The 60,948-nt window shown below is 33.6% G+C and overlaps 3 protein-coding genes across 3 annotated transcripts; all 3 read right to left on the minus strand.

Moving 5' to 3' along the window:
- Positions 1 to 35,545: 35,545 nt before the first annotated feature.
- LOC128191226 (uncharacterized) lies at positions 35,546 to 37,327 on the minus strand. The gene has a single exon (XM_052863320.1). The coding sequence runs from the start codon at positions 37,325 to 37,327 to the stop codon at positions 35,546 to 35,548; it is 1,782 nt and encodes a 593-aa protein (XP_052719280.1).
- Positions 37,328 to 37,488: 161 nt separating this feature from the next.
- On the minus strand, positions 37,489 to 38,949 carry LOC128191227 (uncharacterized). Its single transcript, XM_052863321.1, has one exon. The coding sequence runs from the start codon at positions 38,947 to 38,949 to the stop codon at positions 37,489 to 37,491; it is 1,461 nt and encodes a 486-aa protein (XP_052719281.1).
- A 5,396-nt stretch (positions 38,950 to 44,345) lies between these two features.
- Positions 44,346 to 59,750, minus strand: LOC128193192 (disintegrin and metalloproteinase domain-containing protein 26A-like). Its single transcript, XM_052866517.1, has 17 exons — positions 59,450 to 59,750; positions 58,861 to 59,066; positions 58,164 to 58,238; positions 57,875 to 58,013; positions 56,804 to 56,921; positions 56,589 to 56,682; positions 56,432 to 56,506; positions 56,079 to 56,230; positions 55,445 to 55,588; positions 52,912 to 53,067; positions 52,629 to 52,770; positions 52,118 to 52,237; positions 51,830 to 51,881; positions 48,082 to 48,240; positions 47,153 to 47,469; positions 46,938 to 46,974; positions 44,346 to 44,441 (listed from the first exon to the last, which is right to left on the minus strand). Exons 1-16 carry the CDS (start codon positions 59,550 to 59,552, stop codon positions 46,969 to 46,971), a joined length of 2,058 nt encoding a protein of 685 aa, XP_052722477.1. The 5' UTR covers positions 59,553 to 59,750; the 3' UTR covers positions 44,346 to 44,441; positions 46,938 to 46,968.
- Positions 59,751 to 60,948: the final 1,198 nt, after the last annotated feature.

The following is a 60,948-nucleotide window of genomic DNA, read 5'->3' on the forward strand; positions in this document are numbered from 1 at the left end:
CTTGATCTATCACAGTTTCTGAGATCTTATTTATACTTTGCTTTTAAAAAAGAAGGCTATATGAGATTCATGAGATGTCTCACCGGAAGTAGAACTTTTTTTTACCATGTGTAGATGACCATTTTGTATTTCTATAGCTAAAATGTTACTTCAATGCTAAATAACCAAAATATTTTTAAAAAAATCAAAATTGGGTGTACTTCCTGTGACGACCGGAAGTTACGCCGGATAAAATAAAATAGTGTTTATACATGTAGATACATAGGTCTATCATCCCACAAAGTTTGGTTGTTCAAGTCGTTCCCGTTTTTGAGATCTCGTCGAAATAAGAGTTTTGGTCTCTGGACAGGAAACGGGCAAACGGAAGTGTTTAATGTAAATTGTATTAAATATTTCTTGTATACTTGCCTTTTGTACATTATTTTTCATTTATCTAACTAAAAATATCAAAGCAAAACATAACTAGACTCTTGTTGCAAAAGCAACAAAAAGGTCCTCCGTTTTGATATACATGAATCAATTTAACCGTAGACATTGCTTCTCTTACATAGAGAAAATAGTTAATATGATAAGTATTGATATATCCAGATGTTACTTCCATGTAAAACAACGAGATTGAAAAAGAAATCAATTTTTGAAGTACTCTCTGTGACGACCGGAAGTAATGCCGAACTAAACAAAACAGGTTATAAAGTTTGGTTGTTAAAAATATGATTTATTTGAATCCTTCCGGTGAAAACCGGAAGTGGCAGTTGACAAAAATAAAACCCGCTAAACATATCATCAATCAAATGTCTATCATTCATTAAAGCTTTGTGTTTCATTCACTTACAGTGACAAAAATCTTGCGGGCATCAAATTTGTAAAAGGGAAAGCTACACAGAGATATTTGAGATATATCACCGGAAGAAACAGTTGTTTGAAAATTTAACATTATAAAGATGACACATCTAAGATTGTATACTGATATATTTATTCCATGTAAAAGAAATAAATAAAGAACAAACATATTATTTGTAGTGCTTCCGGTGACAACCGGAAGTTACGCCGAACAAAATAAAATAGTTTAAAAAAATGTACATATATAGGTCTATCATCCCACAAAGTTTGATTGTTTAGGTCGACATCATTTATGAGATCTCGTTGAAATAAGGTTTTTTGTCTCGGAACAGGAAACGGACAAACGGAAGCGTTCAATGTAAATTGTATTAAATATTTCTTGTATACTTGTCTTTTGTACATTATTGTTCATCGAAGTCACTACAAATATCAATGAAAAACAGTTAAACTGATAAAAAGTTCGATTTGTTTGAACTCTTTTTGTGTGGACCGGAAGTGACGGAAGACAAAATGAAACCGGTTAAACATATCTTCAATATAATGTCTATCATTCATGAACGTTTTGCGCTTTGATCACTTATAGATTCTGAGAACTTGTTTGTACAAAATGAGTTTCAAAAAAGCTACCTGAGATATTTGAGATATCTCACCGGAAGTAGAATTTTTTTGTTGATATAACATTGCATTGATAACGTATGTATAGATTTATACTTATATATCTATTCTATGGCAAAAGAATTTAATGCATAAAAATAGTTATTTTTGAAGAGCTTCCGGTGACGACCGGAAGTTACGCCGAACAAAACAGAAAACTGTAAACACATGTACATACTTAGGTCTATCATCCCACGAAGTTTTATTGTTCAAGTTGTAACCGTTTTTGAGATCTCATTGAAATAAGGTTTTTTGTCTCGGGACAGGAAACGGACAAACGGAAGTGCTTAATGTAAATTTTATTAGTTATTTTTTGTATAGTTGCCCTTTGCATTTTATTGTTCATTGAGCACACTACAGATATCAAAGACAAAAAGTTTAACTGATAAACAGCTCGATTTGTTTGAACTCTTCCTGTGAGGACCGGAAGTGACGGAAGACAAAATGAAACCGGTTAAACACATCCTCAATCAAATGTCTATCATCTAAGAAAGTTTCGGGCCTTGATCACTTATAGTTTCTGAGATCTCGCGGGTACAAAATGTGTTTTAAAACAGCTACCTGAGATGATTGAGATATCTCACCGGAAGTAGAATTTTTTTGTTGATTTAAAATTGCATAGATAACTTATGTGTAGATTTATACTTATATATTTAATTTGTGGAAAATGAATTTATTACGTGAAATGACTAAATTTGAAGTGCTTCCGGTGACGACCGGAAGTAACGACGAACAAAACAAAATAGTTTAAACACATCTACATACACAGGTCTATTATCGTACAAAGTTTCGTTGTTCAAGTTTTTACATTCTTGAGATCTCGAGGTGACAAGCTTTTTTGTTGTGGGACAGGAAACGGACGACCGGAAATGATTTTTGAAAAAATGAAAAAAACGTCCCTAGCGTTTATCATTTCCTATTATTCCTGAAAATTTCAAGGAAATATATCCAGTCATCTCTGAGAAAATCGGGGAAAAAATAAGAATAATAATAATAATAATAATAATAATAAAAAGAAACATTACAATCACTATAAGGTCTTCCGTTGGAAACGGAAGACCTTAACTAGACTCTTGTTGCTATAGCAACAAAAAGGTCTTCGGTTCCTCATGTATTAATCTGCACAAAAAAATCCAGTTATCTTGTAAACAGAAAATGGATATAATATATACATTTTGTTTTTCCACAAAGGTTGGATGTTCAAGTTTTTGTTATCTATAGTATCTCGTTAAGAAAAGAGTTTTATCTCGGGACCGGAAACGGACAAACGGAAGTGATTGATGAAATTAAAAGTAGATATTTTTAGTACATTTACCTACGGAACGTTACTGTTTTCCACATTGAGTAAAATGTTAAAAAAATCTAAAGTAAAAAAAAGTCTTCTGCTTTAATGCTTCAAGTGAGAACCGGAAGTGACGTACGACAAAATGAAACCCGTTAAACACATGTACAAACAAATGTTCATCATCCATATAAGTTTGTTGTCTTGATCTTTTACAGTTTCTGAGATCTTGCGAGTACTATATGTTTTTATAAAATAAGGCTATTTGAGATATTTGAGATATCTCACCGGAAGTAGATTTTTTTTTACCATTTGAACATGATTTTTTATATTTCTTTTGCTTAAATGTTACTACCAGGCTAAGTAAACAAAATAATTTTTAAAAAATCAAAATTTGGTGTACTTCCTTTGACGACCGGAAATTACGCCGGATTAAACAAAATAGTGGTAACACATGTACGTACATTGGTCTATCATTCCACAAAGTTTGGTTGTTCAAGTTGTTACCGTTTTTTAGATCTCTTCAAAATAAGAATTTTTGTCTCGGGACAGGAAACGGACAAACGGAAGTGCTCAATAAAAATTAAATTTATGATTTCTTGTTTACTTGCCTATCTTACATTATTATTTATCGAAATAAATAAAACTATCAAGGAAAAAAGTTAAACTGACAAACAGCTCGATTTGTTTGAACTCTTCCGGTGTGGACCGGAAGTGACGGAAGACAAAATAAAAGCGTTTAAACACATTTTCAATCAAATGTCTATCATACGTGAATGTTTCGTGCCTTGATCACTTTTATTTTCTGAGATATCGCGGGTACAAAATGTGTTTTATAAAAGCTACCTGAGATAATTGAGATATCTCACCGGAAGTAGAATATTTTCGTTTATATTACATCGCAGAGATATTCTATTTATAGATTTATACTTATATAGCTATTCTACGGACAAAAAAATTAATGCCTTAAAATAATTATTTTTTAAGTGCTTCCGGTGACGACTGGAAGTTACGACGAACAAAACAAAAGTGTTTAAACACATCTACAGCTTTAGGTCTATCACCCCACAAAGTTTGGATGTTCAAGTCTTTACTGTATTTGAGATCTCGAGGTGACAAGCTTTTTGTCGCGGGACAGGAAACGGACGAACGGAAGTGAATTTAGAAAATCTTTTACTAAAAACCGCTAGATGTTTATATTTTCAGTCATTCCTGAAAATTTTATAAAAATTCATCAAGACATCTCTGAGAAATTCACAAGACAAAAAGGGGAAAAAAATAATAATAATAAAAAGAAACATTACAATCACTATAAGGTCTTCCGTTGGAAACGGAAGACCTTAATAAAAAACCTTACAATCACTATAAGGTCTTCCGTTGGAAACGGAATACCTTAATAATAATAATAATAATAACTAGACTCTTGTTGCAAAAGCAACAAAAAGGTCTTCCGTTTTGATATACATGTATCAATTTAACTGTAAGACATTGCTTCTCTCAGTATTTCATAACCATTAGACAACAGGACTTAATTGACTATCAATTTGTCTCACTTTGTCAAACAGAAGCAGTAAATCTCTTTAACAACATGAATTGTTTGAACTCTTCCGGTGTGGACCGGAAGTGACGGTTGACAAAATAAAAACGGTTAAACACATTTTCTATCAAATGTCTATCATCCGTGTAAGTTTTGTGTCTTGGTCACTTACAGTTTATGAGACTTTGCTGTCATAATATTTGTTTTAAAAAGACTACCTGAGATATTTGAGATATCTCACCGGAAGTAGAATATTTTCGTTTATATTACATCGGATAGATGACATATGAAAGCGTTTATACCTTTATATCATTTCAGTGTTAAACAAACAAAATGCGTAAAAACATAATTTTTGAAGTGCTTCCGGTGACGACCGGAAGTTACGACGAACAAAACAAAATAGTTTAAACACATCTACAGCTATAGGTCTATCATCCCTTAAAGTTTGGATGTTCAAGTCTTTATCGTTTCTGAGATCTCATTGTCCATAGCTTTTTATCGCGGGACAGGAAACGGACGACAGAAAGGGAATTTTGAAAAAATGAAAAAAAATGCCTAGAGATATTTTCTTTCTCTATCAGTCCTATAAATTTCAAGAAAATCCATCCATGCATCTCTGAAAAATCGAGTTAAACTTTTAAAAAACTTGATTTGTTTGAACTCTTCCTGTGTCGACCGGAAGTGACGGTCGACCAAATAAAAACGGTTAAACACATCTTCTATCAAATGTCTATCATCCCTGTAAGTTTCGTGTTTTGATCACTTACAGTTTTTGAGATCTCGGGGTTCAAACATTTACTTTAAAAAAGGCTTCATGAGATATTTGAGATATCTCACCGGAAGTAGAATTTTTATGTTTATTAATCATCGGATAGATGACATATGTAAGCATTTATACTTATATTTCAATTCTCCGAGAAATATATTAAATGCGTAAAAGCATAATTTTTGAAGAGCTTCCGGTGACGACCGGAAGTTACGACGAACAAAACAAAATAGTTTAAACACATCTACAACTATAGTTCTATCATCCCTCAAAGTTTGGATGTTCAAGTCTTTATCGTTTCTGCGATCTCATTGTCCATAGCTTTTTGTCGCGGGACAGGAAACGGACGACAGGAAGTGAATTTTGAAAAAAATGAAAAAAATGCCTAAAGATATTTTCGTTCTCTATCAGTCCTATAAATTTCAAGAAAATCCATCCATGCATCTCTGAAAAATGGAGTTAAACTTTTAAAAAAATTGATTTGTTTAAACTCTTCCTGTGTGGACCGGAAGTGACGGTCGACAAAATAAAAACGGTTAAACACATCTTCTATGAAATGTCTATCATCCCTGTAAGTTTCGTGTTTTGATCACTTACAGTTTCTGAGATCTCGGGGTTCAAACATTTACTTTAAAAAAGGCTTCATGAGATATTTGAGATATCTCACCGGAAGTAGAATTTTTATGTTTATTAATCATCGGATAAATGACATATGTAAGCATTTATACTTATATTTCAATTCTCCGAGAAATATATTAAATGCGTAAAAGCATAATTTTTGAAGAGCTTCCGGAGACGACCGGAAGTTACGACGAACAAAACAAAATAGTTTAAACACATCTACAACTATAGGTCTATCATCCCTCAAAGTTTGGACGTTCAAGTCTTTATCGTTTCTGCGATCTCATTGTCCATAGCTTTTTGTCGCGGGACAGGAAACGGACGACAGGAAGTGAATTTTGAAAAAATGAAAAAAACGCCTGGAGATATTATAATTATCTGTCAGTCCTGAAAATTTCAAGAAAATCCATCCAGCCATCTCTGAGAAATCTTGTGGACAAAAAACGGACAAAAAAAAAAATGATAATAATAATAACTAGACACTTGTTGCAAAAGCAACAAAAAGGTCTTCCGTTTTGATATACATGTATCAATTTAACTGTAAGACATTGCTTCGCTTACATGCAAAAAAAGTTGATATGATAATTATTGTGAATGATATATCCAGACGTTACTTACATGTAAAACAACGAGAATGAAAAAGAAATCAATTTTTTAAGTACTTTCTGTGACGACCAGAAGTAACGCCGATCTAAACAAAAATGTTAACCATTTGTACAATCATAAGTCAATCTTGCCTCAAAGTTTGGTTGTTCACGACTCTGCCAAATCTAAGATCTCTTTGAAACAATATTTTTTGTCTCGGGACCGAAACGGACGAACGAAAGTGATTAATAAAAACAAAAGCTGGTATTTCTCGTACATTTGCTTAATGTACATCACTGTTTATCAGGCTAGATGAAATTCCCAAAAAGTCAGCTAAACTTGTTAAAAACAGGATTTGTTTGAACCCTTCCGGTAAGAACCGGAAGTGACAGTTGACAAAATTAAACCCGTTAAACACATCCCCAATCAAAATTCTATCAAACAATCTATGGAAGATTCGTGTCTCAATCACTTACAATGACGAAAATATTGCGGACATCAAATTTGTAAAAAGAAAAGCTACATAGAGATATTTGAGATATCTCACCGGAAGTAAAATTTATTTGCCAATTTAAAATTATATAGATGACATATGTAAGATTGTATACTGATATTTTCATTTTATGTAAAATGAATAAAACAAATTTTTGAAGTGCTTCCGGTGACGACCGGAAGCTACGCCGAACAAAACAAAATAGTGTAAACACATGTACATACATAGGTCTATCATCCCACAAAGTTTGATCGTTCAAGTCGTTACCGTTTTTGAGATCTCCAGGAATCAAGGTTTTTGTCTCGGGACAGGAAATGGACAAACGGAAGTGCTCAATGTAAATTGTAATTAATATTTTTTTTGTACTTGCCCTTTCTACTTAATTGTTCATCGACTTCACTACAAATATCAAAGGAAAACAGTTAAACTGATAAACAGCTCGATTTGTTTGAACTCTTCCTGTGTGGACCGGAAGTGACGGAAGACAAAACGAAACCGGTTAAACACATCTTCAATCAAATGTCTATCATCCATGAAAGTTTTGTGCTTTGATCGCTTATAGTTTCTGAGATCTCGTTTGTACAAAATGTGTTTCAAAAAAGCTACCTGAGATATTTGAGATATCTCACCGGAAGTAGAATTTTTTTGTTGAGTTAACATCGCATAGACAATCTATGCATAGATTTATACTTATATATTTATTTTATGGAAAAAGAATTTTATGCGAAAAAGTAGTTATTTTTGAAGTGCTTCCGGTGACGACCGGAAGTAACGACGAACAAAACAACATAGTGTGAACACATCTACAGCTATGGGTCTATCATCCCACAAAGTTTGGATGTTCAAGTCTTTACCGTTTTTGAGATCTCGTTGATACAAGCTTTTCCAACGCGGGACAGGAAACGGACAAACGGAAGTGCTCAATCTAAATTGTATTTAATATATCTTGTAAATTTGCCCTTTGTACTTCATTTCTCATCCAGCACACTACAAATATCAATGGAAATAAGTTAAACTGATAAACAGCTCGATTTGTTTGAACTCTTCCTGTGTGGACCGGAAGTGACGGAAGACAAAACGAAACCGGTTAAACACATTTTCAATCAAATGTCTATCATCCATGAAAGTTTTGTGCTTTGATCACTTATAGTTTCTGAGATCTCGTTTGTACAAAATGTGTTTCAAAAAAGCTACCTGAGATATTTGAGATATCTCACCGGAAGTCGAAATTTTTTGTTGAGTTAACATCGCATAGATAACCTATGCATAGAATTATACTTATATATTTATTTTATCGAAAATGAATTTTTTGCGAAAAAATAGTTATTTTTGAAGTGCTTCCGGTGACGACCGGAAGTTACGACGAACAAAACAAAATAGTTTAAACACAGCTACAACTATAGGTCTATCATCCCTCAAAGTTTAGAGGTTCAAGTCTTTATCGTTTCTGAGATCTCATTGTCCATAGCTTTTTGTCGCGGGACAGGAAACGGACGACAGGAAGTGAATTTTGAAAACATGAAAAAAACGCCTAGAGATATTATCATTTTCTATCAGTCCTTAAAATTTCAAGAAAATCCATCCCGCCATCTCTGAGAAATGTTGTGGACAAAAAAAGGAAAAAAAAAATAATAATAATAATTATGAGACTTCGCTGTCATAATATTTGTTTTAAAAAGACTACCTGAGATATTTGAGATATCTCACCGGAAGTAATTTTTTTTGTTTATTAATCATCGGATAGATGACATATGAAAGCGCTTATACTTATATTTGAATTTTGTGTTAAACAAATAAAATGCGTAAAAACATAATTTTTGAAGTGCTTCCGGTGACGACCGGAAGTTACGAAGAACAAAACAAAATAGTTTAAACACATCTACAGCTATAGGTCTATAATCCCTCAAAGTTTGGATGTTCAAGTCTTTATCGTTTCTGAGATCTCATTGTCCATAGCTTTTTATCGCGGGACAGGAAACGGACGACAGGAAAGGAATTTTGAAAAAATAAAAAAAATGCCTAGAGATATTTTCGTTCTCTATCAGTCCTATAAATTTCAAGAAAATCCATCCATGCATCTCTGAAAAATCGAGTTAAACTTTTAAAAAACTTGATTTGTTTGAACTCTTCCGGTGTGGACCGGAAGTGACGGTCAACCAAATAAAAACGGTTAAACACATCTTCTATCAAATGTCTATCATCCCTGTAAGTTTCGTGTTTTGATCACTTACAGTTTCTGAGATCTCGGGGTTCAAACATTTACTTTAAAAAAGGCTTCATGAGATATTTGAGATATCTCACCGGAAGTAGAATTTTTATGTTTATTAATCATCGGATAGATGACATATGTAAGCATTTATACTTATATTTCAATTCTCCGAGAAATATATTAAATGCGTAAAAGCATAATTTTTGAAGAGCTTCCGGTGACGACCGGAAGTTACGACGAACAAAACAAAATAGTTTAAACACATCTACAACTATAGGTCTATCATCCCTCAAAGTTTGGATGTTCAAGTCTTTATCGTTTCTGAGATCTCATTGTCCATAGCTTTTTGTCGCGGGACAGGAAACGGACGACAGGAAGTGAATTTTGAAAAAATGAAAAAAACGCCTGGAGATATTATAATTTTCTGTCAGTCCTGAAAATTTCAAGAAAATCCATCCAGCCATCTCTGAGAAATCTTGCGGACAAAAAACGGACAAAAAAAAATAATAATAATAATAATAATAATAATAAGAAACATTACAATCACTATAAGGTCTTCCGTTGGAAACGGAAGACCTTAACTAGACTCTTGTTGCAAAAGCAACAAAAAGGTCTTCCGTTTTGATATACATGAATCAATTTAACCGTAGACATTGCTTCTCTTACATAGAAAAAATAGTTAATATGATAAGTATTGTAAATGATATATCCAGACGTTAGTTCCATGTAAAACAACGAGATTGAAAAAGAAATCAATTTTTGAAGTACTCTCTGTGACGACCGGAAGTAATGCCGAACTAAACAAAACAGGTTATAAAGTTTGGTTGTTAAAATTATGATTTATTTGAATCCTTCCGGTGAAAATCGGAAATGGCAGTTGACAAAATAAAACCCGCTAAACATATCATCAATCAAACGTTTATCATTCATGAAAGCTTTGTGTTTCATTCACTTACAGTGACAAAAATCTTGCGGGCATCAAATTTGTAAAAGGAAAAGCTACACAGAGATATTTGAGATATCTCACCGGAAGGAACAGTTATTTGAAAATTTAACATTATAAAGATGACACATCTAAGATTGTATACTGATATATTCATTCCATGTAAAAGAAATAAAGAAAGAAAAAAACATATTATTTGTAGTGCTTCCGGTGACAACCGGAAGTTACGCCGAACAAAATAAAATAGTTTAAAAAAATGTACATATATAGGTCTATCATCCCACAAAGTTTGATTGTTCAGGTCGACATCATTTATGAGATCTCGTCGAAATAAGGTTTTTTGTCTCGGGACAGGAAACGGACAAACGGAAGCGTTCAATGTAAATTGTATTAAATATTTCTTGTATTCTTGTCTTTTGTACATTATTGTTCATCGAAGTCACTACAAATATCAATGAAAAACAGTTAAACTGATAAAAAGTTCGATTTGTTTGAACTCCTCTTGTGTGGACCGGAAGTGACGGAAGGCAAAATGAAACCGGTTAAACATATCTTCAATATAATGTCTATCATTTATGAACGTTTTGCGCTTTGATCACTTATAGATTCTGAGAACTTGTTTGTACAAAATGAGTTTCAAAAAAGGTACCTGAGATATTTGAGATATCTCACCGGAAGTAGAATTTTTTTGTTGATATAACATTGCATTGATAACCTATGTATAGATTTATACTTATATATCTATTCTATGATAAAAGAATTTAATGCGTAAAAATAGTTATTTTTGAAGAGCTTCCGGTGACGATCGGAAGTTACGCCGAACTAAACAGAATAGTGTAAACACATGTACATACATAGGTCTATCATCCCACAAAGTTTTATTGTTCAAGTTGTTACCGTTTTTGAGATCTCATCGAAATAAGGTTTTTTGTCTCGGGACAGGAAACGGACAAACGGAAGTGCTTAATGTAAATTTTATTAGTTATTTTTTGTATACTTGCCCTTTGCATTTTATTGTTCATCGAGCACACTACAGATATCAAAGACAAAAAGTTAAACTGATAAACACCTCGATTTGTTTGAACTCTTCCTGTGTGGACCGGAAGTGACGGAAGACAAAATGAAACCGGTTAAACACATCCTCAATCAAATGTCTATCATCCATGAAAGTTTTGGGCCTTGATCACTTATAGTTTCTGAGATCTCGCGGGTACAAAATGTGTTTTAAAACAGCTACCTGAGATGATTGAGATATCTCACCGGAAGTAGAATTTTTTTGTTGATTTAAAATTGCATAGATAACTTATGTGTAGATTTATACTTATATATTTAATTTGTGGAAAATGAATTTATTACGTGAAATGACTATTTTTGAAGTGCTTCCGGTGACGACCGGAAGTAACGACGAACAAAACAAAATAGTTTAAACACATCTACATACACAGGTCTATTATCATACAAAGTTTCGTTGTTCAAGTCTTTACCATTCTTGAGATCTCGAGGTGACAAGCTTTTTTGTTGTGGGACAGGAAACGGACGACCGGAAATGATTTTTGAAAAAATGAAAAAAACGTCCCTAGCGTTTATCATTTCCTATTATTCCTGAAAATTTCAAGAAAATATATCCAGTCATCTCTGAGAAAATCGGGGAAAAAAATAAGAATAATAATAATAAAAAGAAACATTACAATCACTATAAGGTCTTCCGTTGGAAACGGAAGACCTTAACTAGACTCTTGTTGCTATAGCAACAAAAAGGTCTTCCGTTCCTCACATATAAATCTGTACAAAAGATCCATTTCTCTTGTAAACAGAAAACGGATATATATTACTGTAAAGGAATTCCCAAGAAATAAACAAAACAAAAAGACAGAACGTCATTTTTTGAGTACTTTCTGTCACGACCGGAAGTTACGCCGGATCATACAAAACATAGTAAACATATCTTCATACATTGCCTTGTCTTTCCTCAAAGTTTGGATGTTCAAGTTTTTGTAAGTTATAATATCTCGTTGAGAAAAGGTTCTTGTTCTGGGACCGGAAACGAACGAACGAAAGTGATTATGAAATTGAAAATACGTATTTTAATACATTTACCTATGATACGTTATTGTTCATCACATTGAGTAAAATGTTAAAAAAATTCTAATGTTAAAACAAAACAAAAAATCTTTTATTGCTTGAACACTTCGAGTGAAAACCGGAAGTGACGTACGACCAAATGGAACCCGTTCAACACATGATCATTCAATTGTCCATTATCCATACAAGTTTTGTGTCTTGATCTCTCACTGTTTCTGAGATCTTGGGGGTAGTTTGTTTTTTTAAAAGAAGGCTACCTGAGATATTTGAGATGTCTCACCGGAAGTAGAACTTTTTTTGGTTTTTTTACCATGTGTGGATGACCTCCTGTATTTTTGTAACTAAAATGTTACTTCCATGCTAAATAACCAACATATTTTTTTAAAAATCAGAATTTGGTGTACTTCCTGTGACGACCGGAAGTTATGCCGGTTAAAACAAAATAGTGTTAACACGTGTCCATACACAGGTCTATAATCCTACAAAGTTTGGTTGTTGAAGTCGTTACCGTTTTTGAGATCTCTTCGATATAAGGTTTTTTGTCTCGGGACAGGAAAAGGACAAACGGAAGTGCTTCATGAAATTAAAATTTTTTATATCTTGTTAAAGTTCCTATTTTTCATTATTATTCATCAAAGTAGCTAAAACTATCAAAATAAAAACAGTTTAACAGATAAACAGTTTGATTTGTTTGAACTCTTACGCTGTGGACCGGAAGTGACGGACGACAAAATGAAACTGTTTAAACACATCTTCAATCAAATGTCTATGATTTGTGAAAGTTTTGTGTCTTGATCACGTACAGTACCTGAGAACTTGCGGGTACAAAATATGTTTTAAAAAAGCTTCCTGAGATAATCGAGATATCTCACCGGAAGTAGAAGTTTTTTGTTTATTTAACATTGCATAGATGATATATGTAAGGATCTATACTAATATTTTTATTCTATGGAAAATAAATTAAATACGTAAAAACAAAAAATTTTGAAGAGCTTCCGGTGACGACCGGAAGTTACGACGAACAAAACAAAAGTGTTTAAACACATCTACAACTATAGGTCTATCATCCCTCAAAGTTTGGATGTTCAAATCTTTATCGTTTCTGAGATCTCGATGTGACAAGCTTTTTGTCGCGGGACAGGAAACAGACGACAGGGAGTCGATTTTGAAAAAATAAAAAAATCGCCTCGAGATACGATCATTTTCTATCACTCCTGAAAACTTGAAGTAAATCGATCCAGCCATCTCTGAGATATCTTGTGGACAAAAAATGGGGAAAAAATAATAATAAAAAACACTAGACTCTTGTTGCAAAAGCAACAAAAAGGTCTTCCGTTTTGATATACATGTATCAATTCAACTGTAAGACATTGCTTCTCTCACATAGAAAGAAAAGTGGATATGATAATTATTGTGAATGATATATCCAGACGTTATTTCTAATAAAAACAACGGGAATGAAAAAGAAATCAATTTTTGAAGTAATTTCTGTGATGACCGGAAGTAACGCCGAACTGAACAAAAATTTTAACCATTTGTACAATCATAAGTCAATCTTTCCTCAAAGTTTAGTTGTTCACATCTCTGATCTCTTTAAAACAATATTTTTTGTCTCGGGACCGGAAACGGACGAACGGAAGTGATTAATGAAAACAAAAGATGGCTTTTCTCGTACATTTGCTTAACGTACATCACTGTTTATCAGGCTAGATGAAACACCCACGAAAGTCAGTTAAACTTGTTAAAAACATGATTTGTCTGAACCCTTCTGGTAAGAACCGGAAGTGACAGTTCACAAAATTAAACCCGTTAAACATATCCCCAATCAAATTTCTATCAACCATGAAAGATTCGTGTCTCAATCACTCACAATGACAAAAATCTCGCGGATATCAAATTTGTAAAAAAGAAAGCTACATAGTGATTTTTGAGATATCTCACCGGAAGTAAAATTTATTTGCTAATTTAACATTATATAAATGACATATGTAAGATTATATACTGATGTTCTTACATAGGTCTATCATCCCACAAAGTTTGGTTGTTCAAGTCGTCACCGTTTTTGAGATCTCGTCGATATAAGGTTTTTTGTCTCGGGACAGGAAACGGACATGCGGAAGTGCTCAATTTAAATTGTATGAAATATTTCTTGTATACTTGCCTTTTGTAGATTATTTTCCATTTATCTAACAAAAAATGTCAAAGGTAAACAATTAAACTAATAAACAGCTCGATATGTTTGAATTCTTCCGGTGTGGACCGGAAGCGACGGAAGACAAAATAAAACCGGTTAAACACATCTTCAATCAAATGTCTTTCATCCATGAAAGTTTCGCGATTTGATCACTTACAGTTTCTGAGATCTCGCGGGTACAAAATGTGTTTTAAAAAGGTTACCTGAGATGATTGAGATATCTCACCGGAAGTAGAATTTTTTTGTTGACTTAACATTGCATAGATAACATATGTATAGATTTATACTTATATATTTCGAAAATGAATTTAATGCGTAAAATAACTATTTTTGAAGTGCTTCCGGTGACGACCGGAAGTTACGACGAACAAAACAAAATAGTTTAAACACATCTACATACACAGGTCTATCATCGTACAAAGTTTTGTTGCTCAAGACTTTACCATTTTTGAGATCTCGAGGTGACAAGCTTTTTCGTTGCGGGACAGGAAACGGACAACCGGAAATAAATTTTGAAAAAATAAAAAAAACGTCTCGAGATATTATCATTCTCTATCATTCTTGAAAATTTCAAGAAAATATATTTAGTCATCTCTGAGAAAAACGGGGAAAAAAATAAGAATAATAATAAGAATAATAATAATAAAAAGAAACATTACAATCACTATAAGGTCTTCCGTTGGAAACGGAAGACCTTAATAAAAAGAAACATTACAATCACTATAAGGTCTTCCGTTGGAAACGGAAGACCTTAATAACTAGACTCTTGTTGCAAAAGCAACAAAAAGGTCTTCCGTTTTGATATACATGTATCAATTTAACTGTAAGACATTGCTTCTCTCACATAGAAAAAAGTGGATATGATAATTATTGTGAATGATATATCCAAACGTTACTTCCATGTAAAACAACGAGAATGAAAAAAAAATCATTTTTTGAAGTACTTTCTGTGACGACCGGGAGTAATGCCGAACTATACATAAATGTTAACCATTTGCACAATCATAAGTCAATCTTTCCTCAAAGTTTGGTTGCTCAAGTCTCTGCTTAATTTAAGATCTCTTTGAAACAATATTTTTTGTCTCGGGACCGGAAACGGACGGAAGTGATTAATAAACACAAAAGCTGGTATTTCTTGTACATTTGCTTAACGTACATCATTGTTTATCAGGCTAGATGAAACACCCAAGAAAGTCAGTTAAACTTGTTAAAAACATGATTTGTTTGAACCCTTCCGGTAAGAACCGGAAGCGACAGTTGACAAAATTAAACACATCCCCAATCAACTTTCTATCAATCATGAAAGCTTCGTTTCTCAATTACATACAGTGACAAAAATCTCGCGGAAATCAAATTTGTAAGAAGGAAAGCTACATAGAGATATTTGAGATATCTGACCGGAAGTAAAATTTATTTGCTAATTTAACATTATATAGATGACATATGTTAGAATGAATACTGCTATTTTCATTTTATATGAATAAAATATGGAAAAAAAACAAATTTGTGAAGTGCTTCCGGTGACGACCGGAAGTTACACCGAACAAAACAAAATAGTGTATACACATGTACATACATAGGTCTACGATACCACAAAGTTTGTAGGTTCAAGTTGTCACCGTTTTTGAGATCTCTAGGAAACGAGGTTTTTTGTCTCGGGACAAGGAACGGACAAACGGAAGTGTTCAATGAAAATAAAAGTTAGTATTTCTTAACCATGACACAACAGGACTTTATTGGCTATGAACTTATCTTATATTGTCAAACAAAAACAGTTAAACTCTAAAACAACTTGAATTGTTTGAACTCTTCCGGTGTGGACCCGAAGTGACGGTTGACAAAATAATAACGGTTAAACACATTTTCAATCAAATGTCTATCATCCATGTAAGTTTCGTGTCTTGGTCACTTAAAGTTTATGAGGTCTCGCTGTATTAATATTTGTTTTAAAAAGAGTACCTGAGATATTTGAGATATCTCACCGGAAGTAATTTTTTTCTGTTTATTAATCATCGGATAGATGACATATGAAAGCGTGTATACTTATATTTCAATTCTGTGTTAAACAAATGAAATGCGTAAAAATGTAATTTTTAAAGTGCTTCCGGTGACGACCAGAAATTACGACGAACAAAACAAAATAGTTTAAACACATCTACAACTATAGGTCTATCATTCCTCAAAGTTTTGAGGTTCAAGTTTTTATCGTTTCTGAGATCTCATTGTCCATAGCTTTTTGTCGCGGGACAGGAAACGGACGACCGGAAATGAATTTTAAAAAAAGGAAAAAAAACCCTGGAGATATTATCGTTTTCTATCAGTCCTGAAAAATTGAAAAGAATCTATCTAGCCATCTCTGAGAAATTTTGTGGACAAAAAAAGGGGGAAAAAAAATAATAATAACTAGACTCTTGTTGCTATAGCAACAAAAAGGTCTTCCGTTCCTCACATATAAATCTGTACAAAAGATCCATTTCTGTTGTAAACAGAAAACGGATATAATTTATACTGTAAAGGAATTCCCAAGAAATAAACAAAACAAAAAGACAAAACGTCAATTTTTGAGTACTTTCTGTGACGACCGGAAGTTACGCCGGATCATACAAAACATAGTAAACATATTTTTATACATTGCCTTGTTTTTCCTCAAAGTTTGGATGTTCAAGTTTTTGTTGGTTATAATATCTCGTTGAGAAAAGGTTTTTGTCTCGGGACCGGAAACGAACGAACTGAAGTGATTAAGAAATTGAAAATACGTATTTTAGTACATTTACCTTTCATACGTTATTGTTCATCAGATTGAGTAAAATGTTAAAAAAATTCTAATGTTAAAACAAAACAAAAAATCTTTTATTGCTTGAACACTTCGAGTGAAAACCGGAAGTGACGTACGACCAAATGGAACCTGTTCAACACATGTTCATTCAAATGTCCATTATCCATACAAGTTTTGTGTCTTGATCTCTCACTGTTTCTGAGATCTTGGGGGTAGTTTGTTTTTTTAAAAGAAGGCTATCTGAGATATTTGACATGTTTCACCGGAAGTAGAACTTTTTTTGGTTTTTTTACCATGTGTGGATGACCTCCTGTATTTTTGTAACTAAAATGTTACTTCCATGCTAAATAACCAACATATTTTTTAAAAATCAGAATTTGGTGTACTTCCTGTGACGACCGGAAGTTACGCCGGTTAAAACAAACTAGTGTTAACACGTATCCATACACAGGTCTATAATCCTACAAAGTTTGGTTGTTGAAGTCGTTACCGTTTTTGAGATCTCTTCGATATAAGGTTTTTTGTCTCGGGACAGGAAACGGACAAACGGAAGTGCTTAATGAAATTTAAATTTTTTATATCTTGTTTAATTTCACATTTTTCATTATCATTCATCAAAGTAGCTAAAACTATCAAAATAAAAACAGTTTAACGGATAAACAGTTTGATTTGTTTGAACTCTTCCGCTGTGGACCAGAAGTGACGGACGACAAAATGAAACTGTTTAAACACATCTTCAATCAAATGTCTATGATTAGTGAAAGTTTTGTGTTTTGATCACGTACAGTACCTGAGAACTTGCGGATGCAAAATATGTTTTAAAAAAGCTTCCTGAGATAATCGAGAAATCTCACCGGAAGTAGAACTTTTTTGTTTATTTAACATTGCATAGATGACATTTGTTAGGATCTATACTAATATTTTTCTTCTATGGAAAATAAATTAAATACGTAAAAACATAAAATTTTGAAGAGCTTCCGGTGACAACCGGAAGTTACGACGAACAAAACAAAAGTGTTTAAACACATCTACAACTATAGGTCTATCATCCCTCAAAGTTTAGATGTTCAAATCTTTATCGTTTCTGAGATCTCGATGTGACAAGCTTTTTGTCGCGGGACAGGAAACAGACGACAGGAAGTCGATTTTGAAAAAATGAAAAAAACACCTCGAGATACGATCATTTTCTATCACTCCTGAAAACTTGAAGTAAATCGATCCAGCCATCTCTGAGATATCTTGTGGACAAAAAATGGGAAAAAAATAATAATAAAAAACATTACAATCTCTATAAGGTCTTCCGTTGGAAACGGAAGACCTTAATAAAAAATATAACAATCACTATAAGGTTTTCCGTTGTAACGGAAGACCTTAACTAGACACGATCTCGTTGCGAGCAATGAGGAGGTCTTCCGTCCGATTTTTAGAATATAGAATGACCTTACGCTTGATCTTCGTCAACGGAACGTATCCGGAAAACGAGGCGGGATCTATGGGTGATGGGTGAAAGACTATCTATCCCTATGGTGTCCCTTATTTGAGGGATCAGCTCCTTTTCATTCAGTTTAGTCAAAAAGTATTTTTGTGTACCACTAATAAGTGTTTGGAAATTGGTTACCGTTTTTGAGATATCTGGGAAAAATCGTTTTGATATCCGGTCCTAAAACTCCTTTTAGGGTCCAGATAACAAACAATATATGGTTGTCCATTGTGAAGCTCAATATTTTGAGCATCTTTTGTTCAATATTGCTTTTCAAAGTTTTTTTTTCCATTTTGAGATATTGAGCATCAAAGTTTTGGACTTCTAGCCCCTTAAAATCCCTAATTATGTAACATAAGAGTAAATGATTGCAATGTGTAGGTGAATAACGTTAGAATAAACATAATTGCTTTTATAACGTATCACAAAATATTTTACGGTAAAAAGTAATCATTTAAAGACTTTAGAGCCCCCTCAGCCCCTTATTTGAAGGACCCTTTTTCATGATTTCAAATGAAAGCTCTTGTCAATTCAAACACTTTCTGTTCAAAAAGTAATTACAAAGTTTGCATCGTTCTCGAGATATCTGGGGAGGGTTGTTTTAGGGGCCGACCCTGTAACTCCTTTAAGGGACTGCATAACAAAGAAATTATGGTTGCAGATTGTTAAGCTCTTTATTTTGAGCATCTTTTGTTCAATATTGCTTATCCAAATGTTTCTTCATTTTGAGATATTGAGCATCAAAGTTTTAGACTTCTGGCCCCTTCAAATCCCTAATTACGTAACATAGGAGTAAATGATTGCCATGTGTAGGTGAATAACGTTAGAATAAACATAATTGCTTCTAAAACGTTTAAAATATTTCACAGATAAAAGTTATCAATAAAAAACTTTAGAGCATTATTGGCCCCTAATTGAAAGGGACAGCCCCCCCCCTTTTTTTTTTATCTCAAATGAAAGCTCTTGATCTAATTAAGTTTTTTTTGTTCTACTTGTTTTAACAAAATGCTTTCGAGGAAAGAGATATTCAAAGAAAACCAAGAAAAATCACGACGCCTTTTTTATCTTAATTTTCAAGTTCGGGCGAGCTTCGGCGCTCTTTGACATAAAGATGATTAATGACCATTAGACACTATTTCAGTCTTTCGTCTATCAGCCCTGAAAAATTCAACATCATATCTTAAATGGTAAAAGAGGAGTTCCCCGTACAAAATACCCCTATAAAAACAGTTAAATCCACGATATCTCAAGACATGAAGTGACGTCATCAACAAAAAAAAATGTTCAACAAGGTTCAGATCAATACCTATCAGAATTGAAAATTTGACGTAAATCGGTTAAGCCGTTTCCGAGATATCGCGTGCACAAAATCGGTAAGAAAAAAAATAACGAGTAGGTCTTCCGTGTGATTTCTGTTTTAAATCATACCATGAATAATCGATATCATTTCAGAATTATCCCTCCCCCCACACTTTTAGATTATGAATACAAATCCCTTATTACGTAATAAATGGGTGTGGCAATGAGTTTTCCAGATGAATATTGCTACAATCAACAACTTTGCATCTATAATGCATTACGAAATCTTAATCTTTTTATGTAATTTGTAATAGACTTTACGAGTCTCTTGCCCTTTTTCTCGATTTCTTTGAAAAGGTCTCAAGAATACTAACAATTTTTGTTCTTACACCCATCTAAAATTGTTGATCATTTTTGAGATACAAATGTTTAAATATTTTAGGGGCCAGCTCTCTACATCCTTAATGGGGACAGAAATGCGTATTTTGATCAGTGGAATCGATTTAAATCATAAATTCAAACATTTTCTCTTCTATGATGTCTAACATAATAGTTCTACTTTTCTAGTTATATTGCGTCAAAGTTTAAGTACTTTGGCCCCTAAAAATCCCTAATTACGTAATAAATGGGCGTGGCAATGATTTTTTCCAATAGATATTGGTATGATCAACAACTTTGCTTCTTTAATGCATTTCAAAATCTTTATCGTTTTTAAGTAATTTGTAATAGAGTTAACGAGTGTCTTGGCCCCTAATTTAAGGGGCCAGCCCCTTTTTCTTGATTTCTTTGAAAAGGTCTTAAGAATACTAACTTTTTTTGTTCTTACACACATTTAAAATTGTTGATCATTTTTTAGATACAAATGTTTGAATATTTTAGGGGCCAGCCTTCTAGATCCTTAATGGGGACGGAAATTCGTGTTTTGATAAGTGGAATCGATTTAAATCATAAATTCAAATATTTTCTCTTCTATGATGTCTAACAAAATATTTCTACTTTTGTAGTTATATTGCGTCAAAGTTTAAGTACTCTTGCCCCTAAAAATCCCTAATTACGTAATAAATGGGCGTGTCAATGATTTTTTCTAATAGATATTGGTACGATCAACAACTTTGCTTCTATAATGCATTACAAAATCTTTATCGTTTTTAAGTTATTCGTAATAGAGTTTAAGAAAGTCTTTGCCCCTAAATAGAGGGGCCAGCCCCTTTTTCTTGATTTTGTTGGAAAAAACTTTTGATTTTCTACCACTTTTGTAATATATGTCTTAACAAAATATCAACTGATAAAAAGATATAAATCAAAACGTGTGAAAATTTTGAATGAAAATTCATACCCAATTTTCGTGCCCAGGCGAGCTCCAAGAAATGGAGCAACAGGCATTAAACAACTATTGCTGTACAACTTCAAACTATCGTCTACCTATCCTGAAAATTTCATATTCATATCTCTTATGGTTTTCGAGTTTATAGCTGCACAAAATGGGTCGTCAAAAATTACAAAATGGCCGACAATTCGGTAATGGAAGTGACAACGAAAAAATTAAGAAAATGTTTGAAGTTTAGATCACGCCCTAACATCTGTGAAAAAATGGTTGAGATCGGTCGAATAGATTCTGAGAAATCTCGTGCACAAAATTTGGAAAAAAAAAATAATAATAATAAACTAGACACGATCTCGTTGCCAGCAACGAGGAGGTCTTCCGACCGATTTTTAGAATATGGAATAACCTTACTCTTGACCTTCATCAACGAAACGTATCCGGTAAACGAGGCGGGATCTATGAGTAATGGGTGAAAGACTATTTATCCCTTTGGTGTCCCTTATTTGAGGGATCAGCTCCTTTTCATTCATTTTAGTCAAAAGGTATTTTTGTGTACCACTAATAAGTATTTAGAAATTGGTTACCGTTTTTGAGATATCTGGGAAAAATCGTTTTGATATCCGGTCCTAAAACTCCTGTTAGGGTCCAGATAAAAACAATATATGGTTGTCCATTGTTAAGCTCAATATTTTGAGCATCTTTTGTTCAATATTGCTTTCCAAAGTTTTCCTCCATTTTGAGATATTGAGCATCAAAGCTTTAGACTTCTGGCCCCTTAAAATCCCTAATTACGTAACATAAGAGTATCTGATTGCCATGTACATGTACATAACATTAGAATGAACATAATTGCTTCTATAACGTATCAAAAATATTTAACAGTAAAAAGTTATCATTAAAAGACTTAAGAGCCCCCTCAGCCCCTTATTAGAAGGGCCAGCCCCTTTTTCATGATTTCAAATGAAAGCTCTTGTCAATTCAAACACTTTTTGTTCAACAAGTAATTACAAATGTTGTACGTTCTCGAGATATCTTGAGAGGGTCGTGTTAGGGGCTGACCATGTAACTCCTTTTAGGGACTGCATAACAAGGAAATTATAGTTGATTATTGTTAAGCTCAATATTTTGAGCATCTTTTGTTCAATATTGCTTATCCAAATGTTTCTTCATTTTGAGATATTGAGCATCAAAGTTTTGGACTTCTGGCCCCTTAAAATCCCTAATTACGTAACATAGAAGTAAATGATTGCCATGATTAGGTTAATGACCTAAGAATAAACATAATTGCTTCTATAACGCATCACAAAATATTTCACGGTAAAAAGTTATCATTAAAAGACTTTAGAGCCCCCTCAGCCCCTAATTTGAAGGGCCAGCCCCTTTTTCATGATTCAAATGAAAGCTCTTGTCAATTCAAACACATTTTGTTCAAAAAGTGTTTACAAATTTTGTACCGTTCTCGAGATATCAGGAGAGGGTCGTTTTAGGGGCCGACCCTGTAACTCCTTTTAGGGACCGCATAACAAGGAAATTATGGTTTCAGATTGTTAAGCTCAATATTTTGAGCATCTTTTGTTCAATATTGCTTATCCAAATTTTTCTTCATTTTGAGATATTGAGCATCAAAGTTTTAGACTTCTGGTCCCTTAAAATCCCTAATTACGTAACATAGGAGTAAATGATTGCCATGATTAGGTTAATGACCTAAGAATAAACATAATTGATTCTACAATGCATCACAAAATATTTCACGGTAAAAAGTTATCATTAAAAGACTTTGGAGCCCCTTCAGCCCCTAATTTGAAGGGTCAGCCCCTTTTTCTTGATCTCAAATGAAAGCTCTTGATTTAATTAAGTTTTTTTGTTCTACTTGTTTTAACAAAATTCTTTCGAGGAAAGAGATATTCAAAGAAAACCAAGAAAAATCACGACGCCTTTTTAATCCTAATTTTCAAGCTCGGGCGAGCTTCGGCGCTCTTTGAGATAAAGATGATTAATGACCATTAGACACTATTTCAATCTTTCGTCTATCAGCCCTGAAAAGTTCAACATCATATCTTAAATGATAAAAGAGGAGTTCTCCGAACAAAATACCCCTATAAAAACAGTTAAATCCACGATATCTCAAGACAGGAAGTGACGTTATCAACAAAAAAAATTTCCAACAAGGTTCAGATCATTACCTATCAGAACTGAAAATTTGACGTAAATCGGTTGAGCCGTTTCCGAGATATCGCGTGCACAAAATCGGTAAGAAAAAAAAAATAATAACTAGACACGATCTCGTTGCGAGCAACGAGGAGGTCTTCCGTCTGATTTTAGAAATTGAAATTCATGTTCGATCTTGATTTTGCTATTTAACAGCTAAACATGAGATTCAAACAGGGAAAAAATGGTCTACATTTTAAGGGCCAGATACTGTTTTGTTTTGTTTCAGGTGTAAGAACTTTGTTCAACGTGTGTTTAGAAATTCCTGAGTTGTTAAGATATCTGTGAAAAACTTTTAAGGGGCCGGTCCCTTATCTCCTTATTGGGGCCACTGAACTCAGTCCTTAAGGTTGCATGTTGACAAGTACATCATTTAAAACATTTTTTCTTTAAACTGCACTTAAAACTATTGTTCTTTTTTTTAGATATAGGTGATCAAAGTTTTGGACTTTTGACCCCTAAAAACCCCTAATTACGTAAAACATGAGAAAATCGGTATATTGTTAGGCTAAATAAATGTAAGATAAACATATTTGCTTCTATAAACTATTACAAAATATCCCTCGGTAAAGAGCTATAGGAAAAATACTTTAGAGCCCTCTAGGTCCCTAATATTAGGGACCAGCCCCTTTTTCATGGTATCAAATGAAAGATCGTTTGATTATAATGATATTTTGTTCAACAAGTGTTTAGAAATTCGTTACCGTTCTTGACATATCTGAGAAAGAATGTTTTAGGGCAACGAGGAGGTCTTCTGTCCAATTTTTAGAAGGAAATTTGACATCATCGACTTTGATTTTCGACAAAAAAACATGATATGGAAAAAAGAGTGGAGAACTAATGCTTTTTTGTATCACATTTTATAACTTCTCTTTTATTGCTTTTTTAAATACTTGCATTTCTTCAAATTAAGATAGAAGAGATTAAACTTGTTTACCTCTGGCTCCCAAAAAACCCTTATTAGGTAACGCAAGAAAAAATCATTGTATTGTTAGGATATATAAACGTATTATATCCAATTCAGCTTAAATAACCTCTCACAAAATAGCTCTTAATAAAACGCTATATATTAAAGACTTTAGAGCACTTTCATCACCTAAATTAAGGGCCCAGCCCCTTTTTCTTGAAATCAAATGGAAGGCCATTTCATTCTTAACACATTTTGTCAACAAATGTTTAGAAATTCGTTACCGTTCTTGAGATACAGTCAGTTCAAGCATATCTTTTACAACATACACCATAGCATAGCATGGCATTGAAATCTCATAGCATAGCATTGGAATCTCATAGCATAACATTGGAATCTCATACCATAGCATACAATCTCATAGAATCGCATTCGTCATATCATACCATAGCATACCATAGCATAGCATACAACATTAGTTAAACTCGGTTTTAAATGTTTTTATATGAAAAAATAAATGTTTACATGATATATTTGTTGTAAACTTTGGCTTCTTATTATTTCACTTCGAAATGTGTGGAACTCTTCTGTGTATGGAGGCGTTTTTGTTCAAATCTCTTAGCATACCATAGCATAGTATCGAAAAATTTGTTTCACTTCCAGTTTCGACCGGAAGTGACAGATTTTCATTTCGAGCCTTATTACAAAGGTAAATCGACCAAATCATAACCATTGAAAATTCCAAACCTCTATCTTAAAGCGTTTTTGAGAAAAGTCCGGGACAAAATGACTTTTTTAAATTTTTAAAAAAGACGTCACGTCAAAACGAAGGTGACGTTCTCTTCAAAATTTTAACATTCTAAAGGGACGCAAACTTGCAAGAATCTCTGAATATTTCATCAAAATCAGTTAAAAACCTTTTGAGTTATTAAGCAAAAAAGGAGTCAGAAGAAAAGAAAAAAGAATAATAACTAGAGCAAAGCTCGTTGTAAAGCAACGAGTGGGTCTTCCGTTAATGTCGGAAGTAAAGCTGGAAGTTCCTGTAAGAAGCAGAGCTCTTAAACCAATAACAAGAGTAACTAAACTAAAAAGATGAAAAAAATCGAATTATTCCTGGTACGACTTAACAAAACCCGAATGATTTTAAGTACGAATTAACAAAAACCAATTTGATTTCAAGAACGACTTAACAAAAAAATCCGAATGTGTTTAAGTACAACTTAACAATTATTTTTGGTACGAGTTAACTTAACTATAAACATTACGCTATTTTTTAAACAAAGGAGGTGGAAATCAAAATTTCCGGAAAAATCAATTTTTAAACCAAGATATCTCTGTAATGCATCGTCCGATTTAAAAACGGCGTTCAGTGTTAGATTCAGCTTATTAAGCTCTACAAAACACATATTCATTTTTGATTTGATCAGAATTTTTTTTTTTCGAAAAATTGGTTTCACTTCCGGTTTCGACCGGAAGAGACAGATTTTCATTTCGAGCCTTATTACAGAGGTAAATCGACCAAATCATAACCATTGAAAATTTCAAGCCTCTATCTTAAAGCGTTTTTGAGAAAAGTCCGGGACAAAATGACTTTTTCAAATTTTTAAAAATGACGTCACGTCAAAACGGAGGGGACGTTCTCTTTAAAACACATTTTTGAGGGACGCCAACTTGCAAAAATCTCTGAAAATTTCATCAAAATCGGTTAAAAACCTTTTAAGTTATGAAGCAAAAAAGGAGTCAGAAGAAAAGAAAAAGAATAACTAGAGGAAAGCTCGTTGCAAAGCAACGAGTGGGTCTTCCGTTAATGTCAAGAGTAAAGCTTGATGTCCTGCAAGAAGCAGAGTGTTTAAATCAATAACAGGAGCAACTTAAACTAAAAGATAAAAAAAAAATACGAATGATACTATGTACGAATTAACAAAAACCTTAACGATTCTTAGAACGACTTAACAAAAAAATAATTCCGAAGGTGTCAAAGTACATGTACTTAACAAAAATCGAATTATTTTTGGTAAAAGTTTGAACTTTACGCTATTTTTGAAACCAAAAACGCAGAATTTCCGAAAAATCAATTTTTAAACCCCGATATCTGTTATGCATCGTCCGATTTAAAAACGGATTTTAGTTTTTTACTCATCATGAAATATACCGTAGGTTACATATGTTTAATTTTTAATATTGAAAAACAATGAAAAACTAAAACAAGAGGCAAATGGGCCACATCGCTCACCTGAGGAACAATAGGTGTGATAAAATCAGCTTAATGGAGTCACAATGCAAACTATCTGGACAATGTACAATAATACATGTAAATCCTATATAAAATAAATCGATTTTCCCCCCTAAATATGCTTATGTTTATAATCATTAGTAACTTTTCTAAAAGGATGATTTTATATTGATTTTATAGTCATATCGCATGTTGAGTATTGCAGTTCTCAAAAAGATCCTTAACAAAAGTGTATATATGGGATATAAACCTACATCAAACTCTGAACCTTATTGTGAGGCCAAAGAACTGTCCTGGGGCCAAAGTCTTAACAATTATAAAGAATCATCTGCCTGATTAGTTTCTGAGAAGAAGATTTTAAAATATTTACTCTATATATTCCTATGTTAAACTTTGACCCCCCCCCCACCCAGTGGCCAAAACCTACCCCGGGGTCATGATTTTCACAACTTTGTATCTACACTACCTGAGGATGCTTCCACATAAGTTTCAGCTTTCCTGGCCGATTAGTTTCTGAGAAAAAGATTTTTAAAGATTTTCTCTATATATTCTTATGTAAAACTTGATCCCCCTCTTGTGGCCCCTCCCTACCCCCGGGGGCCGTGATTGAACAAACTTGAATCTACACCACATGAGGATGCCTCCACACAAATTTAAGCTTTTCAGGCCGAATAGTTTTGGAGAAGAAGACTTTTGAAAAATACAAACAAATTCTCAATAATTCTCAATTATCTCCCCTTTAAAGAGGGCGTGGACCTTCGTTTGAACAAACTTGAATCCCCTTCACCTAGTGGTGCTTAGTGCCAAATTTGGTTGAAATCTGCCCAGTGCTTCTTGAAAAGAAGATGAAAATATGAAAAGTTTACAACAACGACAATGACAAATTGTGATCAGAAAAGCTCACTTCAGCCTTTGGCTCAGGTGAGCTAAAAACAAAATAAAGGAAACATAATTGCATACTTTTATTGAAAAACAAATTTTCACAGCTAACAATTGTAAATTACTTTAAACAGCCATAATTTTGTTTGTTATAATTTCTTATCAAACACAAACCACAACAAGGCATGATGCTTTCTTTAAGTTCCATTACAGTAACTGTTCATGAACAAGATATCTGTGAGCCAATGCTCACTAGTGATACCCCCGCTCTGATGTGAATATGCAAAATAAGCAAAGTCGACATATAACAGAAAGCTGGCATCCGATTGGTACAGAAATATATCCCACAATATGGCATGCCTAAACAAATAGTGTGTTAAAATTTCAAGCATCTGCGATAAATAGCTGCTGAGAAATCTTTGACGAAAATTTGTTTGAAAATTTTGGCTAAAATAAACAAAGTACTCATTTATCAGGAAGATGACGTCTGATTGGTACAAAAATACACCCCACAATATGGCATGCCTTAACAAACACTGTGTAAAAATTTCAAGCATCTCCGTTAATAGCTGCTGAGAAATCTTTGACGAAAATTTGTTTGAAAATTTTGGCAAAAAATAAACAAAGTCATTATTTAACAGGAAGTTGACGTCCGATTGGTACAAAAATAAATCCCACAATATGACATGCCTTAACAAACACTGTGTAACAAGAATAAAATTCCTGGGTCCCCCGCCGGTCAAGCAGTATACTAGTAACGAGTCTATCGACCAAGGCTGATTTAGGAACTTGACCAAGGTATTAGTAATATAAACATTTGGTATAAATTTAATGAAAATTCGTCAAAGTTTGTAGGCATAAGAGCGCTTACAAGGTCAATTTTTGGATAAAACAGAGTCATTATTGTGGTCAAAGTCCCATAACTCAAACAAAAAGTATCGACCAATGCTGATTTTCGAACTTGACCAAGGTATTAGTAATATAAACATTTGGTATAAATTTAATGAAAATCCGTCAAAATTTGTAGGCATGAGAGCGCTTACAAGGTCAATTTTTTGATAAAATGGAGTCATTATTGTGGTAAAATTCCCATAACTCCAACAAAAAGTATCGACCAATGCTGATTTTCGAACTTGATCAAGGTAATAGTGGTATTAACATTTGGTATAAATTTAATGAAATCCGTCAAAATTTGTAGGCATGAGAGCGCTTACAAGGTCAATTTTTGGATAAAACGGAGTCATTATTGTAAACAAAGTCCCATAACTCCAACAAAAAGTATCGACCAATGCTGATTTTCGAACTTGACCAAGGTATTAGTAATATAAACATTTGGTATAAATTTAACGAAAATCCGTCAAAATTTGTAGGCATGAGAGCGCTTACAAGGTCAATATTTGGATAAAACAGAGTCATTTTTGCAAAGTCCCATAACGCTAACAAAAAGTATCGACCAATGCTGATTTTCGAACTTGACCAAGGTAATAGTGGTATAAACATTTGGTATAAATTTAATGAAAATCCGTCAAAATTTGTAGGCATGAGAGCGCTTACAAAAAAGTGTGACGGACGGACACACGGACGCACGGACACACGGACGCACGGACGCACGGACACACGGACGCACAGACGGACGCCTGGCATTTCTATATCCCCGCTCCGCGTTGCGGCGGGGGACAAAAATTTCAAGCATCTCCGATAAATAGCTGCTGAGAAATCTTTGACGAAAATTTGTTTGAAAATTTTGGCAAAAAATAAACAAAGTAATCATTTAACAGGAAGATGACGTCCGATTGGTACAAAAATATATCCCACAATATGGCATGCCATAACAAACACTGTGTAAAAATTTCAAGCATCTCCGATAAATAGCTGCTGAGAAATCTTTGACGAAAATTTGTTTGAAAATTTTGGCTAAAAATAAACAGTCGTCATTTAACAGGAAGTTGACACCCGATTGGTACAGAAATATATCCCACGATATGGCATGCCTATACAAATATTGTGTAAATATTTCAAGCATCTGCGATAAATAGTTGCTGAGAAATCTTTGACGAAAATTTGTTTGAAAATTTTGGTTAAAAAATAAACAAATACGTAATTTAACAGGAAGTTGACGTCCGATTGATACAAAAATATATCCCACAATATGGCATGCCTAAACAAATAGTGTGCTAAAATTTCAAGCATCTGCGATAAATAGTTGCTGAGAATTCTTTGACGGAAATTTGTTTGAAAATTTTGGCAAAAAATAAACAAAGTCGTCATTTAAATAGCTTCTGAGAAATCTTTGAGGAAAATTTGTTTGAAAATTTTGGCAAAAAATAAACAAAGTCGTCATATAACAGGAAGTTGACGTCTGATTGGTACAAAAATATATCCCACGATATGGCATGCCTATACAAATACTGTGTAAAAATTTCAAGCATCTCCGATAAACAGTTGCTGAGAAATCTTTGACGAAAATTTGTTTGAAAATTTTGGTTAAAAAATAAGCAGAGTCGTCATTTAACAGGAAGTTGACCTCCGATTGGTACAAAAATATATCCAACGATATGGCATGCCTTTACAAATACTGTGTAAAAATTTCAAGCATCTCCGATAAACAGTTGCTGAGAAATCTTTGACGAAAATTTGTTTGAAAATTTTGGTTAAAAAATAAGCAGAGTCGTCATTTTACAGGAAGTTGACCTCCGATTGGTACAAAAATATATCCCACGATATGGCATGCCTTAACAAACACTGTGTTAAAATTTCAAGCATCTGCGATAAATAGTTGCTGAGATAAATGCGACAGAAATTTTTGTTACGGACGGACAGACAGACAGACAGGCGGACGGACAGACAGACAGACAGACACACAAGGGTAAAACAGTATACCCCCTCTCCGTCGGAGCGGGGGTATAATTAACCGATTTAATTTGAATTACTGGTAAATAGTCTGTAGAACACATTAAAGAATATGCATGTGGGTAGAGGTGACAGGTTAACCTCAAGAGCTGAAAAGAATCAACAGGTAAAAACCATGTGGCCACCAATATCTGAAATTAAAAAAAATCAATAAGCTGTGTTAATACATGTACCGGTACTAATAATAGCTGTGTTTACATTAACATAATAATTTATGCATAGTATTTCTGAAAAAAAAAAACCACTGACCATGCAGTGTAATTAGTATGACATATCCCGATACGTGACATTAGATGGCACAGGATAGTTTTTTTGATACATTTCATCGTAGCCTGGGGACGTGTGTCTTCGGAACCATGTAACTAGAATTTCCTCAGTTCCCATTCAGCACAAATACCTTTAATTCACTCTTTATAAGGCCAATCACCAATTTCTGAAGAAAATTACCAGTCAAAACCTGTAAAATTTTCTATATACTGGTTTTTATGAGATTTTGACCCTTCCATATTTTGCTAATTTTTCATGATTTTTCAGCTTTTAAGACCTCCCTCAGCCAATTCCCTGCAAAGGGTTGACCTTCCGTACCATGTGCATGTTGCACCATCACATGTCAGAAACTTACCGGCGTATAGTTTATTATGCCCCATCAACCTACTTTTCGTGATATTTACCTTCCCGTCTGTAACTTGCATTTTCACTGTCTAAAGTCAACACAACATGAGTCATAGCCACAGGTTTCGCATTTTACTTCTGAATCTCATGTACCTTAACATATGGGGCCTACATATTGAATATCAATTTCAACAAGAGACATCCCTCTAACTAATGATAATCATTAAAAATCATTTCATGAACTTTAGCAACACTCATAATTAAGCCTTCAAGTACAGCAACTCTCAAATTTACAAAAATATTGACGGGTACTTTATCCGAAACTGTCCCTTGCTACCTTTAACTTACACTAACATTCTCTGAAAAGTCATCTTGTCTTAAACTTACAAAGCTTATGCTATTCTGAGAAAAAGTATACCTCATTTTGCCAATTCCATTAAGGATTAAGAAAAATATGGCCATTTAAGTGAACCCAGCATTTCCACTTTCCTCTATTTAACACAGATTCATAGGGCTCTCCATAAATAAAGCATCTTAACCTAATCTTTTAGAGGTCAACTGTTGTTCAACCTCCCTAAATGAGAAACCTTATTCAAAACTACATACATATACATGATATTATCATGACAAAAGCATCACATCACTTAGAAATACCCTTACATGTATACCCTCCCCCTATTTTTTGATTTTCCTAAGAAGCATTAGTTTGAACACTTTAACCAAATATTATGAAACTTGTGGCAATTCTCTTGAGTCATTTCTCACACATATTTGAAAACAACCATCACTGATATTGAAAATTGATCTTTTCTTGATAAATGGATGTAATGTAACATTTTTTTTCACAAAAAGACATGCCGCCATACATGTGATTTCTTGTTTTCATGAAACAGTAAGCTTATAATCATATTTAGTGAATATCTTATTCATTCTGGTTTCTAGTCTCCTTTTAACTTTGCTAAAATAGTAAGACCTACAAGTGTGATGTCTGCTCTTAATTAAAATGAAATTCAAACACAACCGGGTACCTGGGGACGGATGAGAATTCCATGATAAATGTTCAAATTTTACATGTTTTCCTACATTTTTGATGCATATATACAATAAAAGGGTAAAATATGTTGTTTCTTGATCATTTCGAGAGTAATTATTATAGCAGCTGTTATTTCAAGGTCAAATGTACATTTACATATCCAACATGTAATGGTAATGGAGACAATTGGAAAGAGGGGGTGGCTTTTTAAATTCTGTAAATATATCTAAAATATCACTTTTGGATAGGAAGGAGCAAAAACTTGAGTTTTTTGACTCAAGTTGATAACTGCATTCGTCTACATGTGAATTTTATTTGAAAAAAAAATATGCTGTTTTAAAAAAATTGAGTTATATAAGTCAGGTTGCTTAATGTTATTTCATGAAATCAGACAGCAAAATTGCTGCAAATTTATAATTTAAATAATTCAATTGATCAAAACTCTTTTACAGTATTAATTCTTATCTCGGTAATTAACTTAAGCCTATTGATTGTCATCAGGATAGGAAATACCTACTTTCTAAGCCAATTTACTCTAGTGGTGGTCATTCTACAAATTGATTTACCGGTACTTCCCTTGTATATTATAGCTAATAAATCATGTAATGACATATAAAACCAACAAAATCATCCATTTTCCCAAAATAGACAACTTTTGGTACAAAATCCACTCAAAATTACAGTTAAATGAGAAATTTGAAATACCATGTAGTCTTGAAACTTACACTAACATTCTCTGAAAAGTCATCTTGTCTTTAACTTATAAAGCTTATGCTATTCTGATGAAAAGTATACCTCATTTTGCCAATTCCATTAAGGACTAAGAAAAATATGGCCATTTAAGTGAACCCAGCATTTCCACTTTCCTCTATTTAACACAGATTCATAGGGCTCTCCATAAATAAAGCATCTTTACCTAATCTTTTAGAGGTCAACTGTTGTTTAACCTCCCTAAATAAGAAAACCTTATTCAAAACTACATACATATACATGATATTATCATGACAAAAGCATCACATCACTTAGAAATACCCTTACATGTATACCCTCCCCCTATTTTTTGATTTTCCTAAGAAGCATTTAAGTTTGAACACTTTAACCAAATATTATGAAATTTAAAAGCTTCTATTCTGATCAATTGAATTTTTCAGCAGCGTGAAATTTAAACCATCTCAATCGATACTTTAGTAAAAATCATGAAATTTTAACATGGTGGAATTAAAACGACTTACAGTATTTCATCCGAACAGCCTCAACGTATAATTTTCTGCTATACAATTTTTTATTAAATGAATTCTACTGGGAGTTTTTTTGCAAATAAATTTAGCGAAGATTTTTTTCTCTCTTCTTATTAATGACAGGTTTTAAGAACAATAATATGTTTAGTATGTATAAAATTCCATAAACAATTTTACAAAGCTTTGGATTTTAGTTGCACAATGAAAAAATGAGGGATTGCACGTTAATACATGCTCATTTCGAAATTTAAAGCATTGTTGATTTCTTTTACTATAGAGATATGCACAAAATGATGTTGCTCTGTGATGCTTTGCCAAGATTAAAAGCATGAGAGAGAGAGAGAGGGAGAGAGAGAGAGAGAGATCTGAGGCACATGTAGTAAAAATTATTACATACATTTGTCTTACTGTAAAAATTGTTTACAATGTAGATGTGTTCTGCATGTAAAGTTTACCTAAAATGACTCAATAAAATTCAATATATATAAAAGATAAACTAATCTCAAAGAATTTACAATGGTTCTGTGAAATAATCAAATCTTGAGAAGAATGTTTTATAGATATCAGGGAACATTATAACCTAAAATCTGAACTTAAAGTTCTTTTCATCTTGCACTCTGTTTTACATGCTCTTTCGCAGGCGATAATCATATATAACGGCCAGCCAGACAAAAGTTCTATAATCTGTCCCAAGTTATTGCTTCCATCGCTTTTTGATTATTTTTAATGAAATTACACATACCTGTGAAAGAAATACAGTTGAAATCGTTAAAAGGGAATATATCCAAGATATCTTCATTGAACAATTACCCCTTTCCACTCAGAAAAATTCACAGGAACGAAAACAGATTCCTTACGGAGAATTATAATGGGGAATATTTACATCTTTTCTCCATTCGGAATACACTCGGAATACATCGCGCAATTTTTTAACGTTATCATCCGGGCTTATTAATGGCTGTTGCAATGCAAAATCTCCGTAGACTTTCGATTTCGGGATGTGTGTGAAACCTGAAGCAGTAGAGGGGGCGTTTCAAAACAGATAATCTGGACATTTTTTATATAAGTGGATGAACGTAGTTTAAGCACAAAGGATTTTACTTTTATTGAAATATCAAGCAAAAAGTGGTGGAAGCAAAAACTCGGGACAGGGTATAATTTTAATTAGACTGAATATTTACCATGTCAAATATATTTATTTAATTAAGCACAAGCCTGTCTGAGTTCTTTAATTCATTAATTAAGTGGAGGTGATATGGTAAAGATATGCTATATTCAAATATTTAGGGTAAAGTTATCATCATGCAAACATGCACTCTAATTACAACATTCTACTCTTGTGTGCCTTTGGACCCCCCACCCCTTTTAATTGCACTGTTTTACAGTGTGTGGTGTGTTGTTCAATACAAAATAAGACATATATATACATAATAATAAATAGAAATTCAAAAGAGTAGTTTGCAAAACATACACGTGAAAATACATTGGACAGATAATATCCCGAGATTTCTCTGACTCAAATGCCCGCTTTTAAATTGTTACGCACGTCAAAAGCGGAGGTTAGAGTCAGAGGAATGTCGGATTAGATTGAAAAGTGCACAAACACTTTGAAAAGAAAAAGTCAATACGACATATCCTGTATTGAAACATACCTTTTTGATCTGTCATACGTTAGTTGAGCTGAAATTTCAACTATCGCCGTCTTGCAGGCCATTCTTCTGACACACCACTATCAGGCTATCAGCTGTTGTTCGCAGTCTAAACATGGCGAGTGTGATGTATATCTGCTTTATTACTTCCAGACCTCGTGAGAGGGTGAAAAACTGAAAAGTACAATAATAAAAGTCAGAATTTGTCTAATATAACAATTTCCAAAAATATGGCAGTAATTATAAGCTGTGACAATACTGAATGTTATATGACTAAACTTTACCCGACGACATATACACAGATAAATGTGTGACTAGAGCATGCTAGCTAAACAGGCCTATGCCTATCATATATTGCGAACACGCGCTTACACAAAACATTATGCAGTTGCAGAATTTAAACAAAGTAAGAGATATTGCATGACACCGTTAGATACACAAGATCATAATGGACATAAATTGACATGAATAAAATAAAACTTACTCCTTAGATAGGCCGAATTCCAGAAAATGATGCAAACAAAAACAGCAGGCCAAGCTCATGGCTGCCATTACCGATAAAACAAAAAACCAAACCGGACGGAACATATTATTCCGTTTCGAGAGCAGCACACTCCCCCTCTGATTTCTACCAGAAATCACTTAGCTCCCAAAAAATTACAAGATAAAATTAACTCTGCATTACATACTTCTGTAATAACATAATCCGATGCTACATATACTGAGCTAACTTCATGTCGTGGTACACAAGTCTTGACTTAACAAATCACAAATTCTCAGTACACAAAATGTCAATCAGTCTCCAAAAGGGTTATGAGTCGGGTGACTGGTCTCACATAAGTGACACGTTTATTGTCCTTAAAAACTGCAACCTCAGCTTTGCGGACCTTTCCGTCTTGGCTGGGGAATGTTCTTTGTATGATACCGGTGGGCCACTCGTTTCGCAGGGAATCATCTTCAATCAATAGAACTAAGTCTCCGTGTTTCAAATCCACAGCATGGCCCTGCCACTTCCTGCGATATTGTAGGTTATGGAGGTACTCAGTTTTCCATCTATACCAAATTTCATCTGCCATCACTTGCACGCGTTTCCAGGTAGATTTTAAGGCATCCTTGGAACCAAATGAAGGGAAAAGTTCAACATCATGTTTTGTCTTCATTGTCAACAGCATCGACGGGGTAAGTAGAGTAGGTGCTTCCGGATCACTAGAAACACTTGTTAATGGTCTATTGTTAACAATAGCACACACTTCTGCCATCAATGTGGTCAGTACATCATGTGTGATGTCTCTTTGCTGGTGATCAAGTAACATGGCATTCAAAACTCTTTTTGAAACACCGATGAGTCTCTCCCATGCTCCTCCCATGTGTGGAGCGTGAGGAGGGTTGAATTTCCACACAATCCGGGAATCTGACAGGAACTTGGAAACAGGACCATTCTCAATGAATTCTGCATTGATGGAGAGATCGCTTACAGCGCCAACGAAGTTCGTTCCCCTGTCGGAGCGGAATTGTGTGACTTGACCACGAATTGCAATAAAACGTCTCAATGCATTTATGAATGCAGCACTGGTAAGTTCATCGATGACCTCAAGATGAATAGCTCGAGTTACAAGGCAGGTAAACAATATTGCCCAACGTTTCTGATTTGAACTTCCACCCCTTGTTTTACGATGCACAACTGGCCATGGGCCAAAAGTGTCAACTCCCACATACGAAAATGGGGGGCACGGTTCACAACGATCCTCTGGAAGATCCGCCATATTCTGCCATCCTGGCTGTCCCCGAAGTTTACGACATACAACGCAAGTCCTTATCGCTAAAGTGGTCATCCGTTTTGAATTCACTACCCAGAATCCGGCAGAACATACAGCTCCCTCTGTAAAAAGTCTACCTTGATGGAATACCTTCTGATGTAACTGACGTATGATGAGATAACTAACATGATGGTTCTTTGGTAGGATAATAGGGTTGCGCATGTTATCGTTTAGCACATCAACAGACACATTGTTCAACCGTCCACCAACACATAACAGTCCATCTGCACCAATTTTTGGGCATAAAGTTCTGATAGTACTAGAATGTGGAATGTCCAGGCAGTTTTCAATGCATCGAAATTCTGTGCTGAATACATCTCTCTGAACTGAAGCAATGATGGAGCGTTCACTCTCCTTCAAGAGTTCCGGATCACTGGGACTATCAGGTAAGTTGTCAATGTTTTTCTGAGACTGTCGAATCATAAATTTCAGACGGGCGACTGCACGTATAAGCCTGTCCCACTTGGAAAATCTAGTGAACCTCTCAGAGAATACTTCTGTCAGACAAGTTGGTGGCTTTGTCTCATGATTTGACTGTGCTACATCTATTATGTCTGTCTTGTTGCTGACTAACACTGGGCGAATTTCCACATCACACCCTGGGTCCACTAATTCAAAGTGTTCAATCGGAGCACCGAGCGGGCTGGTTAGTCCACATATCCAGCTTGTATCTTGCAGCATAGAAGGGTGTACAGGCCTGGTGGCAACGTCTGCTGGATTAAGTTCAGATTGAACAAACTTCCATTGGGTTGGCATACTGAAGAGACGAATGCGTGCCACTCTGTTTCCCACGTACACATAGAATCTACGACTTTCGTTTGAGATATAGCCAAGTACTATCTGACTGTCCGAAAAGAAATGAAAGTCCTGTGGTGGGATGTTCAGCTGATCTCTCACAATCTCGGCAATTTCGGTTGCTAAAACTGCCGCACACAGCTCGAGCCGAGGGATAGTGTGCCCATTCCAAGCAAGAAACTGATGCTTGACGTCTCATTTTCCTGAAGTTTGAGATATGCCACAGCAGCAATAATGTCCTTCGAAGCATCACAGAACACAAGCACTTCACGTCTGGTGGCGTTGACAAACGAACTGCTGTAACTCCTCGGCACACAAAAGCTTTCCAGGTGACTCAGGGAATCAACCCATGATGACCATTCATCATGCAGAAATGCAGGCAACGGTTCATCCCAGTCCGTATTTGTCGTCACAGACATCATCTCTCGTAAAAGTAACTTGCCTCTGATGACGACAGGCTGGGAAAAGCCAATCGGGTCATATACACTGTTTATAGTAGACAACAAGCCTCGTCTAGTGTATGCTTTTTCTACTGTGTTGACTTTAAAGGTAAATTCATCCATCTCTGTGTTCCATAATAATCCCAAGCTGCGTTGTACTGGAAGGGTGTTTGACCCAAAGTCAAGGTTTTTCAAGTTCTTTGCCAGGTCTTCTGGGGCAAATGAATCTAACACTCTCCTGCTATTGGAGCAAAACTTGTGAAGTCGAATGTTTCCGCCATCTTGTAGTGCTTCCTTGGTACAATGCACAAGGCTAATGGCCTCCTCTTCAGTTGCGCAGGATAAAATGCCATCATCCACATAGAAGTTGTTACATACTAAATCCCTCACATCTTCTGGGGATCTCTCAACTGCCCTCCTAAGACCAAACGTTGCCACGGCCAGTGACGGGCTATTGCCGAAAATGTGAACCATCATCTGAAAGTCCACCAATGGCTGGTCTAAGTCACTGTCCATGTGCCACAGGAATCGTAAGTAACGACGCTGGTCTTCTGGGACCTTGAAATTGTGAAACATCTGCTCAACGTCCATTGTGACTGCTATCTTTTCTCTTCGGAATCTTAGCAAGACACCAAGCAGGCTGTTGCACAAATCAGGGCCTTGAAACAAAACACTGTTCAAGGACACATCTTGAAACTTGGCAGATGAGTCGAATACAATACGCACACTGTCTGGTTTCTTGAGATGATACACTGCAAACATAGGTAGGTACCATCGCTCCACTGACATAGGTAACTCAGGTGCTAACTCAGCATGCTGGTTCATGAGTAGTCTCTCCATGAATTCCTTAACTTGTTCATATTTGAGGTGATTACATCTCAAGCTAATGTCCAATGATCTGGCTCTTCGAAGAGCAAGTGACCTGTTGTCAGGTAAGACAGGTCTACAATGGCGAAAGGGTAACGGAGCTTGCCACTCGCCATCAGACGTTCTTTGGAAACCAGCATCCATGATATGTAGGAACTTACGATCTTCTATCGATAACCCTGGTTTCTCATCCCCTGGTATACGTTGAAAGATAGGCTCCTCTTCCACAATAAATTCACTTTCACAGGGCTGTAAATGGGTGAATCTTCCATTCATGAGAATTGAAGTCTTATTTACACTTATCACATCCGGTTGATGCACTTTGCCCAGACACACATCTCCTATGATAACCCAACCAAGGGGTACCTTCTGGCCATAAGGAAGTCCCTCTTCTCAAACACGTTGATCCAACACGTGGTGTGCAGTGACTAGATCCCTTCCGATCAGGAGTTCAATTTCAGCACCGTCATCAAGATCCGATATGAAGGGTGCAATGTCATGAAGGTGCGTATAGTTATCTGCCACTGCAGGAGACGGTATTTCATGCAGATTGTTCGGAATGTCATTACACTCTATCAAACAAGGTAAACTTAGAGTACATGATCCATCAAACAATTGGACGAAATATCCAGATGCCTTGCGTCCCGAGGAAACAAACTTTCCGGCATATGAAGATAAAACATATTCAGTTTGCCCACCACACTCCCTAAAGGCATAAAAAAAGGCGGATGTGGCTAACGATTTGTTGCTCTGGTCATCTATCATGCAGTACACCTTGCGCGCACGGTATTGTTCACCAACCGGGTACACATATACTGGCACAATCTTTGCGCATGACTTGCTGGTGCTGTACTTAGTTCCACATACTTCAGTACAGTAGGTGCCTAAATGGAGACTCTCCCCCTCGTGACTCACTCTAGGCTGCTCCCTCTCATGCTCAATTCTGGACTCAGGTTCAGGGTGAAGGATTGTAACATGCTCTGTAGATCCACACATGTCACATTTCACACTTTCTTTACAGTTTTTACGAAGATGACGTCTTGAGCCACAGCACTTCAAACAGTAGCCGTTCTTGAAAAGGTAGTCCTTGCGTTCCTTGAACGTTTTTCCGCGGAATTTCATACAGTCTTTAAGCGAATGACTTGAACTAGTTCCATGGATGGGGCATTTCACACTGACACTGATGTTAGAGTTCACATCTGTCATAACATCCGTCTTCTTAGCTGACACAGCCATTTGACGATAAGCGTTGTGTAGTCCACTCTTGCTCCTCTGCTGAGCTGGGTGTGTGTTTCCAAGGCCAGTATGGGTAGAGGAACTCTCAAACAGAAGACTAGGATCGTTGCGCACACGGGCGAGATCACTCAGAAATTTTGTAAACACAGAGAATGGTACTTGCGAAACATGATTGTTCATCTTATATCTGTCACATTCTGCACTACCATATTCACGGTCTAGACGCTCCCATATATTATTGACTGCTTTCTCTGGGTTCCGCGAAATTGTTGCTCGGATATTTTCAGCTTGGATTCTGGATTCTGGTCCAAGGTGATTCACTAACAGGTCCAAGTGTTCCAGAGTTGTTGCACTGATTTCACTCATGACATTCATGAAACTGTATTTCCATGTCAGGTATCGACCGGAATCATCATTAAAGTTCCAAAGTCTCCTAGGCAGTAACTGGTTCTTGGCAACTAATTTTGCCAAGTCAGTGGCTTCAGTCGGATTCTGCGTAGGAGTGGATAAAACGACACTTGGGTTTGTTTCATATGTCTTATTTTCTGTTGCACACAAGGAGGGCTTGGTACATGTATGTGTAGGGTTTTGATGAAGAGATTTGTCATTATCATGTTCATGAACGTTCACTTCAGGAGGAACATCTGGAGGGGGGGGGGGTACGATCATCTCTGTTATCATCCAAATAACGAAGCACATGAAACTTGGATGACACAGGGGGTTTGTAACTGCCATGATCACTCTCCACGGATTTTGTGGTAGACTGGGAAAAGTCCAACACTTTACAGATAGCACTCAACCCGGATTCAGCTTCTTCCAGTTCACGCTTCACCGTCAACAAATTCCTGCTGGCTTTCAAGGCAGCTTCCTGTTTGATGAGCTCAGCCTCCTCGGCAGCATACTTCAAACGTGCTTTTGCTTTCTCAACATTGGCAGAATGTTGCATCCAGACAGCAGTAAGTTGACTTGATCCTGATTTTCCCGATATGACTGAGGAAACAAGCGATGGGGCCTTGGATGATTCCATCTTTGGCAATGCAGACTGCAACTGATTGACAAAGGCTGCTGTCTTGTCACATAGAGATGAGCGGACTAGTCTGTGAGAGGCCTCTTCATTTGAACTCTCCACGGTTCTGTGACCCCTTAAATAAGTTATGTACTTGTCACTAAGAAGCTCGTAATACTCCAAGTGCTTATGGATATTGTCAATGATATTTTGACCCTGTGCTAAGTCCACATGTTTCGTATTGGCAATGATAGAGTCGATGTTTCTTTTAATGTCTAACAACTTTGATGTAAAGTTTGAAACACTTAGTTCATATTGCTGAAATCCAAGATCAGTCATCCTCCTAGTCTGGCGAAGATCCATAGGATATAGCCCGAATTAAAGGATTTTTCACTGTGATGTATATCTGCTTTATTACTTCCAGACCTCGTGAGAGGGTGAAAAACTGAAAAGTACAATAATTAAAGTCAGAATTTGTCTAATATAACAATTTCCAAAAATATGGCAGTAATTATAAGCTGTGACAATACTGAATGTTATATGACTAAACTTTACCCGACGACATATACACAGATAAATGTGTGACTAGAACATGCTAGCTAAACAGGCCTATGCCTATCCTATATTGCAGACACGCGCTTACACAAAACAATGCAGTTGCAGAATTTAAACAAAGTAAGAGATATTGCATGACACCGTTAGATACACAAGATCATAATGGACATAAATTGACATGAATAAAATAAAACTTACTCCTTAGATAGGCCGAATTCCAGAAAATGATGCAAACAAAAACAGCAGGCCAAGCTCATGGCTGCCATTACCGATAAAACAAAAAACCAAACCGGACGGAACATATTATTCCGTTTCGAGAGCAGCACAGCAAGTTGACATGGTGAATCGTACGATAATTTTTTCGATTAAAACTAATAAGACTAATAAAAACTAACAACGTAATTATCGACTGAATTAACGAAATTGTTTCAATAAACACTCTGATTAACTATATAAAAAAGGAGTTCGGTTTTATGACCTGTACGAAATCTTTTCAGCAGGAGTTACTTTAAGTGTGAATTTTCCACTATTTTTTAAACCAATAACGAGGAATCAACTTTTCCGGAAAAATCAATATTTAAACCCCGATTTCTCTGCAATGCAGTATCCGATTTTAAAACGAATTTAAGTTTTGTATCTAGCTTTGCAAACTATACAATGTGCATATAATTTTATGTTTTTTATAAAGTTTTATGATCAGTACGAATTGTTACAGTAGAAGTTACATTTAGTGTGAATTTTGCACTATTTTTGAAACCAAGAACGCGGCATCAAAATTTCCGGGAAAATCAGTTTTTAAACCCCGATATCTCTGTAATGCATCCTCCGAATTTTAAACGGTTTTCAGCATTAGATTCAGCCTAAAAAGCTCTACAAAATACGTATACGTTTTTTGTTTGAGCAAAAATTTCAATTTTTTGAAAAATTTGATTCACTTCCGGTTTCGACCGGAAGTGACGAATTTTTATCATATAGCCTCATTACAGAGGTAAATCGACCAAATCATAACCATTGAACATTTCAAGCCTCTATCTTAAAGTGTTTTTGAGAAAAGTTCCGGACAAAATGACTTTTTTAAAATTTTAAAAATGACGTAACGTCAAAACGGAAGTGACGTTGTCTTTAAAACTTTAACATCGTTGAGGGACGATAACTTGCTAAAATCTCGGGAAGTGTCATTGAAATCGGTTGAAAACTTTTTGAGTTATGAAGCAAAAAAGGAGTCAGGAAAAAAACGAAAAAGTATAATAATAATAAAAAGAAACCGAAGAAAAACAAAAGGGTCTTCCGTTCCGGAAACGGAAGACCCTAATAATAATAAAAAGAAACCGAAGAATAACAAGAGGGTCTTCCGTTGGAAACGAAAGACCCTAACTAGAACAATGCTCGTTGCAAAGCAACGACCGGGTCTTCCGTTAATGTCGGAAGTAAAGCTGGGGGTTCCTGTAGGAAGCAGAGCTCTTAACCCAATAACAAGAGTAACTTAAATAAAAAGATGAAAAAATCGAATTATTCCTGGTACGACTTAACAAAATACGAATGATTTTAGGTACGACTTAACAAAAACCTTTCCAATTTCAAGAACGACTTAACAAAAAAAAATCCAAATGAGTTCAAGTACGACTTAGCAATTATTTTTGGTACGAGTTAATTTCACTTTGAACATTACGCTATTTTTTACACCAAGAATGCAGAATCAAAATTTACGGAAAAATAAATTTTTAAACTCCGATATCTCTGTAACGCATCGTCCGATTTTTAAACGGATTTCAGTTTTGTACTCAGCATGAAAATTACTGTAAGATACGTTTTTTAAAATTATTATTAATTTTATTAGTAAGGTCTGCCGTTTCCAACGGAAGACCTTAATAAAAAAAACCTTACAATCACTATAAGGTCTTCCGTTGGAAATGGAAGACCTTAATTACAATCACTATAAGGTCTTCCTTTACGGAGACCTTAATAACCGATATTTACCTTACAACAGAACAATTAGCAACATTATTTTGAAACAATCATTTGTTTTTATAATTCTAAGGTACAGTTATATCATTATTATGTATTTGTATTTGATTTCATCTACTTACTGTCGAAAGAACTTTCCTCTGCTATTTTCCTTTAAAACCATTTTAATATTCATTAATTAATATAAATGCGAACATAAATATGAATTAGTCACATATTAAAGAACAAAAGATGAATCACTAGTATGTAAAACATTGCTAAAAACTAATGGTAAATCTAAGTTCATTGAGGTGAAATACACAAACAAGTGAAAAATTTGCTCACCTACACATCGGAGCATTGTTTGATTCCTCACACACGTGACCGGATGGACATTTACTCACTTGTTTTAAAAAATCACAAGCTGATGTATTGTTTCCAACGCTCACTAAATTTGAAAACACAATTATTCAGTGACGGCGACGTGATACATGTATATATTTTTAAATTTCATGTAGCATATTTTTTGAAATAATTAATCGACGATCAGCTATTTTTAAAATGTTGACGAGGACATGAAATTCTGTTTGAATTTATATTAAAATCTAATCTTGCTTGACCTTAGTGAATTTAAATGAAGGTAAAATAAGATTTAATTAACCTCCATATCATATCTATAATACTAAGCCTTACATTAGATAATAAACTTTTCTGTAATCAAAATATACAAATTGCATTACCAAAACTAAACAGCACAATCTTTTTGTCATCAGTAACCACAAACAGATTTACACGACAATTTGTGGTTTTGCTTTTTTGAAAATTGATATCAAGTATATTAAAAGTAATCTTACGAGAATTTTCGGATGTGTCTACAAGAGTTACGGAAGAAACAGACACTTCGTGTCCTTCATAAGTCACTTTAGATTTCCCTGTAACCATATCTTTGGAAATAAATGTCATGTCGGCTACCACTTGGGAATTCATTGCTGTGTAAACTTCATAATCAACGTTCAAACTACCTTTTCTACAAATTATTCAAAAAAATGTAAAAGAACAGATTATACACATTAGTGTTGAACATCTGACACATTTGAAGAGTTGTAATTGATATACCTGGTTCCTAAATCACAATACATTATTATACTGCACATGCCTTACTTGAAAGAAAAAAAAGAAAGAAAGAAAGAAAGAAAGAAAGAAAGAAAGAAAGAAAGAAAGAAAGAAAGAAAGAAAGAAAGAAAGAAAGAAAGAAAGAAAGAAAGAAAGAAAGAAAGAAAGAAAGAAAGAAGGAAGGAAAGAAAGAAAGAAAGAAAGGCGGTAAAAACTACTGAGTAACATTATAAAATAACTTAAAGGGACATGGTCACGATTTGGGTCAAAAACTTTTTCTCCGATTTAAATGTTTACAATGCTTCAGTAAGGAATTTTTAATATGCAACCAAAATTCGAGTGTCATTTGTTGAGTTATTAGCGAGTTACACAGCTTACAATTCTTTGCTATGTAAACAAAGCCTTTGTTTACATTTTGAATGTTGAAGTGAAAATTACAGTTTTAGACCAGAAATAATGTATTAAACGTTAGAAACTGGGTTTTGTTGCTTGTAATACATAAGAAGATACACAAATCAGTTTGAAAAAGATTTTTACTGGTATATTTAACATAAGTAAACAAAAACAGGGCACGAGCCTTGTTTACATGACATAAAATTGTGAGTCCTGTATCTTTATTTGATCATTAGAAATGCATTCTTAAAGCATTGTAAATAATAAAAACAGAAAAATAAAATTTGACCAAAATCGTCACCATGCCCCTTTAATTTCTATGCAAACTATAATTTTCACATCTTTGTTCATCAAAAAACTTCACACTTACGTTAATAAATAGAGGTTTATGCCTTGTAAAATTTTAGGTTGGGGATCAATGTTCGAACCTCACTTTTCAGATTTTTAGAATAAAAATTATAAAATGGATGAAATAATGCCATCAAAAGAAACATGTAATCCTTGTATGTTTTAAAAAAGAAATCGGCTAGAGCTTAATAATAACAGCTAATTTCTTATTATCGATCATTTTTATTCAGTTTTTGTTGGTTTATTTTGTATAATATGGCTGTATTTTGTTTTGTAAATGGTTTTTGCTTGTTTTGTTAATTTGTTGATCTTACTTACATATGCTATAAATTTATCTGTATACCATAGGGAATATACAAGTGTTAGATGTCTAGAAGATGTAAGACAACCCTATATGAAATTCTGGATGTTTTTGCAGCTCTTTTAAAAAAGTTTTTCTCTTCTTTAATATCAATTGTACGAGGGTTGTTCGTAAATTCGCTTATTTTCATTGGAGAAAAGATTAACCTTTGAAATTCCACCAGAACATACACTGGGATTTAGTTCATCAATGCGAAAAGTTTCTTGTCCATGGCATCCTTATATCATTCCTACTAAGCTTACTTACTTGCCTTCGCCCAGTGACCCGGACCTACTACAAACTTATTGCAACGTCATTTTAAAGCTTTTCATTGCTCCTACGTTTTAAACACTTTACAAACGAACGAAAAATAGAAATTCTTTATTTCTCATCTTTTGCTTTCATTTCTCGATGTCAACATTTGCATAATCTCTTCATTCTCTATTTTTGTGATAAAATAAATTGAGTTAAATGTATTTCTAACGAAAGTTAATGTATTGTGAAATGTCTTCTACAATTATTCTGTGTACATATTTTAGAACTGTTAACATTAGTTAGTGTAAAACGTACCTGATATTTAATTACATTGTCTTAATTCTAGTTAAATAATCAATGAAAAAAGACGATTAACTGAATCTCTTTATCCCTTGCCATCGTATAGATTTTTAATTTTTTTAAGCAATTGGGCGGCCTAAAAAGGTCTTTATCCAAAACTTCTACAATTTTGATGTATATTCGCTGCGCTGCCTTGACGTCAAAGTTAAAATTCACCAGTGACAGATTTCTATTGCTTTGTAAATATATCTGTACATATCTATATCCGTATTTCAACTCAAACAGTAGTGAAACTAGATAAAAAGTTATTCATAATAAATAGCATAATCAATATATACAACTTAACTTCTCTTATCATAAACTGTAAGTCAAAGGACACTTAAAAAGAAAATGTTTAAGTTATTCATTCTCTAAGTTTATGCCTGAATCGGATACGTGGGGTTTCTTCAATGTTTATGCCAAATTTAGACCTTACTGGTCAATTAGAAAGGGAAATATTCGTGTTTTTTCAAAACTTTCCGAACAACTCTTATATTCTTTTTCAATTTCATTACTTAAAGAGTAAGTGGGCATGTACTTAAAAAAGCCATGCAGTATGAATCAAAAAGCAACCTACCGAAATGTTTTCGACCAGTCTATGAACCAAGTAGCAAGTGGCAATCCATTAATTATAATGGAACCAGATACTTTTATAATTTCATGTCAACTTTAAATTTAGGAGATTTTAACTAAATAGATTTTTCTGTAAAATATTAATTAAAAAAACATATATACCTTATGTTTCTTACAATGCAGCTTACAAACTTCAGTCCTGAATTTTGATAAAAGGAGATAAGCTGGAAAAAATTGATCGACTTACTATGTAAAATTCGCGGAGTATGACAACGCATTTGATGCATTTTGAAATATTTACTTTATATATATCAGGTAAGAAAGTCAAAAAGAAAAGAAAATACATATAATTTATGAAAGAAGAAAAAGAAACGTACCGCTGCCTGCACTTTAGAAATTACACTTTCTTTCACAGCATTATTTGACAAATCATCTGTTATATCAATCATGAAGGTGACAGTCAATCTGAACACATAAGAAGGTGATTTTGGTGTAGTTGTTGTAAAGGTAGAAGAGGGCGTTGGTGTTGCTGTTGTTAATGATGATTTACAAGGATTCTTATTGTTGGTTGTTGTTGGTTCCTGTGAAGGCGTAGTAGGTGTAGGACCACTATGGCATGTACCACAGCAAAGAGAAGGATTCGCAGGACAATGTTGTGTTGTACATCCTGATGTTTTGTCACCGTATTCACATCCTGAGAAAATATAAATTAAAAATTCCATATGACAATATGACAATAAAATAAGCAAAAATCTGGAAAAAAGATGAAGGATACGACCAACAAAAACCATTTGAGCAACCTGTTTCTTTATGTCCATACTCACATCTTGAGAAAATTTGTTTGAAACTGACATTGAGGGAGCAAATAAACTAAATAAAACTAAATGTTAACTTATGAAAAAAATCTTCATTTCAATCAAATGTATGTTTCATAAATAATAATTCATTGTTTTTTTTTTTGTATTGTATGATAACTATTGCTATCCTTACAGAACAAAAAATTCCTCGATACACTATTGATTTGGATTAATTTTATGAGTGTTTTGGTATGTTTATTTTTTTTTAAATAATCATAACATTGTCTAGCTGACAATTGATTTTGAAATGAACCCTTTTAAAGATATCTACAGGCTTTATATTTGATCAGATTTCGATTGCACAATATTTTCTGATTTTGATAACTACAATTTTACATATACTTGTCAATATTCTTTAATATAGGACATTTTTTTTTTTAAATTATCGCGTTCGGATTTCAGCTGTTTGATATAATAAGTAGTTTAAGATTTATTAGTTTGGTCCATACCTGCTATTCCAGTGTAGAAATGTCTGCATTGCTGGCAACATTTATCTTTCACGTGATAACAAACAGATGGATCATTTTTGATGTCCTCAAAAGAACAGGTGGTTTCCTTGTTGTTATATGTAATGACTACACCTTGAGTATCCCCATATAAACACGTCTCTTCAAATATATATCATAAACTCAAAATATTAAGGACACACGAGACGTTCATCAGTTTTAAATAATTTTCCTTGATATTTTATTTCTTAATATATAAACCTGTTTATTCCCAAAAATTCATTACCGGGCTCTTTTCGGAGCTAGATTATATCGAATTTTCCTTAAAATAGCATGCAAAATGCATTTGAATGCTTATAAATTAAGCCATACTATACATTTTCAATTGAACACTTTATATCTAAATAAAAAAAAAATCATATAAATAAAATATAATTATGAAATTACTAAGTGGAAATCTTCCCATTGTGGAGATAGAAAAAAATTGAATAAATGAAAGATATGTCGCGTCTGACCTTATGGTCAAAATCTAGTAAATGATTCCAGAGTGTCTTTTTGTGCTATGATCATTATTACGTCATAATTGATTTGGAGAATCTTTTTCCCGTACTTTACGGCTTTAAAGAAATTATGTAGAAAATTAAACAATTTCTTGAGATTCTATGTTAAATCATGGAAAAAGTAATCCCGGTACCTATAAACAATTTGACTAGATTTGAAAGAGGAGGTCAAGAGCTTATTGAATTCCGTTTTTGGAGAGACTATAGGCATTCGAGGCATTTTATTGGTCAAAAATGGACAAAACTCCTAGTTTGTTACTTTTATCCTTCATATTTCATTGAAATTGACAGTTTAAAACATGACTTTTCATTGTGTTTACCAAAAATTTTAGGCCTGTATACCCTATCAAACAAAGCTATTTTTATGAAGCATCATTAAAAGAATTTATATCTTAAATTTTATAAACCTGTAGGCATTTTTCATTTACTAAATCTTGACCTTAACATACCTTTTTTATAAAAAAAAAAAAATACATAATCTTTCAAGGGCTGTTATATTTACCTAGCAGGAGTCTTGAAAAGGGCATACTAGTTTGATATTTCCTATTGATTTGAAAGCTAAAGTGATCTATTCTGAACTCTTTTAATCCTGCGTTCGTCTGTCCGTCTGCCTGTTAACCTTCTACATTTTTTACTTTTTCTCCAGAACCACTGGACCGATTTCAACCTAACTTGGCACGAATCATCTTTTATTTAAGGGATTTCAAGTTGTTGAAATGAGACCACTCCTTTCAAAATAAATAGAAATATCTCAGAATTATTGAAAATTTCTGGGTATCTTTAAAAAAAATTTTCTCTCAAAAAACCATATGGCCTGAAAACCTGAAACTTGTATGGAAGAACCATCAGCTAAAGTAGTTAAACATTGTAGATTCATATCTGTTTAAATTATACTCCCTGGAGTTAGCGATGAGCAACAATTGGGGATCAATTTCTTTATATAGGAATACATGTATACAAAGAAAACTCATTTAAAGCCTTTCAAAAACAAATTGGCCTAGAAACGCTGTAAGATGTGTGGAAGCCTCCCCGGGTAGTGTTCTTTTAAAATTGTCCAAATTTTGATCCGCTGGGGTAATGTTGTAGCACAATAGGGGTTTAATTGTGTACATAAGAATATGTACAGAAAATTCTTTAAAAAGCATTGAGAGAAGGTGGGAACACAATGAGGGTTTTAATTTTTACAGAGAACTATATAGAGAAAAATCTTTTTAATAACCAATCGATCTAAAAGTTGTAACATAAGTGAAAGCATCCTCTCCTCGGGTGGTGTGTACTCAAGTTTGTTCAAATCATGATCCCTAAGGGAATGTGGAACTAGAATTGGGGAATATGTAGAAAACACGCTTTGAAAATCTCAAAAGCTAAATTACCAGAAAAGCTAAAACTTGTTAGGTTAAGAAGCAAATTTAGGTAATGTAAATTCAAGTTTGTTCAAATCATGATCCCTGAGGGCCAGAATGAGTGTTCGAAGTCTTACTCGAGAATATATTGAGGAAAATCATTGAAAGTCTTCTTCACAAAACCCGGTTAAAAAGAAAAGTCTAAAATTGTTTATAATTATTAGATTCAAAATTATTCAAAGAATGATACGTGGCTGTAGGGTGGGTCCTCAGTTGGTGTTTGAATATTACATAGAGATATAGTAAAAAAATCTTAAGAGATCTTTCTCTCAAAAAGGAATCGGTCAGAGAAGCTGTTACAAGTTTGAAAGCAGCCTTCAGATAGTCTAGATTGAAATTTGTCCAAGTCATCATCTTCGGGGTTTGGGTGAGGCCACATTGGAGGGTCGATTTTTTTTACCGATTTAAGCGTTACCACAAATGTAATGATATATTGTATCAAATATATTTATATGCAAGTATTTTGAGATATTGTTAATTACTATTCTTAATTGTCTAGACGTGTGCCACTGGACAATTCTCATGCACCACAAGAGGACCAAGGTTTAATGTAGGCCTACAGATGTTTATGATCCTCTTTAGAACTGCAATGCTCAATTTGTGATATGACTCAACTTATTCTGTTACAAAAAGGGGCTGAATGTAATACATATGAATATCTGGATAAATATTTGAAAATTCGGGATTTATTCTACTACAGACTGCACATTGTCCAGATATTTTGTATATGACTCCATAAAGTGATGTTGCCCATGGGCCTCTTGATTTTTTTTTTTGCTCTTGCAATACTTCATCTTTCTACGGCATATCATAATGCAATTCCAGCGAGCTACCTTTAGCTTATAATAACTTCCTTACAATATTTGATCATAGGGAACATGGTTTAAATCTTCTTCTTTTTTCTTTTGGTTTGAACACATAATTTCATAAAGGTGTTGTGATGAATAATTACGAAAACGCAAGGTCTGACTCATAAATATCTCTCATCATTGCATATCAAATAAAGATAACTGATAAACAAGTTATTTATAAACCAACAATTTTGTTATTGTTTTAATTTGCTTTTGTATATTGGTCATGAAAAATAAAAAAAAAAAAGTATTTTGTTATTTTTGGGAGTTGATTTTAATCAACTCTCCTATGCAGTTACTCAGACAAACCAAAAGTGAAACAGTGTTTGGACCTCAGCACAAATCACCGCTGCTGACAAGACCTAGTTCTTGAAAATAATTGATAAATTCAATGTAATGTATGCTAAAGCATTGTTTTTCAAGGAAACTTATTTATAAATACCTTGAAAATAGTCAGATTTTAAATGGTACGAATAATTTAGATATTTTTTGTAGTCGTATGTATTCCTACGCCAGAGTTCAACTGTCTCGTTCAACTCGACGCTCGGCTGTCTCCGTAAATCTCCGACAAGCAGAGAGTCTCTCTTGCTTGTCGGAGATTTACGGTCTCAGCCGAGCGTTTGGTTGAACGAGACTAGAGTTCAATATTGCTTGGATCCATACAATTTTTGAGAAATATTTCTATTAGTGATACATAGTTTGATTGAATTAATTTTATCTATAAATATTATTTAACATGATTCATATGGGGGTTTCTCGACATTCTTGTCGAAAATGTCCAAAATTCATATTATAAAAATGTGCGTAATTCAAATACAAATTAGAAACTTGTCATGCAAAATAACATATTATTGATATTAAAATAAATAAGCGTCGACAAAATAAACTCCTGTCAGTTCTTCAGTACTTTGATTTTTTATTTACGGAGACTACTTACCATCGCCAGGAGGGGCACACTCATCGTATTTGCATTCGCCCGAAATGCACCACTAAAATTGAATGTTTATTTAAATATTTGTTTATAAATGAACTGTACATAAAAATTTTGAAATTAATACTATTTATTTGCTTTTTTCACACACACAAAAAAATTATCACAAAAGTATACAAAAATTAAAGAAATATTTAAATCTGCTTTTGTTTTCTCAAACACTATTTTCGTAAAAGTGTATGCACATTGCATAATGTTAACGTCATCTAGACAAGTTGAATGCCCAAAGAGTACCTTTTTATTTCCACAATGAAGGCCATCTCCAGGAACAGCACTGTTACACAGACCACTTCCATCAGGTTTCGTACACCACAATATAGTGCAAATTGTCGAAAAGGTTTTATTATATGGGTTCTACAATGTAAAATGCAAAACTGGTTCTATAATGTTCTTCATCAAAGAGCCTCCTTACCCCAAAACTTTCCCTTCTTAAGACAGTTTGTTACATCACTGAGATAAACTGTACTGTATAAATGGTTCATCCGATACATTTATTGGCTCGCCTCGCCTCGTCGCGAAGTGGATATAACACCGGACTACTGATTCATACATCCCGAATTCTAATCGCGCAGACAATTTTGTTTTTACAATAAGCGATTGATATACTTAAGTTCTTATTATCTAAACAAAACCCTTATACTTTGCAAATTTCTCTCTCTCTCTCTCTCTCTCTCTCTCTCTCTCTCTCTCTCTCTCTCTCTCTCTCTCTCTCTGCAGTATATATGTCAATAAGTTTTAATAATACCTGACATAACGAAGAACCTGCTCCAAAAATGTGTCTGCAATGAGAATCGGCATCATATATTTCTCCAGGAAGTGACGTGTATTGTTGTAGTGCCCCAGGGTTATAGTTAGGACTCAGTACAGTCATACAATTTTTGCCATCCCTGTTTTAATGATCAAACACATTACAAAGAGAAAAGTTTTATGCGTTATTTTCATAAATTGTGCTCGCTTAAAGGCCACAAAATGACATACGATATAACCCTGGAGGATACGTGACATTCATATGATATGAAATTATTTACTGATTGAGTTTGTTGATAAAAGTTGTGAAATAGTCGACAGAGCATGGTGAAAACTTCCATGGATTTTGGTTTTGTACAGGTTCACTGAATGAGGCCATTATAAAATAGCTGGTACCATTGCATGTATTTCCATCCCCGTCGTGTTTAGCACTCAACCTAGAAAAGAAAAAAATCAACAAACGAACATGCATCTACATGCGGTAAAATATGAATAGAGCTCTCGCCCATGTACATGTAAATCTGTATTAATAGGCGTAACATTAGCAATCGAAAACAAATATGCTGGTAGGAGATGAAAGGGGAATATTGCGTATTTAAGAATTCATGTCAGTTTTTGTGTTATGTTGTAAAGCGATATAAAATGCAATAATATGTTTCTAATAAAGTATAAAGTGACTTGTTGAAGTATGATTTTTTTTTTAATTATGTCTAATAAGGATATGGATTTAAACACTTTTGGAAAGGTTATGATATCAGGATTCTATTACTTGTATTTATAAAGAGACAGTACGGCGCATCTTATCAAAAACCCGACTTGAAAAAATTTTCCGATCGGGTTTGGTATTTTTGTACTACTCATGAATGTATAAACTTTCAGAAAATTACAAATTTCTTCGTGCAATAAATCTAATTATATCATTAAAATTAATAATTACGTATAACCTATCACATAAATACATTGCAACGTGTTCGGGGTTCAGCCTTCTATACTATTACGCATGCGTATTTACTGTAAACAAAACACATGCAGGGCTCGCGAAGAATCTCCTGGACAGGTTTGTTGATAAAAATATGTCTTTTTTACTTCTCACAGGTAAAAACTGTTCAGAGTTTTTAAAATAACCACAATTATTATTTTGTAAGCATGTATTTATCGTGTTTATCGTAGGAGTTGCTACAACCTAAATCTATTTTTATAAATGAGGCCCCTTGAGGGGTTATTTGAGATATATATGTCTATTCATTTTAAAATGAACCTGAATTGGTAAACCATTTATAAATTATCGAGTAAGAAAGGATGTGTTTCATTTAGAGAATCGCTTTAACCTCGTTTTCCATGATGACCGTAGTGGGACGAAGATCTTGTAGTTTTCAGCACGTGTCAATTACTGTCAATCAAAGTCCACGTGGTACAAATAAACGATATAATATTATTCCGAATTTCCGGAAGCTCATAATTACGTTAATTAAGTATGTGAAAGGGATTTTCATGTATATCAACTATTACAATCAACGTTATTTCTTATTTCCTAACTATACAATAGGTAAATCTGAAGTTATTCACACATGTGTTTTCAGCTGTACTGTCCCTTTAAGAATTACATCGATGAATACAAAACAAAATAAAGCATATAATCCATTACAATGCACTTTAATATTTATACTTTCTAATTCCAAGTCATATCCTTAATTGATAAAGGAAGGAAGCTTTTGAAATTTTAAAATATTTGATTAATGTTTTGTTCATAAAGCATACGTTACATTTCAAAGTAGCTTCTAGAAAAGTGGAAACAGTATGAATTTACTGAATTATTGAATTAAAATAAACACAAAATATAAATCAAAGGCCGGAACGGCCACAAAGGCGTCGAGCTGACATTTTTTCTTTTATATAGAATGATATCAATAATTTGAATTTCTGTACTAATAGTTATATCAAGAAATGTTAGACTTAGAATAGAAAAGTAAATGAATTCTGTTTTCTGCTGCTTTAAAAACAAAAATCAGTATATTTTCTTATAAAATAGGTAGTGGTGCTTTTATAATACAATTACTCATCATAGTTGCAAAAATCGAAGAAATTTCAAAGTTAATAAATATTTTTTTTCTTTCTGCTTCAAATTAACAGTCTTTGAACAACTTTCACAGGTTCAAAATTTGAATGCATTAACAGTGTTTTCCTAATTATAATAACAAAACATACATTTATTTATTTCAATAATGAAACAAGATTTCCTATGGTATGGTTGTTTACAAACAAATCCACAACACGTGCTATCTAAAATGCTCGACCAAACCAACTCTATTATCGTTTTTTTAATTTTTGCAACAAAATTGCTAGATACGTTTATCGCTTACATTTATTTTGGAGACCGTGCCCGATAACAAATAAATTTACATCTAAAATGTCATTTTTATCGGGCACGGTCTCCAATTAAAATGTAAGCGATAAACTAAAATAATATTTAGTGAATCTTTACACCTAGGCCTGATTGTATTCATCCGCCATTTCATGATTAAGGAAATTTATTCTTATGCAATGAGTTGTCAATAACCAGGGAGGCAAAGTTGGGGGTTTTGTACACAATTTAGTTGAATAAATGGGGAAAAAAATCTTGTAAAACGTTAAATACTTTAAGGAACTTATTTCTTATGCGCATTTAAAAGGCGGCGCAGAGCATGAATTTTTGGACGATTGCCAATCCAGACGATCGCTAGAGGGCTGCCGAGCATTAACTCGACGCCTTAAAAATTACTCGTGTTTTCTGCAATAAAATACAATTTTTCTTTCTTCGTTTGATAAAAAGATTACCCGTGTCCTAATTCATGCGCTGCTGTAGTAAGCACTCTGAAATCAAAATGGTCTTCCACCACCGACACTGAATTGTCCGCACACATTTCCGATAGGTATGCGAGTCCTGCATTGCTAGAAGATCCATCACTTGTCAAATCATACCTGTGAATAAATAAGAATGTTTTTAAAAATGTCATATTAAAATGAGTCTATACACTGCAACATATATATATATATATATATATATATATATATATATATATATATATATATATATATATATATATATATATATATATATATATATATATATATGTTTATGTGCAATACTTATACTATGGTATGTGAATATGTGAAAGTTCAATAAAAAAAAATGAGTGTAACATTTGAATTCACATTTATCTGACTATAACTGATGATTCAACAAACCTTTTGTAATTGGAAGTTATATCAAATGAATGAGAGTTATAAATGTTAATCTATTTTTTAACTTTAAAAACACGCGATAAAAGTATTTGTATCACAGCTTGATTTGACATCACTGCATCTATTATTTAAAGGCAATGCGCAACGGAATATATTTCTCGTAAACAGTTTAAAAACATAATTTTGACACAAAGTAAAGTAAATGACTTCTTGGTGTTTTACGAACCTCGTAAACAGCATAGCGTGGTCGTGTTCAGGAATCCCCATAGAATTTTTTATCCAAGCAGTGACTGCATCAAGAGCGACGGAAGAGTCAACTTGAGTTCCGGAGGAGGACGAAAATTTCTTGCTTTCAATAAATTGTGCTTTAGATGGTGTCTACAGTAGAAACGATAAATTAGATGATTCTAAACAATAATAGTTAAATTTGGTAATACTCTGATAAATTGTATAAATCTATTTGATTGCATTATGTCTTGATATCAAATGTATTATTCAGGAGAAGAAAGTAATAGTTAAACAAAAAAGACTTAATTGCAGAATATTTGATAACTATATAAATAATTTTGTTTAACTTACATCTGCGATGTATATTCCAGAATACAAAATGGAAATAGTGTATGAGGATTGAATATTCTTAAAACGAACATCCATCTAAAAAGAATAATAAAATTAAAACTACATTTAAAAACTTTCAATTTACGAAAGGTTACAGAAAAAATTAAAACATGCTTACTCCATTTATAACAAAAGAATAGAACTGCCGAATGTTGTCTTTAGCTTCTGCGTCTTTACCAACTGTTGTCGTTGCTTGGCTCTGGGTATACCAACTAAAATTAAAGTTATCCTAATTTTGGCAAGTTTACTAATACAAGAAGTAAAGTTAGGTTTCAAATCATTTACTTTATTAGCATACGGTAACTATTTTTGAATATTACATCGAGTACTAACTAAATATAGATTGAATAGTCTATGATTAAGAACATTTCTATCTTGTAGTCCGTGCTCTGTCGCTTGTGTCTTGACAGTTTCCTTTCTTTACCGGTAGAGAAACTCTGTCTATCAATATCTGAATGAGATAAAGTTTGATTAATTGATATTTTGTAAATTCTACTTATAAACATTTTAGTTTAGTCAAATTATTGTTTCAAGTTAAACAAATCGCAACAGAATGTTTTTTTTATGAAAAATTAACTGTACTTCCAACTAAATATATGCAGCAAAATTTACAAAAATCGGAAAAACAAAAACATTATTTTAGAGTACATCCATTTTTTATGTAAATTAATTACCATATAAATGGAACATGAGTCTTCATTACTGAAAATTTGTGTTGGTATCATAGTGCATTTTTCTATCAAGAAGAAATTGGAGGCGGGTAAAACTTTACAGAGTTGCATTAGGTGTCATTCACTCAACTTATAGAATAACATTTTAGTAGATGTTTACAGCCATTTCAAGCTGAAATAATAATCTGTCGAAACTAGATCACATGATAACTATGCATTTTGTCATGATAATCTCAGCAAAACATTAAACTTTACAGAGTTATGCCCTTTTCTACTAGAAATTCATGAAATAGGAAATTATATAGAGCCAAAACTGAAGTGTCGACTAAGCATATTTTAACGGATTTTCTTTCAAAAATATTTAGTATGTGCGTGTTAGTATGCAGATAGTATTCATCACAAATAATTTCCGTTGCAATTCGCTAGGGGTTAGGTCTACAATGTTGTTAGATTGACTAGATTATTTGTTCCTTTACAGCTATTACTATTTCAAGATCAATTTGTTATAAAAAATAATTAAAAAATTGATGATTTTTTTGTGTGTGGAAAATATGGAATATTGTTGATAATCCAAGTTTAATCAGTAGGTTGATGTAGTTGTCATCTTTTTCTAAATACTGAAAGATTTGGATATACTTAGAACTTGTGTGACTATTTCCTTTTAAAATAAATTTTCCAAAAAAAATGGATAAAACTTTTCACTAATAACACTTCATATTTTTTTTTAAATTACCCGATTTCACTGCGTAACTGTCTGAAAAGGGATTTCTTTTCACTTTAGAAATTCTGTAGTTCATGTTTCTCTCAAAATCAAACAGACAGTGTTCTGGTCTCATCACATACTCTTCCCTTTTATATAAAAATATGGCAATCTGACAGAAAAAATAAAATGAAAGGTTTTGTTTACATTTCGAGTATCAGGGATGTCATTAACTTAACATTTCTAAATGTCATTCTGACTTTAAAATGCACATACACACGGTAACAAATTTCCTTTTACTGGATATTCTTAAGAAACATACCATGCATGACGATGAGTCGTTTCTTTCTATCATGAAAGAAGCCTCATGGTTTTGGTCTTGATAGTGTTTCACATTCTGGAAAAAGAAAATATACTTGAGATTAACAACGGTTTAACAGTGTCATCTTTCTAAGTTATTCTATTCATTTCGTTCTGTTTTGAAATTCCCAAATGACATCTGATGTTACATTATCATTTGTGGATAGACGCATATTGCACTCGTACGTCGATCACGATCATTTAATTTTTTTGGTTAATTCATATTTGGTGAGATATGGCAAGAAAGGCGTACAATGTCAATGTTTATTAAGAGTAAATGTTTGTTCAATAAAAAAAAATCCTGCTACTTGATCTTACCTTAATGGTGGAAGAGATTGGACGAAGTATGACATGTTGACTATGTATCGTTTTTAAAAACACCTAGATGTATTTTTTATTGTTCTTTGTAACAAATGGTTCTTTGTTAGAATGCTACATATGTTTTATAAAAAATATTACAGTAACCTGAATTACATTTCTTAAAAAAAAATAATATACTGTCTTTATAGTTCAAAACATATTTCTCCAAAAACTAAACACAAGAGTTACCATTTATTTACGCTCTATCTAACTGTGTTATCTAAGATAAAATTGGGGGGGGGGGTGTAATTTACTTAAAGAAAGATCTAGTTCGTGATTAAATACAATTATAGTCCTACCCCTGATGATGCGATATGTTCAACTATTAGTGCTCCTTCGGTGTCAGATGTATAAATTGGTACATTCCAGCTTATTTCTTCGTTTTCTGTTAGATGATATGTAATCTGATCATTGCTGATGTTCAAGCTGACAAGAAGTTGACTGGGTAAGTCAGTTGACCTCGATATTCTGTCAACGTGTGTGGAGACCTTGACTGTGACATCAACTGGAGAGGAAGTATTGATCACTTAATTGATTTCATTACATATTTTGTTAATTTTGAAGGTATGTTTATCAAAAAAAAATTTCACCTACTCTTCTTTATAAAAAATGTCTCATTCTATTTTATTCAATAGTCATTTTGTTTTAAAAATTGCACATTTAATCAATAGTTTTTTTTTCGTTATAATTCTAATTGTAAAAGATCTCTGAATAATTGTTTTGTGCTCTTTGTTTAAATATCTGCTGTCAGGCAGTTCGGTATTATTGCATTGTCTTTTTAATTGATTTATGAAATGTTCATTACATAGAGCCAATTTAAGGATCAAATGAAGAAATTCATTTAGCATATATATCAAATATAAGCGTGATGCCTTTGTAAATTCTTACGAAAGTCCATGTCATCTTTGGATTGAAAGTCAGGAATCATTGCGACAATTAACTCCATCATGACATATATCATAACAACCCGCTTTATCAACGATGAAAACATGGTAACTTGAGGACTTCTGACCACTATATTCCTATTTCCATTTAATAAATCCCAACGCTCAGAACAACACTGATGATAAAGCACAAAATCCAAAGGACGCCTGTGCCGAGGCAAATGTTTTAAATGTCCATTCAAGTCAGACTTCGTTTATAACAATGGTGTCTCTTCATATTCTGGATTTAAATATCTCGTCGAACGAGATTTTGAAATTATGAAATCAATATTGAGCTCTGTAATTTTCAAATTTCATTGAATCAAATCTGGCTTTCAAAAAAGTGTCGTGTTACAGACTTTAAAAAATTCAAAAGTAGAATTCCCTTTTTATGTAATCGTCGTTGAGCAGTCAGGTATGTTCCCAACACAAAAAGAACAGTTTCTTTTGCTTGAAAATTATACGTTGTGAATAGATCATACAATCCAATCAGTTGAATAATTATCATCGTTAGTTTACTAGAACCCATAAAACTAAATATTTTCAAATCATTTGAAATACACATGTAGGTAGCATATACATTATAAGGATACATGTACATCGTAATAGGTCACAGTTACTTTTACACCTAGAGTGTACAGCTGAACTAAAAAGCGTATGAACTAATATTCACTTTTCAGTTTGATAATTATGTTAGAACTATTAGACTAAAATTGCATCTGATGAATTATTAAAAGTTAGTGTATGAGAGGATAAGTATATTTAAAAACATTACTATTTTTATCTGTACTGGTATTAATTCTACATACTTCAGGTATAACCATATCCTTTTTTAAACACTGCAGATAGACATATCTTGATAAATCAAATGCCTTTATTCCAAAAAGACTGATAAAAGAAATAGAAACACTATGTTTTAAAGAAGATTCAACATTACCTTCACCATATAAGCACAGCAATAAGTCATATACATGTACTAACAATCTTTAAATTTCTCCTACAGATTGATAGAGTGTTCAAAAACAAAATTATTGAATAATAAAACGGGTTATTTATTTCAATATAAGACAAGTCCTCTAAAGGTAGGGAATAAAATATTGAATACATGTTTTAATTAGCATAAAAACTAAAGCGCCATTGACACTGTAAAACACCCATTTACAACCTTTGATTTTCTTCATTCTTAAGCTTAAGTAAGAAGTGACGCTAACGAAGCATAAGGAGACTATTGAATTAATTTACTACGAAACAAATGTTAAAAGTTATCTGATTTATTAACCTTTTTGCTATTTTTATTTAATTAAAAAAAAACCAAAAACATTCGTCAGGAAAACAATTCATTTTCTTTTTCTTTTCTTTTTTTAAGAAAACAATAGCATGAATTCCTTCTTAACATATTAATAAATGAATAAAATAAAGGTTCATGGGCCACATCGCTCAACTGAGAAACAATAGCCCTAATAA

Source organism: Crassostrea angulata, chromosome 7, assembly GCF_025612915.1.
Source record: "Crassostrea angulata isolate pt1a10 chromosome 7, ASM2561291v2, whole genome shotgun sequence".
NCBI lineage: Eukaryota > Metazoa > Mollusca > Bivalvia > Ostreida > Ostreidae > Magallana > Magallana angulata.

Bases quoted from the DNA above. Each gene is read 5' to 3' on its own strand.
- LOC128191226 (XM_052863320.1), bottom strand. From the start codon at position 37,327: ATGCCAACCCAATGGAAGTTTGTTCAATCTGAACTTAATCCAGCAGAC.
- LOC128191227 (XM_052863321.1), bottom strand. From the start codon at position 38,949: ATGAATGGAAGATTCACCCATTTACAGCCCTGTGAAAGTGAATTTATT.
- LOC128193192 (XM_052866517.1), bottom strand. From the start codon at position 59,552: ATGTTTTCATCGTTGATAAAGCGGGTTGTTATGATATATGTCATGATG. The intron at 56,922-57,874 runs GTAATTTAAAAA...TATCTCATTCAG, and splicing joins CAGTTACGCAGTGAAATCGG to ATATTGATAGACAGAGTTTC. The intron at 56,683-56,803 runs GTTAGTACTCGA...CTTTAATTTTAG, and splicing joins GACTATTCAATCTATATTTA to TTGGTATACCCAGAGCCAAG.